General features: G+C 35.1%; 7 protein-coding genes and 1 long non-coding RNA gene across 15 annotated transcripts in view; 5 read left to right on the top strand and 3 right to left on the bottom strand.

Annotated features, from left to right (window-relative positions):
- Positions 1–2413: 2413 nt before the first annotated feature.
- Positions 2414–13258, bottom strand: LOC110777976 (uncharacterized). 4 transcript variants are annotated; one of them, XR_002530635.2, is made up of 4 exons: positions 12950–13258; positions 12106–12820; positions 5301–9533; positions 2414–2810 (listed from the first exon to the last, which is right to left on the bottom strand). It is a non-coding gene; the product is annotated as an uncharacterized lncRNA (long non-coding RNA). The 4 variants fall into 4 exon arrangements; XR_008926593.1 differs by having other exon boundaries at positions 5301–6016; positions 6145–9533; positions 12106–13257; XR_008926587.1 differs by having other exon boundaries at positions 5301–5399; positions 5878–9533; positions 12106–13256.
- A 3424-nt stretch (positions 13259–16682) lies between these two features.
- Positions 16683–19540, top strand: LOC110777975 (polyadenylate-binding protein-interacting protein 5). Of its 2 annotated transcripts, none has more exons than XM_056835309.1 (3): positions 16683–16905; positions 18383–18727; positions 18881–19540. In XM_056835309.1, the coding sequence occupies exons 2-3, from the start codon at positions 18395–18397 to the stop codon at positions 19025–19027; spliced, it is 480 nt and encodes a 159-aa protein (XP_056691287.1). In that variant the 5' UTR covers positions 16683–16905; positions 18383–18394; the 3' UTR covers positions 19028–19540. The 2 variants fall into 2 exon arrangements, with proteins under 2 accessions (XP_056691287.1, XP_021838237.1); XM_021982545.2 differs by having other exon boundaries at positions 16691–16905; positions 18370–18727.
- A 7809-nt stretch (positions 19541–27349) lies between these two features.
- LOC110777977 (putative acyl-coenzyme A oxidase 3.2, peroxisomal) lies at positions 27350–39002 on the top strand. 4 transcript variants are annotated; one of them, XR_008926539.1, is made up of 6 exons: positions 27350–27605; positions 35121–35195; positions 35282–35412; positions 37363–37437; positions 37562–37663; positions 38180–39002. XR_008926539.1 is itself a non-coding variant. In XM_021982546.2 (5 exons), exons 1-5 carry the CDS (start codon positions 27537–27539, stop codon positions 38301–38303), a joined length of 459 nt encoding a protein of 152 aa, XP_021838238.2. In that variant the 5' UTR covers positions 27351–27536; the 3' UTR covers positions 38304–39002. The 4 variants fall into 4 exon arrangements, 3 of the variants coding, with proteins under 3 accessions (XP_021838238.2, XP_021838240.1, XP_021838239.2); XM_021982546.2 differs by lacking the exon at positions 37562–37663 and having other exon boundaries at positions 27351–27605; positions 37363–37422; XM_021982548.2 differs by lacking the exon at positions 37562–37663 and having other exon boundaries at positions 27353–27605.
- Positions 33888–34356, bottom strand: LOC130466347 (endoglucanase 16-like). Its single transcript, XM_056835307.1, has 2 exons — positions 34205–34356; positions 33888–34108 (listed from the first exon to the last, which is right to left on the bottom strand). Exons 1-2 carry the CDS (start codon positions 34352–34354, stop codon positions 33965–33967), a joined length of 294 nt encoding a protein of 97 aa, XP_056691285.1. The 5' UTR covers positions 34355–34356; the 3' UTR covers positions 33888–33964.
- A 6732-nt stretch (positions 39003–45734) lies between the features above and the next one.
- LOC110777978 (peptidyl-prolyl cis-trans isomerase FKBP65-like) lies at positions 45735–46352 on the top strand. Its single transcript, XM_056834255.1, has one exon. It carries the CDS (start codon positions 45735–45737, stop codon positions 46350–46352), a length of 618 nt encoding a protein of 205 aa, XP_056690233.1.
- Positions 46353–48967: 2615 nt separating this feature from the next.
- On the top strand, positions 48968–49839 carry LOC110777973 (glycine-rich protein 3 short isoform-like). The gene is made up of 2 exons (XM_021982541.2): positions 48968–49121; positions 49457–49839. The coding sequence occupies exons 1-2, from the start codon at positions 49007–49009 to the stop codon at positions 49654–49656; spliced, it is 315 nt and encodes a 104-aa protein (XP_021838233.1). The 5' UTR covers positions 48968–49006; the 3' UTR covers positions 49657–49839.
- A 473-nt stretch (positions 49840–50312) lies between these two features.
- LOC110777974 (RNA polymerase sigma factor sigA) lies at positions 50313–56517 on the bottom strand. The gene is made up of 10 exons (XM_021982542.2): positions 56357–56517; positions 54165–54898; positions 53585–53783; positions 53386–53478; positions 52913–53041; positions 52714–52767; positions 52531–52608; positions 52166–52228; positions 51472–51584; positions 50313–50747 (listed from the first exon to the last, which is right to left on the bottom strand). The coding sequence occupies exons 2-10, from the start codon at positions 54803–54805 to the stop codon at positions 50639–50641; spliced, it is 1479 nt and encodes a 492-aa protein (XP_021838234.2). The 5' UTR covers positions 54806–54898; positions 56357–56517; the 3' UTR covers positions 50313–50638.
- An 8200-nt stretch (positions 56518–64717) lies between these two features.
- The window catches only part of LOC130465481 (uncharacterized), a 14062-nt gene continuing 7531 nt past the window's right edge, over positions 64718–71248 (top strand). The window contains exons 1-2 of the mRNA XM_056834254.1: positions 64718–65021; positions 65404–66113. Of these exons, the coding sequence (XP_056690232.1) occupies positions 64718–65021; positions 65404–66113 (1014 nt within the window). The remainder of the gene's footprint in view (positions 65022–65403; positions 66114–71248) is intronic.

Raw genomic sequence — 71248 nt, 5'->3', positions numbered from 1 at the left:
CTGGGTTAATGGTTGTTTCCGCATGATTTATGTAATATCATATGTATCATAACCTAACACTGACGTGGCACGCGTTCCTCGGAGGTATCAAGTATGACCTGGCACGAACTTCTGGCAACCTGCAAAACAAGAATATTCCCGTAGGAATATTCCCTCCGATGCTTAAGTAAGTATAAGCTAGAGAGATAAGTAATTTTTAGAGAGAAGGCAGAGCAAAGATAGTTTTAGGTTGGTGGGAATGAATTGATTGCCCTTTTACCTAGGGATCTGCACTATTTATAGTGCTAGGGTTTCTCGGGAACTGGTCCTGCATGATTGAGTGTTTATGCAAGATCGGGACACGTGTCCTGCTAAGGTTTTGGAGGCTTGGTTAAGACCAATGTGGACCTCTTAATCGCTTGGGACTGGGCCCTGTGAAGTTGAGAAAGGCCCGCAGGCAAGCTTTTGGGCCTTTTTTCTGGGCTTTGATAGTACAGTCATGTGGCATTGTTTTAGGCCACAACAACTATAATTAAAAAAAGGTTTGCGCTCTTCTACAAATCAATGCAAGAATTTGAAAAAAAATATGTCTCGCTTTGTTGTTTTTAAAGCATTTTTAGGTTTATTTTTATTTAAATTTGAAAATGTTTGTTGTTTTGGAGATATTAGGGTTTCTGTTTTGTCGAAATATCGTTTTTAACTTCGCGAGTTTAATAAGTGACTTCGCAACTTTAAATAATAACTACATGAGTTTCAAAGTGCATGACAGTTGTGGGGTTAATTTGCTATAGTTAAAAGTTAAAAGGCTGATTTGCACATAACACTTAAGTTATTGGGTTGATTTGCCACATTCGTCGATTTATAATAATTCTACGTGATTTAAATAATTATTATATGGATATTGATGATTACTATAACATTTGGTTATTGTTATAATACTTTATTGACTATATTGGTGATGGGATTTACATTCAATAAATTAACAAATAAGCGGAATAATCCCGAATCCATGACTCAGGTAAAAAATATATTTTAAGCAATAAATATTTTTGTAGCGTATACCCCCGGATTAGTCTACGAACACGAACAAGAACTCCAAACGTCCACCGACATGTGCAGATCCGCCTTGAGTATTAGATCTCTAGTCAAGGGTTTAGGCTTTTGGGATGAACACACTATGGAGCCACAAAGAGAGAATTGGGAATCTCAAGGTGTGCTAGGGTTTAGTGTATGGCTTAGGTTAGAATTTAGAAAACATTAGGTTTAATTAATAAACCTAGGCAAGTGTGCAAGCCAACCGACCAAAGGCATTGGCCGGCCAGCCTGCACGACCAGCCCAGCAGGCGCGCGCACAGGCGTTGGACCGTGGGTCGTGTTGTGCTACTGCGATGTTGTTGCTGCCTCACTGCTTAGCCCATGCGCGCACACATTCACACTTCCCTTGGCCTGTGTTATGTTGCAGCGCTGCTGCCCTTGCGGTTTGTCTCGCGCCCATGGCCTTGAGTGCTACGCGCACTCGGTTGGTGGGCTTCCCATCGTATGCGTTTGATGGCCTTTCGGACAATTCTTATCGTATAGTACGATACGATCCAACGTCGTACGATACGATTATTCGTTTCGCCTACCTTACGAATATACGCAATACGATATACAATTCTGATCCAACGTCTTATCGTATATTTATGTTTTCCGAATTAATTTCCCGAAAAGCCATTAAATGAATTTTCGATTCATTTAATCCGAAGATCTGTTTTATGTCATTGGTGTGACATTGTAGATTCAGTCAAGAGTAAGCTATGAGCCTCATAAGGATTAGATTCACTGATCGGAAGTATTGCTCCAGCTAGCTGTTCCGATCACTTGATCTTACTGAATTATTTATTGGTAATTAATCTGAACCTTTGTATTAGACTAATTCACCTTGGGTGAAGGACACATTTCCTTCAATTGGACTCTAAATTTCACGATTATTGAATCATATTTTCTTGAGATTTATAATGACATTGTAATTCAAATTGCAACTACTGATTCTTAAGGTTAATATTTTAATTAATGACTATATATGAGTTGTACAATAACTTTATGATGTAGAGAAGGACTATATGATTTATAATGTATCTATGTAATTTGATGTTGAATATTACTATAACATATGGTTATTCGTATAATAATTTAGAGTATTTGACTAAAATTTCATTATTAGTGAATCATGTTCTACTAATCTTGTAACAGGCCGCCCTTAACGAGCTTCTTCCTAAACACACTTAGTCTTAATTTAAACAAACTCAGCAAAATTACAACTAAAAACCTTGCGAAACAAACTTTAACTCTTCAAACCACTTCAAGGATTAATCACAGGTTTAGCCTATCTCAAAGACACTAATTAAAACTCTTAAACTTAATTAATTATTAAAAAAACAAAATTCGGCAGCACTTCCCCTAAATATGGACAACCTAAAACATTGCTTAGGATATTACGTCATAACCTTTTTCACCTCCTTCAATTACATCATTCCAACATATAACATATTCCAAAACATTACCAAGGCGTCACTGCAACAACCCACACTTAATAAGCTACTTCTCAGCACACTTAACTTTAAACCAAAGAAACTTAACTTAGCTACGACTCCAATACAGATATGTAATCCATAAATTACAAACCAAAAGCTTTAAGAAGAAATTATACAGCGCATTAACAAACTCTAGGAACTAAATTACATTTGGCGAATCCATACTCCAACCTTGGACACATAAGGCCATCGGAGAACTCTACGAACCTTGAACCTGAACTGAGACCTAACTCTTGCTACCTGGAAAACACTTTAATTCTGCCCCCACCAAGACAGGTTCAAAGAACAAAATCAGCGGAAATCTGAGTACACACATCCAACCTAAAATGCATTTGATAGGTGGCTCAAAATAGTTTTAGCTTTTATGTTTTATTTTGATATGTAACTTAGTCACTCAAAACACCTGAAAACTTTACTTGAAGAAGATTTATAATTCCTTTGAAATCAATTTCCCGAAATCCGTATGATTCAAACAATTGTTATTCTTTTAAAAGAAAACGCAATGCAACCATATCACCATAGAATAATCACTATTGTTTATGACTTTACTTAGTATGCCACATGACTCCCAATTAACAATCACCTCAATAATTTAGATAGCAGCTTATTACCCATCTGGTTACTATCATACTCTGACTCCTTTCCAATCATAACTCTAACATTCATTTTTTCATAATATACATATTTATTCATAGCTCAATACGAAACTCACTTCCACAAAGTTATCACGTCGTATTACTTTGCTACATAACAAACTCACAAACACCATTCCAACTCACAATGCATGTTCGATATAATTTCATAATTCTCTTCATAAAGCTCTCATAACAATTCAAATGCAGATATAGACATTCGTAAGAAATTTATAACTCGTTGCGAAAACTTACAACTCAAACTCAGCATAATAGCTTACACAGTCATAACATATTAGCTTACTGTTGGGGAAAGTGAACACGAATAGAGAGGGGTTATTCAACCAACTGTCTCTATTTGGTGGGGGTCGTCACCCTCCTGATAAGCATCCGCTTGCAAGACTTAACTAGGACATGTCCCTAACTACGGGTCAAGCCCGCTTACCACGAGTAATACTCGCTTCCAAATATGGGTCAAGCCCATTTACCACGAGTCTATTGATATAGAACTCGCTTCCAAATATGGGCCAAGCCCATTTACCACGAGTCTACTAATGTAGCACTCGCTTCCAATGTTTTTCATCACCGATGCATGTGAGCACTACGCCACACATACTCGGCTACTTTCCCCTACTTAAGCATTTTATTACCAATTTAACTTAGTTCGTTCTCAAAATATGCATTCCCTCACTCATGTATTAGCTTCATTCTCGTCATATCTCAAACTCCATTTATTTCTCAGAATAAATCCTCAACCCAATTAAATATCAATCTCAAGACTTGCTGACACTTTCTCTTATACTTAATCAAACTGTAACGATATGATTAAAAACTGGACACTATTCTCAACTATTCCCTTTTAATTTAGAATCATTCTTTACCCTTAGTTATACTTCTTAGACCGTTGATTAATAATCGACTGCCAGTGAGTGACACTCATTTAAGATCCCAAGGTTATGATTAGGGTATACTTTCCTCGAATCCGTATTCATTATTCAATAGCTTAGTGTGCCTGAAATGCATTTTGTAAACATTTACATAAAACATAATTACTCAAGCATAATCTTTATTATTCGTTGAAATGTCCTCTCGATAGATTTCAAAGTATTAGGTTATAAAAATATAAAGACTTGATTATTTATTTTAAAGTATATTTTTATTCTCATAATAAACTCTTTTTAAAAAAAAAAAACTTGTTAATGATTTCTTTATTTGCAAACTGTCATTTAAAGAAACAAAATAAAACTGAAAATATCTTTCGTTATAACCTTTCCAACTTTTAACTTCATTCAACACTTTAATGTTGTTCAAAGCTAGTTTAAGTTCCATAGTTCATGGTTTTAGGAAAAACATGTGACTTTTAGGAAATCCTAAAATAAATATGGCTTGTTAGGAAAGATTATAAAACCTTGAAACAACTCATTCAAGAATCATTAGAAACTCCGCTTTTGTTATACTTAAAATAGATTAAAGATTCTCATTTACCACATTAAAAGAATTTTTTTATTATTAACACTTGATTAAGATAACAAGCGTCCTTTAAGAAAACTAAAAACAAGTATGACCCGGTTGAAAGAAAACATAAACCTTTTTTGAAACAAGAATTTAGAATTAAAATAGGTGACTTTGGTTCCACTAAATCTTACTTTAGGATCTCTAATATAGTTTAACACTAAGACCTAAACTCCTTAGAAACTCATGTAGGACTACTTCCATTATGCAAGGGCTTTTACCTGATCATTAACGTATTCACTTATGATTAACTCTTAATTAACACTCCTTTAACCTTTTGACTCTTTCACACATCTCACGACTTCCAAGTTCGACCTCAAGATACTCAATGAACTGAATTTCTCAAGCCGCTCAATGCCTCAGCTCAAACCATCCTCACTTGGGTTCTCATTGACACAAACATTCGTTTTAAAAGAATCATGGTTCTTAAAAGCATTAACAATCTAATTTATTTTGCAAAGTACAAATCAATTGTAAATACAATTCAGTTTTGCAAAATAACATTCAATTCGCAAAACAACATTCAATATATACATATATATATACATAATACTTAAACACAAGATATGCTTTCAAACGTTGAAGATGGTTGGACGATGTGTACCTTCAATAACCATTCATAAATCCCAAAGCTACATATTCGATCATCATCGTTCGCTTAACTTCATGACTCAAATCTTCTTAAACCATTCTCCATCAATCCCTCGACAAAAAAAAAAGACTTAAATTAATAAACTACCCACTCTATTATAACTAGGACTTAATGAATTCTCTTTGAAATCTCAATTGATTTTCGAAAAACCTAACTTGAACTACATAGCACGTATTTTATTTTAAGAAAAACCATATTGGATTCGATAATCATAGTTTGTGATTGAAAACATAAAATTCAACAATTAAATTTATATGCTTAATGAATATTAATTGATTAAATTATCAAATTGAAAATCTTAATTTCATAGCTATTCAAAAACTTTTTCGAAACAAACTAATACTTTCAAATTCCCTGTTTACAAAATTTGAGATTACTTCTTGATGGTTAGGATTACTTCCTACTTTATTAACTAATAACACACCAAAGCAAAATTTAATTCAACCACTACTTCAATTGAATCGGTAAACTAGAATTGAATAAATTTGCTAAATGAAAAGAAATTCGGGAGGATAGTTTGAGATCATACCCTTAAGGAAAATAGAGATCAGATATAGGAAAATCAAATCAATAATCAACAACGAAAACAACAATAGCAGCAACAGCAACTCGAACAACAGCAGCGGCAACGACAACAGTAGCAGCAGCGGTAGCTGCTCCGGCAGCCCCTGACTCCGACGGAGAAGGTGGTGCACCGGACAAGAGGAGAGAGAAAATTGAAGAAGAAAGTTAGGGTTTCTTCAATTTGAGGGTTTTTAATTAAATACAATTGACAAAAGAGTTCAAGTAAATTTACCAATTGAGAAGAGAACCAAGATGAGGGTGGTTTTGCAGCCACCACCGGCGGCAGCGGCACCTAGCTTGGACGAGAGAAGGGAGGAGATGAGAGGGATGCGGAGCAAGGACAGACCGACAACGACACTAGCAACACACACCAACCACCGCGCCGGCGGAGGAGAAGAGAGTACGGCGTCGGTGGTGCGGTGGAGCAGAGAGCAAAGGAGGAGGAGAGAGACTGACCGTGAGGAGAGAGAAGGGGAAATGAAGGAGATTGGGTTGGGTTTTTGGTTTCTTTTAGTAAATGAAATAATAGGCTTCTAGTTAAGCTTAGATTTCTCTAGAAAGTCTTGCCACTTAAGCTATAGAGTAAATGGAAATTTGACAAAAGTAACACGATTTGGTTATCTATTTTAATCAACAAAAATCAGATTTGTAAATTCCAAAATAAAATATTAAACACTAAATTAAGGACTTGTAAATTTTTTGTTTAGGGAATATATCAAAGGCAAATAAATTAACTAAATAAATAAAAGTAAAATAATACATTGTTTGTGACTGATCTGATTTAAAATTAAAATCCTAATTCCAAGATAAATTATTGAGTTTAGATAAATTAATTTAAAATTTAACAAAAATCTAAACTCTTTAAACAAAGAAACTTCTAGACATTTATCTCAAGGTAAAACTCTAGAATCAATTCGAAGACTAATAAATAAGAATTCAATTTCATTCACCAACTTAATAACGATCTTAATCTCAAATTAGGTTTAAGAAAAATTCTAATAACACGTTTAAGACGATAATCACTTTTAAAATCATACTAAGAGCTGCTTAAAATCAGGGCTATTACACTATACCACCCTTAAAATAAGTTTCGTCCTCGAAACAAATTGGACAATATAAAACTTTAAATAATGTGAAGAGTTATATCCTTCTGAAACTACTTTTGTAAATCATGATATAGTAGTAAATAAAATATCAATCTCTAATGAGAAATGTTTGAAAATCGAATAAACTAGAATTGAAAATTATTGAGACAATTCCAAGAGGACTGAACAATTTCGGTTAGACATAGAGGAAAAGTTCTGGATTAGTCTTGCATAAAAACTTGATTAAGAGCAAGTGAAGGGCATAAGTTTACTCTTGGGAGTACTACTCAAAGGGATTGAGGTTAAGAATGGATAGAAGATTTCATCGAAATCAAATAAGGGAAGATATTCTCACACCTTCATGTCAGAATTTGTCAAGGAACAAAATCATTGGCACTTGGAACAAATTGAATGGAAAGAAATTACTAAAGGAAATAATGCTATGATGCCAAATCTTATGAGCCATGTATGGATACTAAGGGTTTAAATGTGGAAGAATCTCAACTACTAGGAGTGCTTGGATAGAAGTGGAATCATATTTGAAGAAGTTCAATCAACAATTTGCAAACAAAAATTCGAAAAATGTTTGGTTAAAACGTTTAAAATATGCTTTATAATACATTTTTGTTTATTAAAGTTTAAAATAGAAACATTGTTTTAAAGGTAAATAAATGATAATACAAAGCCTATAACATACTTACACATAAAGAATGGATACCACAAACAATTTATACTATTTCCCAATACTCATCTTTATATCTCCAACACTTTAATTCCCTATCTCGACCTATCTGGACTCGAATTTATTTCTTTTCAATAATCCTAATAACAACAAATAAAACAAGTAAAAAATCACAAAACTCTAATTCTCGGCTCATAATTCCAACACACTACTAATCTCTAGATCACATTAAAATTCTAATTCTAATTCTAATCCTTAATTGTTTCTATCATATATCCAAATTTATCAGCAAATATTTCCACAAATATACTTAATTTTTCAAGTTCAAACGCTTCTTTATTTCTAATATCCAAGCTTTACCCAAACCATAAAATTTAAATCATTCGAACCTAACTAAACCAAAATTCCAATGCTTTTACATCTCAATCTTCTAAAATTGAACATTTAACTTCTATCTAACAAATAGAATTTAAAATTCTAGACACATACTTTCAACTCAACTCTGAGCCTCTAGACCAAACTTCTCAAATATCAACTTAATCACCAACATTTGAATCCACAATATTCCACAATCCATACCATAGCAAATTCATCCTATATACTCATAATCACTTTAATCCTAGAAATTTATTCATATCTCCATAACATGATACGAATTCTTATATCCAACCTGTCTTTCCAACTCATATTCTCGACACTAACCTTTAAATAACCTCATATATCCAGATCAATTCGCAATACTTCGATGCCTCATGTCTATGATCTCTACTATACAATAGGCTCAATTAATTTCTTATCTTAAACTTCTAACTTTAGCTATTAAACAAAAAAAAATGGATAACTTAATATTCTTAAAACATTCACATCTCTAAATTTACATTTCCCAGCTCACTGAACTTATCAATTGCCAACTTAAATGTTCAAGTTCCAACCCACAATCTTCCAAAATATCAAAAATTACATCACAATAATTTGATCTTATATATTCTCGGATAATTTCTATAGCCACTTTGGCTAGTACGTATCTCTATAACCAAATTGTCGAAATCAATTGTTTCACTACCAAACCATTCCAAATCAATTAATTCTCGATTCCTCAATTGCAAACTCAAGACTATAAGCTTATCCTCCTAAAAACAATTTCCAAAATTATTTCCACTATTTCCTGATCCAACAAGCCTGTTCCCAACTCATACGCCGTGATATGAAGATCACAACCAAACCCAAAAACTTTGGCTCTAATACCACCTGTAACAGGCCGCCCTTAACGAGCTGCTTCCTAAACATACTTAGTCTTAATTTAAACAAACTCAACAAAATTACAACTAAAAACCCTGCGAAACAAACTTTAACTCTTCAAACCACTTCAAGGATTAATCACGGGTTTAGCCTATCTCAAAAACACTAATTAAAACTCTTAAACTTAATTAATTATTAAAAAAAAAAATCGGTAGCACTTCCCCTAAATATGGACAACCTAAAACATTGCTTAGGATATTACGTCATAACCTTTTTCACCTGCTTCAATTACACCATTCCAACATATAACATATTCCAAAACATTACCAAGGCGTCACTGCAACAACCCACACTTAATAAGCTACTTCTCAGCACACTTAACTTTAAACCAAAGAAACTTAACTTAGATACGACTCCAATACAGATATGTAATCCATAAATTATAAATCAAAAGATTTAAGAAGAAATTATACAGCGCATTAACAAACTCTAGGAACTAAATTACATTTGGCGAATCCATACTCCAACCTTGGACACATAAGGCCATCGGAGAACTCTACGAACCTTGAACCTGAACTGAGACCTAACTTTTGCTACCTGCAAAACACTTTAACTCTGCCCCCACCAGGACAGGTTCAAAGAACAAAATCAGCGGAAATCTGAGTACACACATCCAACCTAAAATGCATTTGATAGGTGGCTCAAAATAGTTTTAGCTTTTATGTTTTATTTTGAAATGTAACTTAGTCACTCAAAACACCTGAAAACTTTACTTGAAGAAGATTTATAATTCCTTTGAAATCAATTTCGTGAAATCCGTATGATTCAAACAATTGTTATTCTTTTAAAAGAAAACGCAATGCAACCATATCACCATAGAATAATCACTATTGTTTACGAATTTACTTAGTATGCCACATGACTCCCAATTAACAATCACCTCAATAATTTAGCTAGCAGCTTATTACCCATCTAGTTACTATCATACTCTGACTCCTTTCCAATCATAACTCTAACAGTCATTTTTTCATAATATACATATTTATTCATAGCTCAATACGAAATTCACTTCCACAAAGTTATCACGTCGTATTACTTTGCTACATAACAAACTCACAAACACCATTCCAACTCACAATGCATGTTCTATATAATTTCATAATTCTCTTCATAAAGCTCTCATAACAATTCAAATGCAGATATAGACATTCGTAAGAAATTTATAACTCGTTGCGAAAACATACAACTCAAACTCAGTATAATAGCTTACACAGTCACAACATATTAGCTTACTGTTGGGGAAAGTGAACACGAATAGAGAGGGTTTATTCAACCAACTGTCTCTATTTGGTGGGGGTCGTCACCCTCCTGATAAGCATACGCTTGCAAGACTTAACTAGGACATGTCCCTAACTACGGGTCAAGCCCGCTTACCACGAGTAATACTCGCTTCCAAATATGGGTCAAGCCCATTTACCACGAGTCTATTGATATAGCACTCGCTTACAAATATGGGTCAAGCCCATTTACCACGAGTCTACTAATGTAGCACTTGCTTCCAATGTTTTTCATCACCGATGCATGTGAGCACTACGCCACACATACTCGGCTAATTTCCCCTACTTAGGCATTTTATTACCAATTTAACTTAGTTCGTTCTCAAAATATGCATTCCCTCACTCATGTATTAGCTTCATTCTCATCATATCTCAAACTCCATTTATTTCTCAGAATAAATCCTCAACCCAATTAAATATCAATCTCAAGACTTGCTGACACTTTCTCTTATACTTAAACAAACTGTAACGATATGATTAAAAACTGGACACTATTCTCAACTATTCCCTTTTAACTTAGAATCATTCTTTACCCTTAGTTATACTTCTTAGACCATTGATTAATAATAGACTGCCAGTGAGTGACACTCATTTAATATCCTAAGGTTATGATTAGGGTATACTTTCCTCGAATCCGTATTCATTATTCAATAGCTTAGTGTGCCTGAAATGCATTTCGTAAACATTTACATAAAACATAATCACTCAAACATAATCTTTATTATTTGTTGAAATGTCCTCTCGATAGATTTCAAACTATTAGGTTATAAAAATATAAAGACTTGATTATTTATTTTAAAGTATATTTTTATTCTCATAATAAACTCTTTTTTAAAAAAAACTTGTTAATGATTTCTTTATTTGCAAACTGTCATTTAAAGAAACAAAATAAAACTAAAAATATCTTTCGTTATAACCTTTCCAACTTTTAACTTCATTCAACACTTTAATATTGTTCAAAGCTAGTTTAAGTTCCATAGTTCATGGTTTTAGGAAAAACATGTGACTTTTAGGAAATCCTAAAATAAATATGACTTTTAGGAAATCCTAAAATAAATAAAACCTTGAAACATCTCATTTAAGAATCATTAGAAACTCCGCTTTTGTTATACTTAAAATAGATTAAAGATTCTCATTTACCACATTAAAAGAATTCTTTTATTATTAACACTTGATTAAGATAACAAGCGTCCTTTAAGAAAACTAAAAACAAGTATGACCCGGTTGAAAGAAAACATAAACCTTTTTTGAAACAAGAATTTAGAATTAAAATAGGTGTCTTTGGTTCCACTAAATCTTACTTTAGGATCTCTAATATAGTTTAACACTAAGACCTAAACTCCTTAGAAACTCATGTAGGACTATTTCCATTATGCAAGGGCTTTTACCTGATCATTAACGTATTCACTTATGATTAACTCTTAATTAACACTCCTTTAACCTTTTGACTCTTTCACACATCTCACGACTTCCAAGTTCGACCTCAAGATACTCAATGAACTGAATTTCTCAAGCCGCTCAATGCCTCAACTCAAACCATCCCTCACTTGGGTTCTCATTGACACAAACATTCGTTTTAAAAGAATCATGGTTCTTAAAAGCATTAACAACCTAATTTATTTTGCAAAGTACAAATCAATTGTAAATACAATTCAGTTTTGCAAAATAACTGAATGCAGAGTGGAGATGAGGAAACTAGACCGGGGGTGTGCGCGATGAATAATCGCTTTTCTCTTTTTTTTTTTGACTAACATTCAATTCGCAAAACAACATTCAATTATACATATATATACATAATACTTAAACACAAGATATGCTTCAAACGTTGAAGATGGTTGGACGATGTGTACCTTCAATAACCATTCATAAATCCCAAAGCTACATATTCGATCATCATCGTTCGCTTAACTTCATGACTCAAATCTTCTTAAACCATCCTCAATCAATCCCTCGACAAAAAAAAGACTTAAATTAATAAACTACCCACTCTATTATAACTAGGACTTAATGAATTCTCTTTGAAATCTCAATTGATTTTCGAAAAACCTAACTTAGAACTACATAGCACGTATTTTATTTTAAGAAAAACCATATTGGATTCGCTAATCATAGTTTGTGATTGAAAACATAAAATTCAACAATTAAATTTATATGCTTAATGAATATTAATTGATTAAATTATCAAATTGAAAATCTTAATTTCATAGCTATTCAAAATCTTTTTCGAAACAAACTAATACTTTCAAATTCCTTGTTTACAAAATTTGAGATTACTTCTTGATGGTTAGGATTACTTCCTACTTTATTAACTAATAACACACCAAAGCACAATTTAATTCAACCACTACTTCAATTGAATCGGTAAACTAGAATTGAATAAATTGGCTAAATGAAAAGAAATTCGGGAGGATAGTTTGAGATCATACCCTTAAGGAAAATAGAGATCAGATATAGGGAAATCAAATCAATAATCAACAACGAAAACAACAATAGCAGCAGCAGCAACTCGAACAACAGCAGCGGCAACGACAACAGTAGCAGCAGCAGTAGCTGCTCCAGCAGCCCCTGACTCCGACGGAGAAGGTGGTGCACCGGACAAGAGGAGAGAGAAAATTGAAGAAGAAAGTTAGGGTTTCTTCAATTTGGGGGGTTTTTAATTAAATACAATTGACAAAAGAGTTCAAGTAAATTTACCAATTGAGAAGAGAACCAAGATGAGGGTGGTTTTGCAGCCACCACCGGAGACGGCGGCACCCAGCTTGGACCAGAGAAGGGAGGAGATGAGAGGGATGCGGAGCAAGGACAGACCGACAACGACACTAGGAACACTCCAACCACCGCGCCGGCGAAGGAGAAGAGAGTACGACGTAGGTGGTGCGGTGGAGCAGAGAGCAAAGGAGGGGGAGAGAGACTGACCATGGGGAGAGAGAAGGGGAAATGAAGGAGATTGGGTTGGGTGTTTGGTTTCTTTTAGTAAATGAAATAATAGGCTTCTAGTTAAGCTTAGATTTCTCTAGAAAGTCTTGCCACTTAAGCTATAGAGTAAATGGAAATTTGACAAAAGTAACACAATTTGGTTATCTATTTTAATCAACAAAAATCAGATTTGTAAATTCCAAAATAAAATATTAAACACTAAATTAAGGACTTGTAAATTTTTTGTTTAGGGAATATATCCAAGGCAAATAAATTAACTAAATAAATAAAAATAAAATAATACATTGTTTGTGACTGATCTGATTTAAAATTAAAATCCTAATTCCATGATAAATTATTGAGTTTAGATAAATTAATTTAAAATTTAACAAAAATCTAAACTCTTTAAACAAAGAAACTTCTAGACATTTATCTCAAGGTAAAACTCTAGAATCAATTCGAAGACTAGCTTAAATATAATATTATAATAATAAATAAGAATTCAATTTCATTCACCAACTTAATAACGATCTTAATCTCAAATTAGGTTTTTTGAAAAATTCTAATAACACGTTTAAGACGATAATCACTTTTAAAATCATACTAAGAGCTGCTTAAAATCAGGGCTATTACAAATCTTTATAATGACTATATAATTTAAATAGTAACAATACGATTTATAAGGTTGCTACTTCATATATTATAATACGGAGTAGTATAAGTAACTTCTTTTTTTTTTTTATGAAAATATTTGATATTAATTACCACATGAGCTTTTACGGTAACTACAATACATAAATTATAACTATTTTATTGGTATAGTGAATATACGATTCAATGAGTATATAATTCAAATATTGATTACATGATTTAAGCAGGGATTAATTGAAATTGACAGTGACTATAATTAAAATCGTGGGTACATGAGTTGTAAAATGACGCACTATATAATTTACATAGTAATTATATGATTTGTGTAGTTACTATTTCATTACAATAGTTTTTTTGTCTAATTTGAAATTTTTATAATGTTTAATGATTATATAAAATTTTCAGTAACTATATGAGATAATGACTACTCCGTATATAATTTATTAATTTTTTATCTATTTATATTAGTGACTATATAGTTTACACATAGAATATATAAACGTTAAACAATGACTATATTACTTATGTGATCACTATATGAAATATTTTTATTAGAATTATTGAGGATAAATTAATTAGTTTTTCGTTTATGTCAATTTTATTATTTTTAGCAGTAATTATATGTTCCACACATCTACTATATGATTTTAATAGGGATTATATCATCATTCAAGAAATGCTTATATGATTTTTAGGTTGACTATATAATTTTAACAGTTACTATTTTATCGTTATAGTTGTTATACGGTAAATATAAATATAGGGGGTACTAAACGCAACCTGATTTTACTTGATACAATCCCTTTACTTTCATTTCTTTATTCTAAAAAAATTCTAACCCTCACTTTTATTATTTTCTATCAACCTTTTTTTGATATTATTTTGGTTCTAATAAATTTGATTTTTTTTAGTGTCATGTAAATCTAATCAAATTAGAATACATGCATATTTCGATTGCAATGTTTTGACTGGGAAGACCTTGGAATTAAGGGTTTTTTTTTTTTTTTGAGTTTCTTCATGCAATTTGTATGAAATAAATGCTTCAATTCTATTTTGTACAAATGGAACAGAATATAATTAACTATTTTGTACATATTGAACAAAATATAATTAACCACTTTTGTAAAGATTGAACATAATATAACTAAGTATTTCGTACAGATTGAACTATAATGTAGTCATGTAGTCATGAGTATTTCGTAATATTTTCCTCATTTATATAAGTTAAATTCAAAAAGTATTGTTGTAGTTGTATTTGATATAGTTTCTTACGTTGATGAATATAATATTTAGCTACCTAAGTTGATGAACGATTCAATATCTTCTATGAATGTATTAGCATTCTGACTCAAGTGTCAACATATAATAGTGTGTGTATTAGAATTAGAAAACTAGAAAAATAAAAATTATTTTATAAACACAATTTTTGTTAAAACCTCGGGTTGTGTCATACGTTGTTTAAGAAGACAATTTTGGCATCCATTTGCTGTATTTCATAATCGTAATATGCAACTATTTCTAAAATAATTCGAACTAACGTCAACATTGCAATTGGTGAAAAGTATTCATCATAATCTACATTGTGGACTTGCCTGTATCATTTTGCAACCAGTCTAGCTTTAAAAACTTATGGTTTTCCAAATTTGTCCCTTTTCAACTTGAAGACTCATTTGCTTCCTATGGCTTGGTAGTCATCTGACAAATCGACCAAATCTCATACTTGGTTTTCAGACATGGAGTATTTTTCATATTTCATGGCTTCTAGCCATAGCTTATTTGTAAGTTGCAGGCTCATCGCTATTTAGCAATAGAATTTCATGGTTTTCAGTCATCAAAATACCGTAGTATCGATCTGGCTGAACCCTATACCTTTGCGATTTACGCGGGGTAACAACACTAGCTGGTTTTTGAACCCTTCTAAAGTTCTTTTAGTGTCATTTGATATAATTTTTGACAGAATATTAAGAGTATTTATGTTACAATATAAAAGAAATATTTCAAACGTAAAGATTAAAAAGAGACAACTAAAACAGAATACATAAAGAATAAAAATACGTAAAGAATAAAAAGGGACAGAGGAGGGAGTAACATTTATTTAAATGTTTTTATTTTTATTTTTGATGTAAATTTTCTAATTCAAAGTCAAGACAATGTATTTCCACTTTAACCACTTTATATGAAAATAAAAAATAGGTAAATTCTATTATAGATATGATGAAGTTACAAATTTATACTGTAACTCAAATGAACTAAACATGAAATACGACTTTCAGCTTGATTAGTCAATTACACATGTATTAGTCTAACTACATTATTACCAAGCATTCAAGGTAATAAAACAACTCTATTGTTTTCGATCAATGGTATCTTGTCAATTGTGTCATTGTGTGTTTTGCAATAGATCTTGCATGAGAATATGAGGTTAGTGACAAATCACGAACATAACTAATCCCATTACCAAAAATTTCCATAAAAATCTGCTTATAGTACGTTAAATTTCATCATTTTAATAAAATATTAGAAAAAAAATTACTTAATTTTTTTCCTAAAGTACCTTTAAAAAGTTTCCTAATATATAGCAAAAATATCGCAATTTTTACTCCCACCACGTAACATCTTAACATTCAAATTCTATAACGAGATAACGTAAAAGCATTCAAATTCTATAACGAGATAACGTAAAAGCGAGAAACCACCTCACACAAGTTTTTGCACTTTTATTTTATTACTCCCACCACGTAACATCAAAACCTACAAATCCTATTACCAGATAGCATAAAAGCGAAACACCTCACACGAGTTTTACTAAAATGGATTGATGGTAAATAAAAATGCAGGAGTGGTGGTGGTGGTGAAAATGCAGTAAGCAAACGGTTACTATTTTTCACCCCTCCATTATTCGCACAATCTTACCCCACGCCCTCCCCCCTATATAATTGCGGAGTACGAGGACCGGAGAAAGCTACCTTCTTCATCGTTTTCTCTCTCCTGTAGACCTTCGTACCTTTTCGTCTTCGATCATCATCAATTCATCATTGTTTCTCGATTTCTAGGATTCTTTTCTACGATCGTTTATTCAATTTGTAAGTACTCTTTTCATTTTTGGATCATCTTTTTGTTTGTGTTCTTTATTTTCTTTAAATTTTCTCTGTCTTCATTATGGATTGACGTTGAAGAGCACCGAGAATTTATCATTTTTGGTGTGATGATGTTTAGTTTTACAATTTTTGCTTGTTTTATTTATCGAAATATCATGACTTTGATTAGTATATTAATGTTTTTGTTGTTTGATCAATGTTTCTGCTTTTCGTCGCTATTGACTGTCGGTAAATGGTTCTATATCGTTCGTTTGATGATTTTATAATTGCTTTGTCGATTTTTACTCGAAATGAGCTTTTGTGACGGTTTCTTGGATTATTTTCGCTTTCAATTGGAAGTTGTTGCCTTTTTTTTTTGGGGGGATGAGAAACAGATTGATTTTTAGGAAATGTAAAGCTAGGTTAGCTTGGTGTGCTAAGCCACCTAATTATGTCCTACTTTATAGCTGCAATGGCTCCTTCAATTGGTTTTTAAAACATTTTGATACTTGTTTATGTTACTCCCTCTTTTTTTTTAAATGCTTTGAACCGCCATTGCCAATGCATAATTTGACCATTAAATATCTCTAATTTTCTATTTGCAAAATTATAAAAATTTCATATTATGAAAATAAGTATTGTCACTAATCCAATATTTTACCTAATAACATTTGATTTCTATATATTGGTAAAATATTGAAGTCAAACTTAGTATATGAAGATTGCTAAAGTCAAAATGATGAATTTGAAAATAAACCGGAGAGAGTGCTTCATATGTGCTTAAACCGAACAAAGCCTTGTTAATTTGTTTTTGCATTCACAGGAATGGTGTCATTGCAAATAGGTTATTCGTATCCGTGCACCATAATATGCTTGTTGGTTCATTACGGTGCTCGACAGTGCTCGTTTTTAAGTTTACTGTTCTTTCTACTCTAGCGGAGTATGGAGTATAAACACAAGTCAAAGCAGCTACTTTACTGTTTCAAATATTTAAGAATTCTGTGAAATTAAGCTAAAAATTGCATTAACATTGTGGCATTTAGTACTACATTGGTAATATAAATTGAACTTTGATCGACCATTGATATTATAAAGCGATATTTCATTTTGCTTTGATATTGTAGAATAACTTATCTGTTTTGGATCAAAAGATTTTGGGTTAGATGACTTTTGTACGTCTTTGGCTGTTTATTGGATTTATCTTGTCCTTTAGTCGCCTACTCATTCCCCTATTGTTGAGCGGGGGAAACAGTTTTTGAAAGTTAAAACAATACATTTCATTTCTGCGGAGATTTGAAGTTTGAACTATGTTTTTTAGTTGTAAGCCATTAGTTTCACAAATCAATCTTTCTTAGTGACATGTAGGGAATTATTTATTGATGATAGTGAACAGAGTTGACTCATTGCCGGGCATTTGGTGTATCCATGTATGTTTCCTTGGTTGATGTATTTGTTTTGCTTTAACTGCAGTGTTTTTTACCAGCGGCTCGCCAAAATGAAATCAAGCACATCGACCCTGAATCCACATGCTGCTTCATACGTACCAGTCTCAAAGAGAGAAGTAAAGGACCATAAAGGGTCTAAGACCCTTCCTGTGAAAGCTGCTGTTTTAGTTAATGATCTCCCTGCTAAGGATGACTACAAGCTTAAGATATCGTTTGAAAAGTTTCAGGAAACAGACAGTAAATTCATTGATGAAGAGTCTGAAATGGACCTAGCTTATCTCCAGATGATGTTTCCTGGTGTTTCTGATCAGTCTGTTGCCGATGTCTATAATGTCAATAGCGGCGACTTGGATGCTGCAGTTGACATGCTGACCCACTTGGAGGTAATTATCTTGCTTGAATATTTACAGGTCTCGGTTAATTATTTGACAAAAGTTGGAATCCTGTTGTATTCTGTAATATGCTATATGTAACAGATTAATCCAAGCTTTTGTAGGGTTATTGATAAACGTTTTCATTGCTTTATCTATATGCAGTCTGTTGAGAATGTTCAGGATGGTTTCAATATTGAACAGTTCGAGGAGCCTGTTTCTTCGAGTGAGTGCTCATTGGCGAAGGCCGTAAATGTGGCAGGTGAATCTAGCAGCTCTGCACGTCCATCTGATTTAGCTGTTGCTACCTGATCTATCTCCATGGAAATCAAATGTCAACAGCTCAACTTAGTTTTACATTGATTTATGTGAATACAAGAGTGGTTAAATAACTGGAGCCCCTTATGCTTTTAGTTGTATAGTTATTTTTGCTACTTACTTCAAACAAGAACATCTTTGTTCTTTAGGAGAGTCATTACTCGTTGGATTTATTGGTCAATTGGCTGTTTGTCTGAAACAAATTCAGCAAACTCTTGAAATTAGGTTAATTTCCACTTGCCTTGGTACGTTGATGATCTTTGTCAATGGTGTGGGCTTAGGTTCCACAGTAGTTGTCAGAGATTGCAACTGATCAAGTGTTTGGAATTTAGGATGTCTGTGATGCTCATATCGAGTAACATGATGTATGTAGCAAGTTTTTATTGGTCTGGTAATTTGGAAAATCTGTGGAAATCGATTTTGTAAGCAGAGTGGTATGATGTTTGCTTCACTCGTGTTACTGGTTTGCAATTATTCAGTCAACTTGGCTCTTGGTCATCTTTGTAATTTGGTTATATGCCAAGTCAATTTGGGGTTTGTTCTCTGCATTTCTTGAATTAATAGTGGAAGAACTTTGTTTTTCCAAGATCACAATATGACTTCTTTTGATAAATGAAAGATTTGAGTTGATATCGGATAACATAAACAATCTTTTCAATCTAGTATTGCAATGTGATTTGATTGAAAACTAGTTGTTTACTCGGACGATAGGTGCCCTATGTCATTGTCTCATTACAGGTAACTAGTGCGTTTTACAATTGTGTTCATGTAAATTTAATATTCGAATACCATTTATTCAACACCTGTCTAAAAGTGACCTGCTTCGAGGCGGAAAAAAAAGTAAAGTCTTGCCTTTTTACAAGTTTAGGGTAACAAAATTGTTGGTGAAAAAGTTAAAGGTGTTGAATAGAGGTTACGAATAATTGAATACAAAGAGCTTTTTAATTGAAATTTAACCAAGATGAGCCAATTAATATCGTTATTTTAAAAAATGAAAATGAAATAATTTACACTTTGAAAATGTGACAAGTGGCATAAAATTTTGTGTGTGTTCAAATATTAGTATAGATATGAGTCATATGACAATTTTGAGATGAATTATTGAAATATTAAAATTTTAGATAAGTTAGAGATTATAGTTTATCCATTGTTTAGATTTATTTTAGTATTTGTTTTATAGTTTTGAAATGCAATATATTAAAGGCTGGATTGAAATAATGAACATAAAATTATATAGCTGGATAATAGTTCTTTCACATATATACTAATATTTTAAAATACAAAAATTTGCTATCATGATGCCACGTATCCCTCTCCTCTTGCATAATATTTATTTTTTCTTTAAACCATCTTACCATTTCTCCCTCTTTATAAATTCATTTTTATTAAATAATGGTGTATTAAATCACATTCTTATTTTTAGTAGCTCATATTCCAACTCCAATTGAATAATTTGTATAAAGTATTTAACTCCAAACCCATCATCTACCGTTATTTCAATATTTTTATTTCTTATTCTTTCTCTCTTTTTACCTGTGCAGATAAATTTGAACCAATTTTTTTTTAATTAAGAGTGAACTCCTGCATTGCACGAGTTAAAACTAGTTATTAGTGAAAGAGCAAGGGAAAATGTGACAAATGGAGGCGTGGCATGTCTTATTTTGGAGATTATAATATTATAGATTTCTCTCTCTATATTTTCTCCGGGGTGAAATGCAATATTCTTGTATCATGTTTATGTTATGAAGATTTTTTCTAAGAGTTAGACCATGTATTTTTGAGTTGAATAATTGAACTAAACTAAGAATACATAACAATGACAGTCTCTTTGACACGCGAAAGTACTCGTTCTTCATGTTGACCCTATGAGAGTGGCTACAACATATATGTGTTGAGGCTCATTTCTTTTACCTTTGTTTCTCGGTTGACCGATAAGAGCCTACGTAGGAAATTGAAAACACAACTCTAGATTCTTTGAACCACATTGTGAGAGAATTTTTTGTGCTAGTGCGCAATATCCCTTGATTAGCAAGTAAATCGTCTCGTGTTCATGTATGAATGGGATAGGAGACTTTCATTGCAATAATTATCCTAGGAGGAATCCCTCTTCCCTATGTGTAGATTACATCGTTGTTACACTATGTTAGGGAACTAAGTTAACTTGAAAATGTGAGGAAAAATAAAACTATGGAAATCTGTAGAAAATTAAATCTGAAGAAATGTGTGGAAATCTCTAAATTTTTATTTGTTTGGTTAATTAGGAAAATTTGCCAATTACTACCTAGGTATTTTGTAAGTATGTGAAAATTTGTTGTCAATTACTACCTAGATGTCAATTAATCCTCTTGTACACCAATTAATCCTCTTGTATCATTACTCCCTCCGTATCTATAACCCTTATAAAAGCAACAACTTGAAGTTTGGAACAGTAACTTTACATGAACTACCTATTTTACCCCTACTTGTTCCACGTTGCTCCTTTCAATTCTCTGCCACCTCTTACCGAGTAAATAGGTCTGGAGGTCCCTAAACTTTGTCAAAAGGAGCAGTTAGGTCCCTCAAGTCTCAAAAGGAGAATTTAGGTCCCTCAAAATGGATGGAAAACGCTGCTTTTTGTTTTCCGTCACTAACGGCCGTTAAAATTCAATTAAATTAAAAGGAAACTAAATAAAAGGCACTAAACGACAAAAAAACAGTTACATTTACCATTTACCAATAATTAAATAAAGGGAAATTCATTTCAGTTAGCTTTTTACAAAAATATAGCCGTTGTGGCTCTAAAAAAACAGAGTATTTAACATTCCATGGCCAACAAAACAACAATAAAACACTTTAAAAAAAAAACTTTCTTCTCCATCTTCTGCTCTGTGTTTTTTCTCTGTTGCTCCACCATAGCTGACTCTTCTCAACAAAAAGGTATTTTTCTGCCATTTTTTTTAAAATCTTAAGTTAGCTTATTTTAACAATAATTAAACATATTTAGGAAATAATTATTAAAACGTAATTTATTTGCAGAATGATGAACAGGGCTATCTCTTTGTTCAACAATGGTGATAATGAACACCCTAAGAGGTGCTACTGTGGATTCACAGTATCCATTCAAAAGGCATGGACAAAAGAAAATCCTGGAAGGAGGTTCATTGTTTGTCCAGATTATGATGTTGAAACAAACAGAAGGGGTTGCATCTTTTTTAGATGGATTGATGAACAAGAACCAACAACTTGGCAAATAATTGTCATACTAGGGTTAATGCAAGATAAACAAAGTCTTGCTGCTGAAGTTGATAGTTTTAGGACAAAACCTAGTGAAGCTAACAATTATGCAAGGAAGAGGGAGGCAGACTATGTGATGAGCAAGATGAGAAGACCTATTAGTGTGAAATGTGAAGTGTGGGTTGTAATCCTAGTGGTTCTGTTTTTTTTATCTGGTTTGTTTTAAGTTAAGTGGGTTAAGTGGGTAGGTAAATGTAATGATCTGCACTAATGAAATGTAATGAAGACTTTAAATTCAATAAAATCTAACCTCATGGTCATTTTTCTAATCTTCTAGCCATTGCAAGATCCTGCAATGCTTGGCTTGATATTGTGTGTCCTTGACTTGGTTGAGTCTGTGACAATGGAAAGTCATGTGCAGGGAAGGAGTAGATGGTTTTCTCACCCCCATGATCAGAATAGAAAGCTGCAGGAGGTCTTTGCCTCTGTGGTGTGGGGAAATGTTGTGATATAGGCTGCATTAATTAAAACAAATTAGGAACAAGTTGGCTTCAGTACAGTAAAGTAACATGTAAGAAAGAATTTGAGTCTATTGAATGACTTACAGTAGCTATTCTTTGATACCCATTTGGGTAGGTATAAATACCCACACCCCTATTGTGCATTGGTATAGCTGAACTGGTTCTTGGGTGTTGTTGCTGTGGTGTGGTCTGCTCTGCAATAGCATGATTGTTGCTGTGTTGTTGTTGCTTAGGGGCATTCTTGCAACCTTTTGTTGTGGCCTATCACACCACATAAGCTGTATTTCATAGAACAACCTGTTCTCTTCAGCTTACCAGATGCAGTTACCTCTCCAACACCATATCTCCTCTTTGTTTTAGGTCTTTCATTGACCTTTTTCACCTTTGGAGCCACAACAATGTTATCAGAAGTAGGCCACTCTTGAGGACCATTTAAAGGCTCTAACAAAAATTCATATGCCTTCATGTAGGTCTGTTTGCAGAAATATGCATTGACATATTGTTCTGGGTGGTCTACTTTATTCCATATAGCAACAATTGCATGTTTGCATGGAATCCCACTCACCTGCCATGCATTGCAACTGCAAGTATGTTGGTTCAGATCCACCACATACTTAACGTGTGTTGCACCTTCTCTTACTCCATAGCAAAACCCACCATCCCAGTATGCATTCCAACCCCTAGCCCAAATTTTGTGTTTCTTTAACTGAATTTGGATCCTAGGACACAACATTATCTCCTTTTTCCCAATGAAATCTCTTTTCTTATGCAGTCTTTCCATCAAACCCTCTCTGATATCTTCCAACATGGTAATAATAGGCTTGTGCCTTGCACTCAAGATGTATGCATTAAACACCTCACTCATGTTGTTGTCTACACTGTCACAACAAGATAATGGAGTGTAGAATGCCCTACACCATTTCTTGTAGTTCCTTTTCAGTAGGTCTTCAGCAGCTTCATGTGAAATACCCCTCATTACTTCAATGTTTTCATTGAAGTGATTTACTGTGTTGCTTTTTGCAATAGTCCAGAATTGTTTTCTGTACTCTAAACCACCTCCAAACACTCCCCTAAAGTTACAGTACACACCCTACTTTCAGCTTGTGGAAACACATTTGACACAGCAGCAAGTAAACCCTTTTGTTGGTCAGACATGAATGTGTACCCTGCTCCTTCACTAGTGCCTAAATCAGTAGCTAGAAGTTCTAGAAACCAACTCCATGTGTCAGTGCTCTCAACCTCACAGACAGCCCAAGCCAAAGGGAACATTTTATTTTTTTATATCCCTCCCTACTGCTACTAACAATTGACCCCCAAATGGTCCCTTTAAGAAACATCCATCAAGTGATATGAAAGGTCTTCATCCTGCCAAGAACCCTTTCCTAAGTGCCTCAAAACACAAATACAGTATGTCAAACACATTTGCATCCAACTTCAACTTCACTGTGTTCCCTGGATTGCTTCTTAGTATCTCAGCTGCATACCTTGGGAGTAATGCATACTGCTCTTTGTATTCACCAACAATGAGTGCTTGACCCCTTCTCCTAGCCCTGGCAGCCTTGTCTTTGCTCACCCTTATACCATTTTCTAACCAAATGGTTTCCTGAATATCTTGCACTCTCATGTAAGGGTTAACCTTAAACAGATTCTGGTAGTGTTCTGCAATCCAATGTGAAGTCATCTTCTTAATGATAGGTGTCCTACCACAAGTTTGCTCACTGACAAATGTTTTCACTGTAAATGACCTTCTTCCTCTCTCCCATGAAGCCCAAATTCTCCATTTACAACCTTTATCTTTGTGCTCACACTCTGCACAAACCCTAGTGGAATCATTTTTAGAAAATGGAATGTTTCTTCCTTTATCAATTGAATAATCTATGATTGCTTTCCTAAATGTCTTTGGATTCTCAAACTGTTGCCCAACATAGAAAGTGGCTTCCCTCTCTTCAGTTTCAGTGTTGTTTTGCTTCTGTTTCCCTCTCCCCCTCTTATGGTGTTGTGGTGCAACTAAGTAACCAACATCATCCTCATCTTCTGACTCACTAGGGCTGTCTAAGTCACTGTATCCATCAAAGTCATCCCCCAAATTCAGACCACCTTCTACTTTACTTTCTGCTAGTTTTTTCAGCATTACTAACTCCTCAAAATAAGCCTTTTCCCTTCTCATATCATCAGATATCTTAGACCTAGCAGTGGCTAACTCATCATCATCCTCATCTGTACCCTCTGAATCATAATCAATTTCAGGTTGGGGCACATCTTGAGGTTGATTTTGAGGTTCAGGTTGAGGTTCAGTTTGTTTGGGTGGGAGTACTGTAAAAGGTGGTTCCACATAATCAGAATTTAAGTCAACCACATCAGTATTCAACAACTCAAGGAAGCTACCTCTCCCTCCTCCCCCTCCTCCACTCCTGTTTAGGTTAAAGTTGTAGGTGGGTTTGATTTTATGTTCAATGTATATATGAATGCTTTTGTATTCAAAGAGTAAAGCTAAGAATGAGTCACAAGTACTACTATCAAAACCTAAAAATCTAACCCCATTCTTGAATTCTTTCCTAGGGTCCCAGAAATGTACTTTCTCTATATCATTATAACCTAAACTATCCACTAATTCCTTAACATATTTGCCATCTGCATTCTCATGGATGTAATCAAAGACATCCACCCTCCCCCCACTATAAACCATATCACCTTGCACAACCCATTCACCACCATGATGCACATATATGCAAGGGTTCAAAGTCAAATCATCAACATCTGATCAAAGTTAAAACAATATCAAATAAAAAAAAAAACTTTAAGAAATCAAACCAAACCAAATCTTGAATAACAACACAAGAGATAACAAAAGGTTAAAGTTGCATTCATTCATTCATCCATTCATCATGATCATTTCAGTTGCATTTACAAAAGGGTAGGCTTCAACCCTTACATTTCAAACCTCAATCCACTATTGAGGGAGAAGCCTACGGTTAGATATAAACTACTGTCATAGCAGTGACAAATACCAAAAACCAACATTTGTCACATTCACAAAAACATAATTGCAATGACAGTAGTAATGTAATTGTCCTTGAAAATTAAAAATAAAAAAAGCTATAAACAAGCTGGATCATCATAAGCTTGACAAAAGAGGGGCCACCACCAGCGCCACCACCACCCACCCCTGCATGGCCTCCACCACCAGCTACTCCTCCTCCTTGAAAAGGAGGGGGAAGCCGTCAAAGTAGACGGTCATGTCCTTGTCCATCCAGGCGTGGAAGTCACGGCCATCATTGTCAATGATGTCCATGATCACCCACTCCCGCAGCCACGCGCGGTAGCATCCTTGAGGGTAGTGGTATGGGAGGCGGTACCGCAACTTGGCCCACCTACGCCACTGCTTGCATACCATCTGCACAGCAGCCTGCCCCTCCCAGTCCAGCTTGGTGAAGATCTGGGTGATGAGGATGTCTTGATGATGACAAAGGGGGTGTGCCTCCCTTAAAGCAAGGTCTCCTAAAGTCAAAGTAACGGCCAAAGTCAATAAAACAGTAAGTAAACCCTAATTATTATACGGAATCTAGATTAAAATACTTCCAAATTAAACAATAGTTTAAATAAACACCATTTTCAAGAACATGCAAGCATCCATTCGAATTAATCAAACTCTGTTTTTTGTTTAAGTGAATCAAAAACAGTAAGTGAAACCCTAATTACTACAAAATCTAGTTTAAATTAATTCCAAATTAGGCAACAATTGTATAATTTAACATATTAAACACCATTTTCAAGAACATGCAAGCATCAATTCGAATTAAATATTGGAAAGTAAAAACGGACGAAACCCTAATTTCAACTTCAATTGATAAATTATGCGAAATCAGCCCACGATTGTTTAAATTAACATATAAAACACCACAATCAAGATAATACATGCACCAATTTTGGGAAAAAGTTACTTAACAAAAAAGCCCTAATTTATCATGGCTCAACTGCAAACATTTATTGAAAAAACCGACAAATTCTTGTTCTCGTGGGGGTGCGAACTTCCCACTTATCAGCAGTCCTCTTGTTGGATACGCAAGAACCCATTTTTGCAGAAAACTCAGAGAAATAACTTCAAATTCTCTTAAGTGTTTGAGTAAATGGGAAAAAGACAACTGAGAGTGAAAATGGGAGGGGGGACCATATAAATAGGAAGTGAAAAGGGGGGAAATAGGGTTGGGAACAGTAAAAAAAATACCGCCAAAACATTATTAGGAAGGAACCAGAAAAAACGAGGGAAGTTGGAAGGTTTCCACGTGTACACATTGAAAAAGTAAGTTGAAAAGGCTAAGTAATTGGAAAAGACTTATTTTCATCAAAATCATCTGTTTTCAATCATTAATCTACGTGTATATTAATTCTCCTTTTATTTTAATAATTTTTTATATTATTATATTCATTTTAACGGCCGTTACGTTAGTGACGGAAAACAAAAAACAGCGTTTTCCATCCATTTTGAGGGACCTAAATGCTCCTTTTGAAACTTGAGGGACCTAACTGCTCCTTTTGGCAAAGTTTAGGGACCTTCAGTACAGTTTACTCACCTCTTACCTTTGCCAGCTGCTTTCGATTATCCTCTCACTCAGTAATGACGCCCAACCTCCTCTCCCTCAGTAATGGCGCCCAACCTTCTTTGCCATATGTGATCTTCTCCTCTCCCTCAGTAATTGCACCCAGAAAAACTCACCAGCCAAGCCGTCTCAACCTCAACCACCGTCTCCGTCACCTCCTTGCCGACGTTGATGCGCGTTCCTTCTCCTTCTGTAGACCGAATAATGGTGGCCGACAGGGTAGGACAGCGAAGAGTAGAGGTTTGTTGTTCTCTCTTCTCTTGATTTTCCGTGCTCATTTTATCTTGCGAAATATTACTAATTGAAATTGATTTATGTTGCTGAAATTGGTAGAGTTTTTTTTTTATTTTAATTTTGATTTAGGATTTTGATTTAGGTTTTTTATTTTAGGTTTTTGATTTAGGATTTTGATTTAGGTTTTTTATTTTAGGATTTTGATTTAGGTTCTTTATTTTGATTTTGATTTAGGATTTTGATGTATGTTGCTGAAATTGGTAGAGTTTCGGTAGGTCTTGGGTGGTCGGATGAGGTGTCGCAAGGAAGGGCGGCGAGTTTTTCAATGAATTACTAATTTGTCCTTTCAATGTTCTTAATTATCAAATTATAATGCATAAGTATGAACTTCTTGTTGTAATACATATTGGAAGAGACTTTCAATGAATTTTAGGTCTAATCATTACCACTTGATGAGTAAAAATTAAATAGAATTACACTTATTTCATTAGTATTGTCGAAAAATCTGATGAATTTAGTCCAATTAAAATCATTTATAGGGTAAATACATTTAAGTTGAAATAAACTGAAATTCCTATTGAGAGAAACAAAGAGGGGAAGGAAGAATTTATGTCATGATTGACAAACAGGGAGGAAGACAGAAATAAAGAGTGGGGAAGAGAAAAAAGAATTACAAAGTAATTTCCCAATTTCTGGCTTTTTATAGGATCTTACGTAAAGTTCTCTTGGTTACAACGTGGGTGAATAATTTCTTATTGTAAGTTTAATTACTTCTTTATATATATATATATATATATATATATATATATATATATATATATACTAGGTGTTGTACATGCCATTAAGTTTCTTCTTAACCATGTAAGTTCTGCAGTCTGCACAGGTCACATTGAGTTCTTAAGCTAGATGCTAATAGATCAGTAGATATACTTCGTATATTAATGCAGAGTGAAATGTGAGATAGGTATTGAGAATATCATGCTATTTATAGTAAATTCTACACCTAGGATAGTCACATGCATATGTTTTCTGGTTTGTTCTTTTACTCTTCCTAGGTAGTCTGTTTTGTAGTGATCCTAGGTGGATCTTGCCAGCTTTGTTTTGGCCTCTTGTACACATGTAATTTAGGGTTGTGCATAGACCTTTGTATATAAGGTGAAGGCAGGCCTTTTGTGCCGTTTGAGACCTCACAAAACACAGAATACAAAACACAAAAACACCAGAATTTCTGGTGAAGAAACCACTGCATTTTAGCAGCAAAACTCTTTGAATCTTTCTACATGGTATCAGAGCAGGTTTAAACGTTCTTAAATCTTAAAGATTTTGAGAGTTTGCTGTTCTGAAATAACAAACCAGCAAGAAAAATCAAAGCTTTCGAAACAGAAACAAAAATGGGTGAAACAAATTCCTCCTCAACAAACAACCTGAATCCCTACAAAGATCCTCTCTTTATTGCAGTAAATGAGAGTGCTGCAACACCACTTGGAAGTATCTTGTTTGATGGAAAGAATTTCCTGAATTGGAGCAGAAGCATCAGGATTGCTCTTGGTGCCAAGAACAAACTGGGATTCTTAGAAGGGAAGCATCCTAAACCTTCTGAAGGTCCTGATGAAATCCAGAAATGGACTAGATGTGATTATATGGTGAGGTCATGGTTGTTGGCCACCATGAAGCCTGAAGTTGCAAGCAGCCTTGTGACTATGCAATCAACTAAGAGGTTGTGGGAAGAAATTATTGAAAGGCATGGGCAAACAAGTGCTCCTCTTCTCTTTCAACTGAAAAAAGACATGTGGGAACTGCAGCAAGGGTATCTCAGTGTAAGTGAATACTACTGCAAATTGAAGGATTTTTGGGATCAAATCTCAGAAATTGAAGACATACCAGAGTGTTCTTGTGGAGCTCTGGCAAAATGCAGCTGCAGCATTGTCAAAAAAATGATTGAGAGGGAATCATCCACCAAGCTCATGAAGTTTCTCATGGGTCTGAACTCTGATTATGAGCAGATGAAGACAAATTTCCTTGGGATGGATCCACTGATGCCTGTGAACAAGGTGTACAATCTAGTCATGCAGGTTGAGAAACAAAAGCAGATCACAGGAGAAATCAGTATTGGGAGTCAAACAAGTGCTCTAGCAGCAAACAGGCAAGGAGAGAGTCTTGGTCCTCTGATGAACTTTAATAAGAGAGAATACAAAAAAATGAGACTTGAGAAGATTGAAAGAGATGCAAAGAAATGTCAGCATTGTGGAATGAAGGGACATTTAAGGGAAGAGTGTTTTAAGCTAGTTGGATATCCTGACTGGTTTAAGAACAATCCAAAGGGAAAAGGAAACACAAGACAAGCTGCAAATGCAACTAGGAGTGAAGAAGAATATTCTGGAGACAATCCCCTGGAGTTTGGAAATGCAGGAGGTAATGCAATGAAACATGATGACAAGTTCATTTCTTCTGTTGTACAGGAAGTGATGAAAGCAATTGGTGAGAAGCAGAATGCAACAGCTAGCAGTCACAGCAACTTTGCAGGTAAAGAAATTCTTTCTAATGCAATGAATCATTATGATGACTCTTACTGTAATACATGGCTCATAGATTCAGGAGCTAGTGATCACATGACAGGAAACAAAAGTGTTCTTACTAACATGAGAACATTAGACAAGCAGATAAGGGTAGGATTACCTGATGGAAATGTCAAAACAGTTAAAGAAATAGGAGATGTGAAATTGAATGATAATGTGACTCTTTTTGATGTGTTATATGTAAGTGATTTCAAACACAACTTGCTGTCAGTGAGCAAATTGGTTCACAAAGATGACCTGAAGCTTTTATTTGATAAACATGGGTGTTCTCTTCAGGGCCTTTCCACTGAAGATAATGTAGTGTTTGGAGAAAATGAAAGTGATCTGTACAAGCTGATCAACTTTGAAAGTAAGCTGACAAGAAGGAGAAAAGGAAGGGAGGAGGTTTGCTTGGTGAAGGAAGAAGGAAAAGAATCAAAGAGCTGTAATAAAGTAGAGAAACTAGATTTAATTCATGCTAGACTAGGGCATGTTTCTATTTCTAAGATGGAACATTTGGATTTTTGCAAATGTAAAGACTTAAAGAGCTACTTCTGTGACACTTGTTCTGTTGCTAAACATCACAAGTTACCTTTCTCTCCAAGTAAATCTATTGCTGGAAATGTTTTTGAATTGATTCATGTTGATTTATGGGGTCCTTACAGGACTAAGAGTATTACAGGTGCAAGTTATTTCCTAACTATAGTTGATGACTATAGTAGAGTGACTTGGACACATTTGTTGTCAAACAAGGAAGAGGTTAAGGGAATCCTGGTTGGTTTCCTTGCTCATATAGAAAATCATTTTAACACCACTGTTAAAACCCTGAGAAGTGACAATGGAACAGAAATTTTTCAGAATGAATGTGCACAAATCTTTGCTCAAAAGGGCATTACACACCAAAGAAGTGTGCCAGGTGTACCTCAACAGAATGCAAGAGTTGAGAGGAAGCACAGGTTCCTGCTTGAGACAGCAAGAGCCCTGAAGATCCATGCAGGACTGCCTGCATATTTATGGGGTGAGTGTATTCTGGCTGCAACTCACTTAATCAATTTATTGCCTAGTGCAGTGATTGGTTGGGAAACTCCATATAAGAGAATGATGAAGAAAGAACCTGACTATGACCATTTGAGGGTCATAGGAAGCCTGTGCTATGCAAGTCCCCACAAGAAGCCTACTGATAAATTTGCAGCAAGAGGAATAAGGTGTATCATGATTGGATACCCTTATTGTCAGAAAGGGTATAAGCTTATGGATCTGGAAACTAGAAAAATTTTTGTGAGCAGAGATGTGGTGTTCAAAGAAAGGATATTTCCTTTTCTTCTTAAACAAGGAAACAATGATTTTGCAACTTGTTTGAGGAACAATTTGTCAAGTACAGAAACTGAAAATGATATTGATTTCTCTAATATCTTCACTGAAGAGTTTGAGCAGGATATTGATCAAATAGAACCAGAATTGGAGGAGATGCAAGAAGAAATGATTCAAGAAGACACTATGGTGGTAGAACAAGGTCAGACTGACCTTGATGTCACCAATGTGGAAACAAACACTCAAGAAACTGTGAGAAGATCAGAGAGGGACAGAACAATACCAGCTAAGTTCAAAGATTTTGTCTTTGATATCCCAGGAAAAAGAGCTGCAACACATACAGCTAACTTGATCATAGCAAGGCTCATGGATTCAGAATACTATTCAGAGGAATACTTAGCATCTCTGAATAATGTTCTGAGAGAAAGAGAGCCAATTCACTATGGAGAAGCATCTGAAGATCAAGGGTGGATGGAAGCAATGAAGGAAGAGCTGAATGCTCTTGATAAGAATGAAACATGGGAAATGACAGATTTACCAGAAGGAAAGAAGGCAATAGATTCTAAATGGGTATATAGAATCAAGTTTGACAGAGATGGGAACATAGAGAAACTCAAAGCTAGATTAGTGGCAAGAGGTGATAAACAGATCAAAGGCAAAGATTACAAACATACTTTCTCACCAGTAGCTAAGTTTACTACTGTGAGAACTCTGATAGCCTTGGCAACAGCCATGAATTGGAAGTTGGAACAACTTGATATCAACAATGCCTTCTTGCATGGGTTCCTGGATGAAGAAGTGTACATGAAACCACCAAAAGGTTACACTGGAGGAAAGGAGGGGCAAGTATGTAGGCTGAAAAGAAGCTTATATGGTCTGAAGCAAGCTTCTAGGCAATGGAATCTAGAACTGACCAAGTTCTTCATTGAGCATGGCTATACACAATCCAAAAGAGATTATTCAATGTTCTCTAAAATTGAAAATGGAAAGCAGACAATTGTGCTAGTTTATGTTGATGATCTTCTTGTCACTGGAGATGACACAAATGAGATGAAAAAGCTCAAAACAGACCTTGACAATGCCTTCACTGTGAAGGATCTTGGAGAGATGAGATATTTTCTTGGGATAAAAGTTTCAAGAAGTCCAAAAGGAACCATGTTAAATCAAAGAAAGTTCATTCTTGACATACTGAAATCAACAGGGACTGAGGACTGTAAACCTGCAAAGTTCCCCTTTCCCAAAGGGATCAAATTATCAGTTGATCAAGGTGAACTACTAGAAGATCCTGAAATATATAGAAGAATCATTGGAAGGTTGTTGTACTTGAATCTGACAAGACCTGATATTTCCTATAGTGTGCAGCAGTTGAGTCAGTTTATGTGTGAGCCAAGAAAACCACACTTGCAGGCTGCTATCCATGTGGTAAAGTACTTGGCTGGTACAATTGATTGGGGTTTATACTACCCTGCTGATTCTGAAGTAAAGCTAAGCTCATTCTGTGATTCAGATTGGGGAAAGTGTGCCTTTAGTTCAAGATCTCTCACTGGATACTGTGTTTTCTTAGGAAAATCACTGGTATCTTGGAAAACAAAGAAGCAAAAGACTGTGTCAAAGTCATCAACAGAAGCAGAATATAGATGTATGTCACAAACAACAAGTGAGATTGTTTGGTTGAATGGGGTACTAGAAGACCTGGGGTTCACTGTACCTAAGCCTATTGATTTATTCTGTGACAACAAGTCAGCAATTCATCTTGCATATAACCCTGTTTTCCATGAAAGAACAAAACACTTGAATGTGGATTGTCATTATGTGAGAGATCACATCCTGGATGGGCTGCTAAACGTTCTTCATGTTCGATCCTTTCTCCAGTTAGCTGACTTAATGACTAAGTCTCTCAGTGAGCAACAGCATAATCATCTCTCTTTCAAGTTGGGCATCACTCCCTCAGCTCCAACTTGAGGGGGTGTATTGAGAATATCATGGTATTTATAGTAAATTCTACACCTAGGATAGTCACATGCATATGTTTTCTGGTTTGTTCTTTTACTCTTCCTAGGTAGTCTGTTTTGTAGTGATCCTAGGTGGATCTTGCCAGCTTTGTTTTGGCCTCTTGTACACATGTAATTTAGGGTTGTGCATAGACCTTTGTATATAAGGTGAAGGCAGGCCTTTTGTGCCGTTTGAGACCTCACAAAACACAGAATACAAAACACAAAAACACCAGAATTTCTGGTGAAGAAACCACTGCATTTTAGCAGCAAAACTCTTTGAATCTTTCTACAATAGGTAATGTACTTATTATTTAGGATGAGGACGTCAATCTAGCCAAGGCACCAATAGCGCAAGAGTTAATATAGGTACATGGTTCTTCATAGTTCCCAAGGTTACGCCGGTCTTGAAAATTATCACCCTTGTCAGGAGTCAGGACCACCAACGATGGCACCAGTGAGCTCGTTTGGGTTTGGAGAATTTTTAACGAAGTAGTCAAGAAAAGTGTTAGCACAAGTCACTACTTGAGAGTTGAGACTTTGGCATGACAGGATTTGATGCTCCTCTATGATGTGGCTGTTGTGGGAAATTCTTTCCAAATCCTAGCATGTATGACCTCTGCTGTGGATTCGCTCCCAATATATAATCCATCTGTCCCACCCATCACTTGATATATTAGTATGACAGAAAGTGTTGGGCTTATAATGAAGCTGATCATTTTAGATGCAAGATTATCTATGTGAGTACCTGTTTCTTAGTAAAACCGAGGAGGTCAGCCGTCAGCAGATCCAAATTGCTTGCTGCGACAAAAGACCTGCTGTTTGTATCTTGCAAGCAAATCACCGTAGACGTTGAATGCCAAAGCTGCAGCTGTAGCATACTGCAAATTGGCTCCATCTCTCATGACTCATGTAAAGCAGTCCTCCTGATGAAAATCAACACCACTAATTGTAAAAACAGCAGCAACTACTAAATATGGATGCTAATACATGTTGGGTACATAATCATGATAAATATGGTGTTATGCAAGAATTGACAGGAAATATGGGTTATGTTTTAGTGGTCAGGTGTAATAGTAATTATGGGTACCAGGCGTGAAGGGAGCTTGGGCATAAGGACTGCTGGGTAGTATTGCACATTTGTAACTCATACTGTTGTTTTCTCACAACTCCATATAAATGGGAAAGAAGAAGGGGTCCATGCATTTATAGTGCAGATCAGGGATGAGGAAGGCAATGTTAGTCCAAATATATGTATTGCTGATTGTGGTCATAAGATCGGGCTGAATGGTGTTGAAAATGGTCGTATCTGGTAATTGGTGATGATATTTCCCCCTAAAATGCCAGTCATTGCTTTAGCTATCGTAGTATAAGATTCAGTGTTTCTTTTCTTTTCTAGGTTTGACAATGTTCGCATCCCGAGGGAGAATCTATTGAATTCAGTTGCTGATGTTTCTCCTGATGGCCAGTATCTTAGTGCTATAAAAGACCTTGTTTAGGTTTTTATTCTACTTACTTAAACTCTTAAATACTTAAAATAAGCTATTTTTTCCCCTTGTATTGTTTTTTTGTCAGTTCCATTTTATATTATGTACAATAATGAACATTTAATGTAACTGCAGTCCTGAACTAATTTGTAATTCAATGTGCTTGGATTTGTTCAGAGATTTGCAGCATTTCTTGCTCCATTGACGTCTGGTCGTGTCAATATTGCAGTCAGTTCCATTTACATATCAAAGGTGACTGATGCCAGATTTTATGGAATAAATTTGTTAACTTCTATTCTTCTATGATTTTGTTGAGTTACGTTGGCGTTTTTCTTTAGGTTGGTTTAGCTACCGCTTTAAGGTATTCTTTGTCAAGGCGAGCCTTTTCTCTAGCAGCAAATGAACCTGAAGTGTTATTGCTCGACTATCCAAGCCACCAGCGCCGACTCTTGCCTCTTCTTGCAAAGACGTAAGTCATGCATTTAGTGGCTTTTGCAATAGAAAATCATGATGCATTTGGTTTCCACCTCTTGGCAATAGAAAATCATGAATATTTACTTTAGTTTTTGATGGCTTTTGGCTATTGAATTATTTATCTGGAGATTGGTTAGTATGTTTCCCAGTTCTTTTAGCGTTTTGCTGTTTGACTTTGGATGTGGGTGTTATGATAATGCTTGTGAGCAATATCTTGTTTTTATGTGGTAAATCTGTATTCAGCTGGTAATTAGAGGCCAATTTCCTTCTGCTATGTATTTCCATGAGCATATTTCAGAACCTGAAGCCAAAGTTTCTATAATTGTATGGCTAAACAAGGGACTTCCCAATTGTCACAATCTGTATATACCTAGAAATGCCCCTGTATTATTTCACAATGCCCTCATAATACCTCCTATGCGTTCCTGTGACACCAAAATTACCCCCATGATGAACAGAAGGCACTCCCAACTCCCAACTGGGAACAGCTCATGATTAGACTCTATGTTACATTTTACGGACTTGAAAACTCCAACATAATATTCCATTTCAGTTTTTTGTATGTTGTCAGGCCCTAGAATGGCAGTAGTGAACGAGCGATTTCCTTCAATATTGTTTAAAAAACGTCAAATTCCCAAAATGCGCCACTTTTTAACTTAATTCCCACCATACCGTCCACGTCAGCATTAAAACCGGTCTTTTTTTTTTTTAACGAAGCGACACTAAACCGCTATCTCAGGTAGCGGTTGACTTAAGTAAACCGCTATCTGAGATAGCGGTTTATAATGCATCAGCTAGGGGTCGAACCCACGACCTTTTGGTTAGGAAATAAACACTCTATCCGCTGAGCTACAGACACTAATGTTGATAAGTTAAATTTAGAAATGTTTATAATTAATATTAATAAATGGTTAAAAAGAAATAAACACATCAGGTAGGATTCGAACCCACGACCTCCTGCGTAGAAACAACACACTCTATCCACTGAGCTACAGACACAATTGATGTCATAAGAGGTTACTTCTAAATTATATTTCTATTTAAACTGTAATTCATGTTAAAAATAATTTACAATTAAGTAAACCGCCATCTGAGATAGCGGTTTTGTTTTAATACAAACCGCTATCTGAGATAGCGGTTTATAACATTGAACCGCCATCTGAGATGGCGGTTTGCTTTAAAACGAAACCGCTATCTCATATAGCGGTTCAATGCTGAACCGGAAAAAAAAATTTACTTCTCTTTCTCCCTTGCTTACGTGGACGGTATGGTGGGAAATAACTTAAAAAGTAACGTATTTAGGGATTGTTGGATCTTTATGCAATATTGAAGGAAATCGCTCGTAGTGAACCGGTGAAAGTTGTGGGAAGTTTTTAGCAAGATCAATATGGATTTAGCCTTTTCCGGGGGTTTCATTAGTATAAATTGCCTCTAAGCATAAATTTTGTTGACTTTATGGATATGTGGTTCATTGTAGTAATTGTATGGTTTTGTTACAGACCTGTCTGGGAAGCGAGTGTGGAGTGGAGCTTAATAAGTTTGATTTTATTTAGTGCTTATAATTCATTGTAAAAGCTTTTCCAATTTGTTTCTTAACATCTGACATTGATTTTGATTATATTAAATATGGACTAAGAGATTTTAGTTATACTGATTTTAATATAATAAAATGGTTAATTAAGTTTTTTCCATAGTAACCATTTTACGTGTTTTGGGGGGTCTCATTAATTGTGGCTTGATTTGGTCATTTTCATGGAATCCTATATTAGGTGTAAAGAATATTACAGATATACAATACTGTAAAGAAAATCAAATTCATTGTAAAGAATAGAATACTTAGCATCATGTGAGAAAATGTATGAGCATAAGATAGATAGTGGCTATGCGCTTTATAATTTTCTGTTTTGTGAGTAGTTCATGTTGCTTTTGGCCTATGCCGCCTCAGGATATCAGAATGTTCTTCAAGAGAACCGCAAAATGTACAACATAATGCAAGACCTGAAGGGTAAGGTGGACAAGGGTAAGGTGGACATGGGAAGAACTCTACCTTGAATCTTCTTCCTACTAATTATTTATGATTAAGAACTTGTTATTTTCTGCTCTCTGGGTTGTGGTAGAACAATGATGATTGTCCTTTTATGCAGGACATCTTCTTATGAAGACACCTCTTTTATAGGTCTATTTTTTCTGACCCTGTGATCTGTGTCCTAGCGTTGGATCTGGTTCAAGGTCCTCTTCTTAAAGGTGTATGTTTTCAGACCTAGGCCTTACCCAGATCTGACCCACATACATTATATTTTTCATTTTTATATTACAAGATGAAAATCTGAAACACCTAACAAGTTAACTGGTTTTCCCTAATCTGACTCTGAATTGTGATGGAACTCGGGTGATTTGTGTGACCGCTTGAATTTTTATTTGTTTGCCTTGATAATGTTGGTGAAGGTTTCACCTTTTGTTTTCTTACATTAGCTTAACCAACTTTAAGTTTAAACTATCATATATGCTTGTTCCTCCGCTTTGTTATTATTGCTAGGTTTGTTATTCGTCATACAGGCAGGATATTAAGCTATGAATATGAAAAGTAGCAAGTTCAACACCCATTTTGGACATTAGACCCAATAGACTCTATGAATCTTTCAGAGTAGGATATTGGTTTAATGCTGATTTTTTTGCACCGAAATATAGCTTGTTTATGCTGTTTTTTTTAAAATATATAAAAAAAGGACTCCTGTTAGGTATTAAAAAAAGGCTCTCTCCAGGTTGCGTGCACCAAGTTCCACTCGAATACGAGTCTCCATCAACTTTACCGAATGGCTCTGTGTATTGTGGTATATTGTACTTGAAGATTTCAACAGAAACAACAGAGTAGCAGCTCCCTATTAAAAGAAATGCAGGTTATGATGTGCCTTTGATGTCTGCAGTTCAAGAATCTGCAAGGTTATATGCCTTAGTTTTTTGATCCGGCTTGTGTCTTGGTTTCGTCTATTGGCTCCTTTGCACTTCTGTTCTGCTACCTTTTGTTCTGGTACAGTTCAACGTGTTGGTACAATGTTGTGGTTGTACCTGCTGCTGCTGATCTTATGGGCAGACTTCAGAAGCTGCTGACTGCAGTTCAGTTTCCTGGCTCGTTATTTTCTTTGTGTGGTCCAGTGGCTGCTGTGCAGGCTGGTCCTTTTTCCTGCTGTTGTTTTTGTGCTTCCTCCTGCTGGTGCAATATGATCTTGCTGTTGGTGCTTGTCTTCACGAGTGCAGGTTCTGTTGCTGTTTGGGCTGCATCAGTTCTTTCCTATGCATTTGTGTTGGCTTGCTGGTTGGGTTGTTGCTGTCCTGCTATTGCTGCTGGTCTTTGCTGGTGCTCGACTGTTGTTAGGCTTTTGCTTTTTTGTTTGTACGGGTTGCGGGTGTGCAACCTATTCTTTTTTTTCGTTTGTATTTGTTTAGGACTTTGATTTTTCTACCTGTTGGTCCTAAAATATGTTATTTACAAAATAAAATAAATAACCCTCTCAGATATCATAGTGAAAAAAAAAATAAAAAAAATTAGATATCACGGATTTTATTAAATTGTTAACTTAAATAAAACTCTTATATCAACGGCTATATTTTATATATTTGATTGGTTTAGTTTTTGATTTTGGATTGAATTTTTTTAATTATTAAAGTTTTTGATTTTTTGGTTGGAGTTGTATATATTAATAATTAATTAATAAAAAACAATCTACCGTGACACCTAATTATTTATATACGTGGCATCCAACTTTTTTAATTCAAAAAATAATTTAGTAATCTTATTTTTCATTGGCCGAAATAATTATATTTCCTACATGGAGCTTTAATATTGGATTCAATTTTATTTTAGATTAGTATTTAATTTTGGATTGAACTTTAGTTTGGATTTATTTTTAATTTTTACAGTATTTGATTTTTTTTACGGATTACATTGTTTGATTTTTAGATTAGTGTTTGATTTTAGATTCAAAGAGATCCCATATCTTATATATGAGGTCTCAATTATTTAATAAACATCTCTAATAATGGATCACTTCTTCTTCTAAACTATTTTTTGTAGGATTTACATAATAGACCCCCTTCTTACCTAAAGGATCTCTTATTTTTGACAAACAGACCCCTCTAGATGAGGAGGTTTCTTTATCAAAGAGACCTCTGCGATAGAGACCCCCTTAAAGAAGGTCTCTTAGGCCAGTTTGGACAGGTCTCTTTGCCAATTTTTATAATAGTGCATGTTTGAATGTTCTATTATTATTGATTTTTAGTCATATCCTGTGTTTCTTGTTTAGGAGTTTTGCTGCTGTTGGTGTGGATCCTACTGTTATAGGGATTGGCCCAACTTTTCCCATTCCTGTTGCTGTGAAATCTGGCTGAAAGTAGACGATATTGATCTGTTTGAAATCAATGAAGTTACTCCCCTAAACATGCTGATTTTACTAGCCAACCTCATGTAAATGAACAGAATCACCCAACATACCAGATTAAGAGATTTTTGAAGAATAATTGGCAAAGAGTCTGACAACTTTTCAGTTATGTGTTTTTGTTATTAGATTAGCAAGTAGGAAAATTAATTCACACTTCCAGTAGTATGAGAGAGATTGATAGTTGAGGATATTGAGTATTTTTATGTTCATGTGTTCTGAACTACTCACGAGATGTTTATCTCAAATCTAAGGCATGGTTACTTTGGTATAAATCGACTGGAAATAAAAAAAATTCATCGTTTTTTTCGGTAGGCATTCGCGCGCGATAGTGCGCTGTCTGATCCTAGTTTATTTAAGAGATACACTTGGTCAGGCACAGGTATTAAGAAAAAGAATTGAATGAAATAAAGTAATAAAACAAGTGGGGTTGAATAGATATTTTAATAGAAAAACAAGTGGGGACCATGTCATTTTAGGAAGTGAGGGGTAGGGGTGGGGTGTAGATATGTTATTTAATTAGATGATGGGGTTGATAAGTTACTAAAAATGACAAGTGTACCTCTTAAATAAATACGGTCGGAAAAGACAAATGTATCCCTTAAATCAATGTAGAGGGAGTATCACCCTAATTATATTTTAATTAACGAAAAAAATAAAATAACCCAAAACTAAATAAAATAACCCAGAATTTACCCCAACCCCCCCCCCCCCCCCCTAATAAAAAAACGATTATCTTTAGTTCATCATCTTCCTCATTGTGATGTTCTCCTAACTTCATCAATTCACGTAGTTCCAGACTTCGTATTAAACCACAACCAAATATTATAGAAAGAACTAATTAATAAAACTAAGAACATCAATATAGCATAGTTTATTCAGTAAAAGAACAGAAATCGAGTTAAAATCGAGAAATAATATTATTTTTCCAACTTATTATGAACAATTCAAACAAGTTACAATCGGATAAAAGAAAAAAGAGAGAAAAAAAATTAATAACATAAACTTGCAATTCAGGTCGAAATTCATAGATTCAGACAATTAATCATCTAATTTGGAGAAATCTGACAAATAAATAACCCCAAAATCAACAAATCACCATTGTATCGGATTCAATCCTTTCACTTTTCATCTTCTTATAAAGGAGCATGGTGAATTGGATGGATTACTCACTTCAGTAGCTGGAAATAGATCGAAGAATTTTGAAGAGAATAAACTGCCAATTGTTATAAAGGGGTAAAGACGAAGATGAGAGATTAATGAGAGGTAAGGTTGCTGGATCAGAAGAAGGAGCTAAGCAAGGAGAACATCCGTAGGAAGATGATGAAATAAAAATAATCTTGGTTTTTTTTTTTTGGGTTGGTTTTTCCAACGCTCAGATTGTGCAGGGGTGTGCATGGTGCTCTTGGTGCATCTGTCCCAAAATGCACATAAATAACAATAATACGCAACAAAAATAAAAACCGCAAAAAAAAAAGAACATTAACAAAAGAACATTAACAAAAAGAACATTAACAAAAAGAACACTAATATTGACAAATCAGATAAAAAGTACAAATATAAAAAGCAGTTATATTTTTTCTTGTTCTTTTAAGTTTTGGAAATGTTCTTTTCCAACCAATTTACAGTATGTTCTAATTAAAAAATAAAACGACGAACCTTTGATGAACTTTAAAACCAGATTTATAATTTTTCTTGTTCTTTTAAGTTCTGGAAATGTTCTTTTCCAACCAATTTATGTTCTAATTAAAAAATAAAACGACGAACCTTTGATGAACTTTAAAACCAGATCTATATTTTTTCTTGTTCTTTTAAGTTCTGGAAATGTTCTTTTTCAACCAATTTATGTTCTAATTCCGTTATTTTATTTATCAAAAGATATCTGAAAACAACACTATAAATATGTAAAAAGAACAATTGCTGATTCTAAAAAAGAACACACTGTTTTGATGCCACAGAAATAGAAAGTTATAAGAAAAGAACATTAAAATTTAAAAAGAACATAGAATTAAAAACGAGAAAATTTACCTTAATCACCCGATGCACCTTCATCAACAGCATAAACCTCTTTGAATGAATAAAAAAATTCAAAAAATAGCGAAATTGAAATAGTTTTTCTCTTAATAAACTAGTTTTTTGTAAACGTAATTCAATTAAAATCACATTTCAGAGAAAGAAGGAGGAGAAAATTTGTTTTGAACTTTCTCTCTCATAAAATCTCTCTTTTGTTGGGAGAAACTAAAAGCTCTCCTCTTTCTCTCTCAAGAATGTGTTTCTAAAATGAGAAGTTATGAATCCAATAGGAGAAATATTATATATATAGAAAATGAAAAATAAAAAAAATAAAACAAAAGAGGGGGAAGGAGAAGAAATACAAGCCATGTTCATGATAAGAACGGTGCACTTGTTTGTTTTTTTTTTTTTTGGGGTTTTGTTGTTCTGTTCTTTTATGTTTATTAGATATAAATCTTAATGTTCTTTTATTTTTGTTCTTTTTTCAAAAAGTACAGTATTGAAGAGCAAAGGAAGCTTTTACTTGACCAGCAACAAATGATGTTAAATCTTCAAAAACAGCTGAAAGAACAAGAAGAGAGGCTGAATAAACAGAGCAATTCCTCAAAAGAACAAAAAGAGGATGAACCTAAAAGAACATTATAAATAAAGAAAAAGAACATTATAAATACAGAAAAGAACATATCATGTAGAACACTTATTTTAACCATGTAAAACAACATTACCAATAAAAAAACGAACAACAATAGAGCATAAAAGAACATAATAAAGTAAAGAAAAAGAACATTAAAAATAGCAGAAAAGAACATATCATGTAGAACACTTATTTTAACCATGTGAAAAAAGAACAACAAAAAAGATAAAAGAACAACAAAAATGGTAAAAGAACAATTTGATCTGAAGTGTGTAATATCAAAAGAACAACAAGCTAAAGCAAAAAAGAACAAAGAACAACAAGCTAAAGCAAAAAAGAACAAAGAACAACAAGCTAAAGCAAAAAAGAACAACATGTTCAATAATTATTTTCTGTATTATTACAATCTCTTAATACATATATGAGAACCAATATATAAAAGAACAAAAGATAAAACTAAAAGAACATATAAAATCGAAAAAAGAACAGAAATCAAAATCATCAGAAATATATAATCAAGATACATTAATCATCAAAATTATCAAAATATAGAATCAAAATACATTAATCAAGGTTATTGAGAAATGCAGAAATCGAAATGATCCAAAAAATCAAAATAAATTGAAATGATGAAAATAATGAACATGGAAATCAAAATCATCATAAATAAGTAATTCGTTTTAAAAAATTGAAAAATTAAAGAATCAATAGAATTTGATATTGAAGTAGAAAAATCAACCAAAATCTGAGAATTTTCTATTACTTTCTCTCTTCTCTTCACAGTTTCTCTCTCCTTTCCATAGTTTTTCTCTCTCCTCTTCACAAATTCTGATTCGAAAATTATAAAAAAGAAGGTATATATACCAGAAAAATGGAGTGAAAAACAAAAGAACGAAAAAAAAGGGACAGAGCAGTCATTGTTCTTTTTTTTAACAAAAGAACAACGTTTGTTCTTTTTCTTATCAAAAAAACAACGTTTGTTCTTTTCTTCTCCGGATTCAACAAGATATCCGCGTTTTATATTTATTGCATGTCGTTTGGACACCAGTGCACCAAGAGCACTGTGCACACCCCTGCACCATCATATTTGCGCGAGGGATAACTTTTGGGTTATTTTATCTAGTTTTAGGTTATTTTATTTTTTATTCGTTAATGATGTAATTAGTAGTCTAATTAGTGTGAAGGTGGATTAATTGACATCTAGGTAGTAATTAACAACAAATGTTAGAAACCTAGGTAGTAATTTACAACTTTTAAAGAGCTAAATAGTAATTCACAAACTCACAAACTACATAGGTAGTAATTGACAAATTTTTCGGCTAATTATTACGGAAACCTGAGGAATTGGAATATTACATTTTTTCACTTTCTAAATTTTGTTTTCCACAAATTTCCACAGTTTTTCAATCACTTTTGAGGGGAAAATGTAGAAAAATAAAACAGACAAAATAAAACTAGTTGATTTCCACAGATTTCCACACATTCCATTTTCCCCACTTTTCCATTTAAATTATCAAACAAGGTAAAAGTAAGGAATTCTCCTATTTCTACAAATTTACACACTTTTTCTCATTAAATTAGAGTTTCCGACACACATTGTTATTGACAAGTGTGGAAACAATCACAATCCAACGATTGTTTATTACAGTAAAGTGTGTTAGTGATTGCGTGCTTGTAGTTAGTATAGAATACGCTTGATCCCCGAGAATCCAAACTCTTACTTACCCGTCGCCTACTACATTTATTGTAGTGTCATAGGATTAAGTAAAGTGGAAATCATTACATTATCACTTGCGTGAGCCCTATATAATCCAACATACTCGAGGCATCAGGGGGCTCAAATAGGGGTTCAAAAGGAGAAAAAATGTTGATATAGAAGAGGTCTCAACTGGACGAGCTATCAAAAATGACAACATTGAAAGATATCCATATCGAACATTCTGTATACCCTCTTTTATATCGTTGTTATTTACAACCTTATTCGACGAGGGGTCTATAGATGTGTTGTAGTAGTGATAAACATGATTTCCATCTGATCATCTGATTGTAGTCGAAAGATTAACCTCCATTTCGATACCTCGCAAATCTTTACCAAAGAAATAACCTGAACTAAATTAAATACACAAAACTTAACTAGAATCAAACCCACCATAGGGGTACTTACTACACTGAAAATATGTAATTTTATTGAGATCAAACGCAAATGAATTTTTTTTTTAAAAAAAATATTTGAAAGAAAAATGGTCGAAAATAACCAAATGTTCGAAGAAATTTGGCTATTTCGGGCCTAAAAAAACCCTAATTTTTTTAAAGCCTCGACAAAGAAAGGAGAAGAGGGGAGAGAGGAAATCACTATTATCCTTTTTCAATATATAACACCCTTAGCCTACTTAATTACTTTAAAAGATGACTACAACAGTAAAAAAAATAAATCATGTGTTATTATACGTCCATAGTCGTTTATTTTATTACGATTTATGTAAAATAAGTGTTAAAAACTGGGTTCAAAAAAGAATTACCCAAGAACTCAAAACCCGATCCAATCTAAAAAATATATACTCTAAACGATATGGTTATTGAATCAGGTACTAAATCCTAAAATTTGAATAGCGATTACGAATACAATTATGAATATCATTCAATTATACTTCCTCCGTTCCGCAAAGGATGCATCATTTCTATTTGCACGTATGCCAATACGCTTCTTTTAACATCAATATCTTTAAATGCGTATAAGTAAAAATTATAAAAAGTTGATATTTGGAATCCTTGCATTAATACGAATTTAACAAGATCTCACCTGACTATGTTTTTTCTTACACAACAGTGAAAAAATGATTGAATTGTCAAAGTTGATTGATGAAAGTGCGCAAATGAGAAACGATGCATCTATTGTGGAACGGAGGAAGTAGAAGTAAAAAGTATCTGATAACGACCAGTTAATAATAATTTTGTATGGATCTAGTAAGATTACATGCTATCACAGTTCTATTCAAAATTTACAAATAAAATTTATATCTCGCTTCAAAAATTGTATTGGGAGGTGTAATTTATTTTGCTTTGACTCGCCGAAGATGATGAAGGGCTAGTTTCCTTTCGAATATCCGACGAGGGGTAAATTTAGCCTGTAGTCTAAGTTTCTTCTTCTTTTTGTTTCTTCTTCTTTTGGTAGCAATTTCATTTTGTTGTTTCGATCACCTTTTCTTCTCTAATTCTGTTGTTCTTCTTCAATTAAAGATGCTTTTTTTGGGAGGTTATGAAAAGTTTAGGGGTGAGGTAAACAAACTTCTTATAGAAGGAGATAATCTAAAGGAAGAGGATGAAATTTTGATTTCCTTAATTTTAGAGTCAGAAATCCCAAGAGAAGTATTGGATCTTGCCAAAGGACCGAAGGAGGAAGGGAATTTGTTGTTCAAGAGTGGGAGCATAAAGGATGCTTTGGAGAAATATGGTTATGCAGGTTTGATATTGGCCCGATATATTTTTTATTTGGAAGAGGATAGGATTAAGTTCTTTGAATTGGCTAATTGTATTTTGTTGAATTTGGCTGCTTGTTTTAATAAGAGAAAGGAGTTTGAACTGGTTGGTTATATTTTCTCTATCATATTGGAATATAATCCAAATAATGTCAAGGCCTTATTCAGGCGAGCCTCGGCTTCAATTGAATTGGGTAGATGTGATTTTGCATACTGGGACTTATCAACAACTAAAGAAATTGATCCTACAAACGGTGAAATATCTAAAAAACTTGGGCAAGTTCAACCTTTTGTCATTAAAAAGGTGCAAAAATCTCGTTCCCCAGGTGGTATTCCAGTTGGACTAGGAATTGATTTGTCCTCCCCAAAGAAAAAATAGGGTGTTAAAGAGCCAGGATCTTCTAGTGAAATCCAACATGACAAGCATATGTTTTTGAGTATGGATGAGAAGAGTAGTGAACAAGGCAATATAACAGTGAATGATGAGTTTTTGAATGATTGTTATGATGATAAGATATCTTCAAGCATGGTGGGAAATGTGGTTAGGGATGATGACATGGAGTATAGGGAGTCTGATTCCAAAAGTGATAGCTCTACAATTACAAACACCGATATGGGCTCAGAGGATAATTCAGGCATAGGGGATGATAGTAATGTGAGTTAAAATGTTAGTTGGTGGAGATACGGAGGATGATGCAAGTTCCTCCACTTTGAAGAATTTTAATCTCGCGGAGTCCAAATATTGGTTTGTTAAACGAAAAAAGGCTAACTCCTTTGTTTGTATTTCAAAGAAGGATTATAAAAAATTAGTTGTAGGAAAATCTGTCCAATATGTTCATTCCAGATTGGGTTCCCCCATAGTTATCCAGTTAGCGTCTAAGTCAAGGCATTTGCCACCTAAGGAGAGGGAAGTCCATAGAAGAGTCCATGGAAGAGGACGTTGCTGATAGTGAAGCTTCGAGCAACCTACCTGATAATCATCTTAGTAGTGCTTTGCCGAGCAAGTCAGTTGGTGAAAATATCACTCCAGCTCCTACTTATCAACATGATCGAAAGCATGATCTATCATCTGTGGGAAAAGTGAAGGTCAGGATTCAACAGAAGATAGTCACCCCGAGAAGGCGAATGACTATAAGGAATCTGTCTCTGGAGATCATCCTCATGATGTTTCTGATTGCAGGTATCGAATGGGAAAGAAGAGGAAGTTTGTTACCCCTATGTTGGGAGTCTCTAATCGACCAAAGAAGAAGCATATGTCTATGTCTTTGCCTCTGTATAGTTGTACTACGTCTTGTTCTAGTATTGTCGAGTCTTGTGCTAGTGTAGAATCTTATTGTATGTCCACTAGTAAGGTCAAGGATTATGTTAAAGTTAGTTATATCTCCGATAAATCAGCTGTAGGCTATTTGGAATTACGGATGTTTTTTTCTTCTTTGTATCCAATGCCAAAAAAAAAAAAAACCAAATACAATTTATATGCAATCATACTTAGGGGTGAAAGTTCGGTTTTCGGTTTGGATTAAGGCCCAAACCGAATCCAAGCCGAAATAATTCGGTTTTCATTTTTTGAAACCGAATCCAAATCAAATAACCTTTTAATCCAAACCAAATCGGATTTTTATTTCCATAAAACCAAATTTTCATGGGCCTTTCATTCGAGCCCTTTTTTTGGGCCTATATTATACATGTTTTTAGCCAATTTTTGGGCCCTTATTATACTTTTTAGCCAAGTTCGATTTATTCGGTTTTAGTTCGGTTTATTCGGTTTCAGACTTTTCAGTACAATCAAAACCATAAAACCAATTTTTTTTAAAATCTCAGTCCAAACCGAACCGAATTTCTTATTCGATTTGGTTCGATTCGATTTTCGGTTTTTTGCTACTAAACTTTCACCCCTAATCATACTCCGTGCTTCGTTCTAAGCAAGCACAAGTACGGTACACTAACAATAAGAAAGGAGACTTATATTAGATGTTCAAGCTAATGATCGAAGATAGTACAAGCTAGATTTTTTTTTAGGTAAAGTACAAGCTAGATTTTAATATCTTTTGATTTGAATTATAAATTAAAATATAAAGTTGTTGCGGTGTTTAGATTGCTAAATACACGTTTTCTCGTGGACTATGGACAATTAATGATGCACATGAGTATGGTGCACGCAAATGACATTTGTACACACAGAAAAGAACATGCAATACAAATATATTATTTTACATTTTGTTAAAATATAAATAATAAATATATTTCGTTTTTGTAAAATAAGGTAATGTTTTTTTAGCTATGTATTTATGTTCTTAAGGTGTACCATACTCATTATACATCATGGTCCACTATCTAAATCGCAATCATATATTCACGTAACATAAAATTGCGGTAACAACGGGCTTAAATATATACTTGTGCAATGTATGCATATGTAGTACTACGTAGATATTTTACGTTATCCCATTTAGTTAAAATATTATTAAAGACAGCTAAATAATAGTGTTAAATATGATAACAATCAACTGTATAATTCAGACATCCCATTCCTTGGTCATATGGCTCCCGACTTCTTGTCTATCCCACGGCAACCCCATGCATCCTCCCCGCCCGGCCGCCCCCACCCAATGCCTAATCACAAATTCTTATTTACAAGGGTTGTACAATAAATATTGTACAACGAAGTAAAAGTTAACTCAAAATGCGTAAAATTTAAGCTTATATATGTAAAAGTTATCTATTTTATAGTGATAAATTTTTTCATTTTAATAAAACTTATTTTTTCAAAATCACTAATAATGTATAAAATTAATCATTGAATGTTTATCTATCAACTTTTTTTTACTAATATAAAAGTTAATCAAAACTAAGTTAAAGTTACAAAAAAATGGGTAAAAGTTATCTTGGTGTACAATAAATTTATTGTACACCTTGTGCGCGCAAGACCTTTTGATGCCTAATTCTCTATAAAAGGAAGCCAATGTAGCTGCATCTTAGCATCCACAACTATCTTCTATTTTTGTATGTTTTTGTAGAGCTAAAAGTTTAAATATGGCTCCCAAAACTTTACTTTTGCTAAGCATTCTGGCTGTTATTTTCATGATTGCTTACGCTGGCGAAGCAGCCCGAGATGTGACTATGCACTCCGGCGATGCTGAGAACGTTGGTAAGTTTTTTTTATACGCACTCTCTCCGTCCAGAATTAATAGTCACGTTGATAGTGAAATTTGAACTAGTAACATGACAATTAGTGATCCAAATTAATAGTGTGAAATCCGGATGAAGAGAGTATTTCTCAATTTATCTAGTACGTACTCTTAAATCAAGGTCGTTGTTAACTTGTTATACTCCTAACTATTTAGTACCAAGTATGTATGTTATGATGTTTGATCTAGGGTAAACATTGAGTTGTTACTAGATTATGTATGCATTTGATTTTTGCTCTAACTTTATGTTGGGTCCCCTACTAACTTTCTTTTTTTTGGTTCCGCCGTTAAATAGGTCATGTAGCTCACAACAAGGTGGACGGCATTGAAGATGCCAAATATGGAAATTACCCTGGCGGTGGTGGATACCCTGGCCGAGGTGGAGGATACCCCGGTGGTGGCGGTCCTGGTGGTCGCAACAGCTGCAGATTTGGTTGTTGTGGTCGTCGTGACTACAATGGTATCTGCCAAAGGTGTTGCCCCCATCCTGTCTAGGATGTTGATTCTCAAGTTAAAGACAAGCTACTGGATTAATGGATCTTATAACTGGGTTTTGGAGTGTTCGTTAAAATAAAAAGGATTGCTATATCATGTTATGTTAGTGGTTGTTTGGTTACATTATGCATTATCTATGCCAACCCAAAACTATATATTCTATAAAGATGTTGATTATGTTTTTGCTTCAAGTCCATGACTTGACTTGCTTTCACTTGGATACCCTGCAGCATGAACCTAAAATAATGATCTGGCCACCACCATAAACGAATAACCTACGAGCCACCACCATCGCCAAACGATCAATAGGCCACCGTCACTGTTAAGTGTTAACTCATATCCGTTCAAAACAAGCACTTTAAAGACTGGTTCATCAGTATGCAAAATATGACCAATGATCAACAAATCATTCAAATATTGACATTAATCTATCTTAAAATCTAAAACAACCTGCTTTATATGATACACGCGTGACTGCACAACATCTGCAACCTGCATTTCTTCATGAACCTTATTGTATGAACTGTGAAGGTGAAGGTCTTATACATATGAGTTATGATATACTACCTTAAAACCAAGATTATTTCAACAGACAAGCAGACCCATAAGCAAAAATCATTCAAGCATCCAACTTTATACCGGCCAGGACCAGAAAGTGGAAAAAAAAAGTACATAGACATCATATGCGCCCTTTTATTAGAAAAAGAAATGTCTGATCAAAATTCAAACTTGTATTAATACATAATGCGCAAGTAATTGTGTTGTGATCCTTACATAAAACTATACAACGATCTTCCTTAATCTCAGAAACAGTGGATATAATAATAAATAAAGTTTAAAGGTAGGCCGCCCCTGATAAAAACTTGTACTTACTGTAAGCAAGTGAATGTACTGTTCGTTTCTGTTCTGTTCTGTTCTGTTCTGTTATATATATATACACAGGTCGATAAGCTCTACAAAAGACTACGAACCGTATGTCATACTAGTGTTTCACCAGCAAGGCTTCCATCCTTCTCTTTCTCGCAGCATGTTTTAGTTTCTCTAACGCCACTAGCCCAACCTGCCGGACTCTTTCTCTTGACAAACCAATCCTGAACCCACAAATAATGTCATGTAAGTGAAATCAAGATATGCATGGAGTTCAGAAAACAGGACATCATTGAAAATGGGATTGGACTTGAAAGTTTTAGTCATACTCCCTCCGTCCTAGTTGAAACTTAACGTAAGAGAATTAAAGACGCAACAATTAAACAGAAAGAAAACATGGACAAAAGAAGTGAACACTTAGAGAAAAATTGGAAAAAAAACTTACTAAAAGTAGTTAACATATATCCATGACACAACAGGTGATATAGAGTATGAGTACGTTAACTTTTAACTGGGATGGGAGAGAGTATAAAATGTATAATACACACATGATCTAGTATATCAGTTAGACTTTAGAGGTGGTCGCCTGGTCGGTAATGTTGATTGACACAATCATATCAAAAATTCCTTGGTATCAGAAAAAAGAAAAAAAAAAAAAAAAAGACCAAACATCGTGTAAACAAATATATTTCCTCAGCTAAGTTAAGTAGTCAGCTTTCATTTTTCTCGGTGGACCAGAAAAAGAAAAAAAATCCACGGACACAGATTTAACAGGTGACTTAACAGAACCACCACTTCCTTCAAAAAGAAGTAGGAAATATTGGTTTTACTCTCATATTGCATTGAAATGCTATTCTTTCCCTTGTTTTATTCCTGACACCGACTCTAAGACTCCAAATCAGGGGGGAGGGGGCCATGCTAATGAGAACGATAATTATCCCGGCTCACCTTTTGCTAATTTCTTCCCAAGTCAGAGATTCATCATCCAGACCATAATAAAGGCGTATTATATCTTTCTCTCGTTCCCTGAGTGTGGTATCTATAAGATTGCTTACATCTTGCTGCAAAGAAGAGTGATGCTAATGTTAATGAATGTGAAAAAAATGAAAATTATACATCACATAAGTATATTTCAAAGACGTGCAAGTGTAGTATGCATTTCTCTTTAAACACATCATTTTCATACAGTCTGAAAACTTCAATCAAAACTTGCCATATAGAAATAGGTAATTTAATAAAATAAAATCGTACATAGTACATCATTCGTAATATTTATGTTCTTTCAATGAAAAAATAACTTAAATGATCTCAACTACAGAAATTTATACGTCTTTCAGAGTTCCTGTTTCAAAAACATATAGCTGGAAGAAGTTATGACTGATAGGAAAGTTATCAAGTTTCCAACATTTGCTCATAATTCTCAACTACAGTTAAACAACACACTCATTATCTGTTGTTTCTATATTTTCTCTTTAAAGTAGATAATGAATTTAGAATTAGGAACAGAAATTATGTGCATCCTGAAGTCTCGAATTGATCAATTAGAGCTGATTCCAATTAAGTCAAATGTCAAGATGAGACAAACAACTGAAACAAGTATTTCACAAACATGACAGACACTGTCTGATTTAATGTCAATTACCTTGAGTGCCCATTCATCTACACAATGCCACGGATTATTCTCAAGACGATTGTCCGCGATATACTGTCAGCCAAGTAAAAAGTGTGTTAAGAATGAGCTCAAATTAATCATGAAAGTCAAAACTAACTTCTCCAACTTGAAATTAGTATTTAGTAAAAAGCAGTCAATTTTCATAAGTTAACTAATAACTGCGTATCCTAGTGAATTAGTGACAATCAGTTTTAAGCAGTAAACATCAATTTATTCAGTAATTTAATCCCAGTTCAGTAAAATCAGGTGAATATAAATACTTCGTATATAATAGGGTGTAACCGAAGAACATGACCGTCTCGCTTATCTGAGTTCTCTTTCCTCAAAATACTTACACTATGATATGTCTCTCCTGGAAGACCATTCAAAGAGGGGAAGGGTTCCCTGTCAAATGATAAGACAGATCTGACAGCCTGCACCAATTATAAGTAACAGTAAGAAAAATTACAAAAGACAAACACAACTTAACACGCCTTCTAAAATTATTTACTACGGAGTGCTATCAATGTTTTACTAACCTCTGTTGCATTCTTAACTTTTTTATGAGACATGTTCAGAGATTCAGCTATTTTCTGCAAAAGGTTAAGAAAGTTACCAACTTACCACAATATGTTACAGAAAATTAAGGTTCAAAGAGTAACAACTAGTCCTCAGTATAGACATATGGTAATGAGTATGATGAATTGGTTGCTCGTTAAAGTTAGATATACAACTTACATCAACCGTAGGAGTTATCCCTTTCTCTTCAAGTTTAGTTTTCGCGCTGCGAATTAAACTTAATCTTTCATGAAGATGAGTAGGTAACCTCAAAGTTCTTGAATTTTCAACTAGTGCTCTAGAAACACCCTGCAGAAGAAGTCAAAGCTGAGATTGAAACCAAGAGAGAAAGCTAACATTGCCAGCAAATACTCGTAGAAATGAAAGATCGATATAGCTTCTTTGATTAGCTGTATCTCTCAATTGGAACTAAACAGGCATACAATCTACAATAGACCCATTATTAATTCCTATTACTTTCATAAATAATTTAAAAAAAAAAAATTGACCGTTTTCTATTCTCGAGATTAAACTAATGAATAACTACAAGTAGTCACCAGGACGAATAGGGAATTATCAAGATCCAACAGAAAAGCAGTATTTTAAGGGGATAAGTTCTATATAATAACAAGTAACACGAGCAATCCACTTACTTGACGTATCCACCAGTAAACATATGTTGAAATTTTGAACCCTTTGGAGGAATCAAACTTCTCAATTCCACGAAGTAGTCCAATCAGTCCGCCCTAGATTAAATATTTGATGAGTTTCACATGACAATGTTGATGATGTGCTATATGAAGCATTATTGGATAAGAAAAAGGCAGAATTAAGTTCATGAAAGAAATTCACCTGAACAAGGTCAGCCATGTCAGCACCCATGTTCTCATACCTTTGAGCAATTGACATGACCAAGCGTACATTGCTCATAGCCAACTTTTCTCTGGCCAGCGAACACTCAATTATTTTGGATCTTACTTCAGCGCGGTTCATCTTTAAGGAATTCGCAAGTTGCTCGTCAGAAGGTTCACACCCTAGTTTTTCTTTCAGTCTGAAGGCAACAACAACAACAACAAAGCCTTAGTCCCAAAATGATTTGGGGTCAGCTAACATGAATCGTCATAGGAGATCGTCATTGTCACCAATCAAACCAGAAAGGAGCAGGAAGTAAAAAGAAAAAAGCAAGAAAGAGAAGGTGGAATTTGATGACAATTAACAGTTGAACAAACTATAATAGCAACTTGCAATAACAATGCTACCTAACTTCTTTCTAAATATACCAAAAGAAATACAATATTTTATGGTTAAACTCATCGATATACTACGTATAAATTTATCCAACACTGAGACATGAAGATCATTCCGGTAATATTTCAATCAAAAACAGTCTCAAACTGGAAATCATAGAGCTAGTGAGAAGAATATTAGGTACCTTGATTTATGCTCCTCCAAGGATAGACCAGCTTCGATCTTTCGAGATAAATTGACAACTTGGGCATGAGTCAGCAATACATCACTTGTCATACCTCTGACATACCCTATCGAACGATTCTGAAGAAGCTCAGGACTTACAGTAACAACTGGAGGTATCTCTCGTTTGCTTTCAACCTGACTTCTCTTCTTAGCATTTATCCTTCGTACTCGAGCTGGAGTTCCTGACGATGTGACATGTGATTCCTTACAAGTGTTCTCCCTAAACATATCATTAATGCCAGGGCGTTCAAAGGATAACTCTAACTGATTTTCAAGCATCGACTTCTGAAGCAAAAGGAGAGCTTCCAATGGAGTTTCAGGATCCAAAGTTTCCTCTTCTAAAGGAGAAGATCTCGGAATCCATGGCTCAGCAATAGGAGGAATTGTAGTACCATCTATACACTCCCTAAGTGCCTTGATTGATGATCCTCTGTGATTAAAATTAGTTGTTTTTTTGGCGACAATTACGTTTTTAGTGGGAGCAATCTGATATTGTTCGCCGGAATAAGAGAGCTTTTCGGTGAAATCAGAATAATAGAAAGAGGAGCTCAAAAGCCTTTTGCCAGCATTAAGCCCAACGACAGCAGCTGTGGCCATCATAAGACTGAACCATGCAACACCATCAGAACATGGTACTCCACTACTCCAAAGCTCAAGCCAATCACTTTGTCCCAAGAAATTTTCTTCTACAATCTGCCCCAGGTATCTTTTGTTAGCCTTCTCATTATTATATATTTCATTTTTCCAATTTCTTTTGTCTAATGTCGGGAGGGGATGGAAACATTGGAGAGTGCACCACAAAAAAAAGTACAACACACAGCAACAACAGCAATCGACAACCACCACCAAAGTACATAAAAAGTCTCACGCACTAAGTCACTGCCAATTTAACGAAACGAGCTAGTTTGTATTCGTAGTCAAGCAAAACATTTGTTGGCTAAATTATGGACTAGCATTGAGAAATGCTCAACATTCAGGCTCCGCTTGGTAGGGTGTAAACGTTTTCAGTGCAAAATGATTTTCCATGGAAAACATATTCCAAGGAAAAACATGATTCACTAGTTTTTCTTTGCTTGGTTTCTTAAAGAAAATGGGAGAAAATGGTTAAGATTCAGGGGAATAAGGGAGAGGGAGGTAAGGAGGAAGGTGGAAAAGTGGTTTTCCTCTCTTTCAAATGGAAAAGGTTTTTCCACCTTTAAATGACTTATGGAAATTTATTTTCCATACCTTGGTCAAACCAAACAATGTAAAATTATTAAAAAGGGGAAAATCATTTTCTATGAAAACATACGCCCTATCAAACGGAGCTTCAAAGAATTTCGGATTTCTAGGAACCCCACGGTTACTTTTCTCTTTCTAAAACAACTTAGCAGTAAGATAATGATGCACATTCTTTTCCCCTCCATTCCTCCAGAGAAAACTACTTTATCCTCAATAATTATCGTAACAATTTATATCTAGATTACATAACAATATCTATCAACTAGGAAATGTACGTTATCCACAATATTTTCATAACAATTTCTACCGCTAAGATTACATAACAATATCTATCAACTAGGAAAACTATGTTATCCTCCAATAATTTTCATAACAATTTGTATCGGCTAAGATTACATAACAGTATGTCAGTATCTATCAACTAGGAAAACTACGCTATCCTCAATGAATTTTATGATAGATTTTTCCAATTGAACCATGTCCCTAATCTAGATTCCGGGTACTTCGAGGTTGGAATTTGTTTTTCTAGTTGAAAATTCTCTGCTTTCAGCTTTTCAAGTGGATTATGGTGTGAAATTTTGACATTGGCGGATTAAACAAAGAAGAAACAACTTCATTCGAATTTACCCAGATTCAAAGAACTACAATTAAAAACAGTACAAAAAAAACACTAAACAAATAGAAACAAAGATCACATTACAAAAAACAACCCATATTTTCTAACAAATAACCAGTATGAAATTAATGCTGCAGTTTTTTTTAATGGACGGATTACAATCGAACAATAAATCATAAAAACAGATTGCAATTGAACAAATAACAAATAATATAACAGAAACAACAAAACATTCACGCACAAGAATAACAAATTTAAAGGAGATGAGACAAATGATCATATAGTATACACTATATGATCATATAAACTTGTACCTGATAATTAATTAAGGGTGTGATGAATTCAGCTTAATAAAACTAGACTGAAAATTCGTTCAGAATTTAGAGAGATAAAGAGGGATAGATAGATAGAAAGAGAGTGAGTGAGTTTTGGTTGGTTAACGGTTTGTTGAGCAGAAGAAGATTTGAGATTTATTTATTTATGTGTGTTTTTCTTTATTTTATGTGGTTGAGGTTGTTCACGTTTCCTTTGAGTTTATTTTATGGGGGTGTCAAAGTTTTGTGGAAGGATAAAATGAGTTAATCAATGCTTTCTCACAAGGTATATTCTATGAACTTAGCCTCCCTATTAAAGGATAATAATGTATATGAGTAGTTTAATTGATTTAAAGGGTTGGGAGTTATACCATAATCTGGGATTGAATCTCGTTTATATTATTGTTCTTATGACTATCTCTACACTAAAAATAAATAACAATAACTTTTGTATAACACCGCGTGATAGAATCGTTAAGGAAAGAACACACGCATCATGCCGACGTCATATTTTTAATTTACTTTTTTCTCTAAAAAAGTTCAATTTTTTTTCTAAAATACTAACTAAACTAGTGTAGTACTCCCTCCATTCCTTTTTGTTCTTCCCATTTCCTTTTTTAGCATTTATTTTTGTTCTTCCCCTACTGAATCTTTACTATTTTTGGCCATAGTTTTTTTACCAATTTACCCTAAGATTCCCCACTATTTACCAAAAATACCCTAAGATTCTACCCTTTCCCACCCACTTTTACCCACCCACCTTATTTAATTATTTAACCTAACCCCACCCCCCCCCCCCCCCCTTTATAACCCGTCGCTATCTCACCTCTCATTATCTCACCTCTCATTCTGATTTCTCTCTCTCACCTCTTCGGATCTCTCTCTCTCTCTCTCTCTCTCTTATTTCACTCTCTCTCTCTTAAAATCCCTCCCCTGTTCTTGAGAAAACCCTAGGGTTTCCGCCTCTGTTCTGAGTTTTCCTCTCCAACTCTCTCAAATCTGAAACGTTTTCGCATAAATTCTTTCATAAAAATTATTCGGAATCATATTCCGAGCAGATCCCCTCTGTTTTTGTCCCCTTTTTGGTCCCTAATCGTCGCTGATTGTGTTGTTTATCTCGGTTTTTCTGGTACGCGATGGGTTCTTCTTTCTCTAGATCTCGAGGTGATTCTGGGGTGGGAACTTCCGGTCAAAGAATCCCCGATTCCAACTGTGATTGGGGATCCAAGTGCAACTGTCCCAATAACGAGCATTCCTACTCCGACGAATATAAAAACAATCTGTATTTGGCCCAAAAAGAAAATACGAGTACTCGAAACTATTTGAAAGAATGGTTTCGGAAGAGGGAAGTGGAGCCAGGAGAGGAGGTTGAGTCAAAATATGACGATCGAAAACCCACTCCCTCAGATCTGCATTTTTTCGGTGAAGGAGATTCCGATGAGGTATTAATTTTGATTTTTTGCGATTTATTTAGGGTTATTTATGTCGGTTTTATTAAAATGGTTTGATGATTGTTTGCATGTCTAAAAATGTGGGATTTGATAAATGTTGGATTTATTTGGAGTATTGTTCATTGAACTCGGATTATTTATTGGATAAGTTGCTCTGATTTCCCATTGCATGTGTTAAAAATGCAGATCTGATATTATTCGAATTTGTTGGGAATTTTTTGGAGATTTGTTGGATTCAATCGGGCTTTTTATGTTATTTTGTGCCCTGTTTTATCATTGCATGTTGTTAAAATTGAGTTCTGATTTTATTTTGTGCTCTGTTTTCTCATTGCATGTTGTTAAAATTGAGTTCTGATTTTATTTGGATATATTTGGAAAATATTTGAAGAAAATCGGAATATTCATGTGTTTTGTTGATCTGTTTTCCCATTGCATGTGGTTAAAAATGGGATCTGGATGTATTTGGGATTAATTTTTGAAATTTTTTGGGTAAAAATGGGATCTGGATGTATTCGGAAAAGTAGTTGGATTACAATGGAATTATTTTGTGGTTTGCTCTCATTTATCTCATTGCATGTGGTCAAAAATGGGATCTGGATGTATTTGGAAATTTATTTTGATTTTTACAATATTTGTTGGATTTTAATGGAATTATTGTGTGGTTTGCTCTCATTTATCTCCTTGCATGTGGTAACCATGGTGATCTGAAATTATTTGGAACTTTATTTTGAGTTGTTTGATTAAATCTGATTTTAATTCATGGTCCCCTGTTATTTTATGATGACACTAATCATGTTGTTGTCCCCTATTGATTGCAAGGAACCAAGTGGGTCTGATTCATTTGATCTGGTATATGTTGGAGAGTGTGAAAATGAGAATGGTGATGCTGTTGGGTCTCCAGGACAACTTTCATCTGGTTATCCCTCCTCAAAGAAAGTTGAAAAGGGAAAAAACTCGGCTTCAGCATCTGATGATGCTTAGATAAGTCTGTCTCCTTTCTCCCTTTTTTAATTTTATTGAATGCTGGCTAGCTGTGGAGTCATAAGGTGGATGCCAACAACTGTGATCTGTTGTTGGCCAGGGGTGTTGATGTTTGGATGATGATGTTGTGATTAGTTGTATGGATGTTGATGTTAGATAATGATGTTGGTATAATGATATTGATAATGATGATTGGATGATGGTGTTGCCATATGGTTATGAAATTTTGTGGAATGTTGTCTGTGTGATGAACATGATTTGATGGCTTAATGTCCCCTGTTTTATGGTATGTTTTGTGTATGATAAATATGATGCTTTGGTGAGTATGAGATTTGATCAGTATAACTATGTTTTGGATTAGTAAAGGCATGAAATGAATATAATTTCAGTCCTATCAGTGTGGCCTTGTGTTGAATGCTTAATGTCCAAGTATGTCCCTTTAGGATAAAGTAATGTCCCTTTATTTATTGTGATCGATGATGAGTCTTTTTAATGCTGAGGAACAAGTCTTACTAACCACAAATGCTCGTGCTGCCATTAGTATCAGTAATGATATTTCTCGGGCGCTAAGTGTTTGTGGTTTGGATTTGTTTTAATGATGCTTGGGGACATTCTGAGATCAATATTAGGAGGTTTGTGATGTTCAATGATGTGATTGTTGATATTCTGAGATCTTTGTTTTAATAATTGTCCTTTAACTTCTTTTGTCGATCCAACGGAGTGAATGTCATTTCACACAATCAAATGTGAATATCAATCATTCCATTGGGCAGAAGAACGTTAAAGATATGATAGTATTGAAACTACTTGATCAATGATGTGTGTCAATATGTCTGAGAAATGAAACCCTACATGTATTTATGATTGATTAATGCTTCATGTCCATGAATCAGTGGGAGGTCTGTGATGAGTCTTTCATTTGATGAGGTTCAAACCCTATGTTTTGATCAGTTCATGGTGATCTGATGCATTGTTGATTGTTATTGTTATGCTTGATCTGTGATGAGTCTTTCATTTGCTGAGACTCAAACCCAATGTTCCAATAACACTTGTGCACCATTAGCATCATTGATGCTCTTCCGGAGCTAAGTGTTAGGGGATAGGGTTTGTGTCAATGATGCTTGGGGACATTCTGAGATCTTATGTCATGTTATATATGTTGTGTAAATGATTTATTTTGGCTTTCCGGTCTTTTTCCAGTCTTAATGTGTTAGGATACAATGAAATTGAATCCTTCACATATAAACTGGCATTAGACGGGAGAGGCAATTCATGTCTTGCAAAACATGTATAATGTGTTTCTGATATTCAATGATGTTAGTGTTGATATTCTGTGATGTATGTGTTGATAACCTGAGATATTTGATTCTAAACATGTCCTTCATCACCAATTACAAAAGGGAATACAGATCATGTCACATCATTGATTGATCATGTATCCCCTTTGGTAAATTGGTGATGAGGTTGTAAATCATTTAGAAACAAATCTGTCAATGATGTAAAACAACTTAACTGAGATTCAATGATGTTGCCTTGTTCATTGCTTCCTTGTTTTTGCTGCTTTGTTCTTGTTTCCTTGTCCATTACATCTTTTGGCACATCGGCCTCCAATTGGGAAGAATTTCCATTCTTTCCATTTGGATGCCGATGTGTTTAGAGATGTGATGTGATAAAGTTTTGTACTTATGTCTTGTGATCTGTGATGAGTCTTCATTTTATGAGTGTCAAACCCTATGTTTTTCAATCAAACTCATGCACCATTAGCATCCATGGTGTTTTTCAGGAGCTAAGTTTAATTGGAAAGGGTTTGATTCAATGATTTTTGGGGACATTCTGAGATATTTATGATTCTTTGTTTATGTGAGGCATATTCCATGTGTTATCAATGATGAATTGATTGTTTTTGTCAAATTACATCTTTCGATGCATCGGTTTCAAAGTGGGAATAATTTCCATCCGAAAATGATGTGATATTATTATTTATTTCCATTTTGAAGCCGATGTGTTTAGAGTTGTGATTTTGTATGTCCTGAGTTTTATGTCTCAATGATCATTCATGTTGTAATTCACTACCTTGCCTATGTTGCCTTGTTCTTGCCTTGTCTTTCATTTGTTATCAATGATGAAATGGTTGTTTAAGTCAAATTTGTATGTGAATTTGTATGTCCTGAGTTTCTTAGGCCCTTAGTATCCTTTGCTTAATGGAGTCAGTTTCCTTAACCCTTTTAAATTGTGTTAGTAATTTGCTCCATTCGGCAAGAGGATATTAATGTCATAAGATTCAATGATGAAAAACCAACTTGTAACTGAGAATAACAATTAGATTGACTGGTCTTTGTGTTTGCAAGTCCCCTTGCCTCTGCTGCCTATTTGTTGCCTTGCCAATGTTGCTTATTTGTTGCCTTGCCAATGCTGCCTTGTTCATGGTTTGCCAATGCTGCCTTGTTCTTGTTTTGCCAATGCTGCCTTGTTCTTAATTACCCAATGCTGCCTTGTTTATAGTTTTGCCAATGCTGCCTTACCTCTTCTGCCTTGTTCTTTTTCTGCCAATGCTGCCTTACCTCTTCTGCCTTGTTCTTTTTCTGCCAATGCTGCCTTGTTCTTGTTATGTACTTCTTCCTTGTTTATTGCCTTCCTTGTTTATAGTTTTGCCAATGCTGCCTTACCTCTTCTGCCTTGTTCTTTTTCTGCCAATGCTGCCTTTTTCTGCCAATGCTGCCTTTTTCTGCCAATGCTGCCTTGTTTATAGATTAGTCTATATTGATGTGAATAAGAATGATGAAAAAAAACTTTACTAAACTTAAACATGAGATTCATTCATTGATGCTTCCAAAAGATATGCTTACAAAATGTTTTGCCTAATGTTATGCTTGCATTTAAGCTTACAAAAGTGACACATTGGTTTTACTTGTCAATTTAAAAACATGTCCCCAAAACACAAAAAGTTATCTAATTGTTTTTTCTTTGCTTCACTGGTTTGCTTTCCATTCATCATAGAGTTGCATGCATTCATTAACTGCCCATATAGGTGCCTTGACTTACTCTGGCAGTCTGCCTTCATCTTCTAGAATCTTCTTCTTGTTGTGTGGAAGTTGGTAATCATTGTTGCCCTTGTGTTTAAGAATCTCATTAGACACAAACTGTAATGTCATCCACACATTAGACAATGTCTTAGGATGCAACTCATTAAAAGAATCATACACTGCTCCACTTAAGTCCTCCACAGTTTTAGGCATTTTCTTGTGCATAAGTGATTGAATGGACCTGAAAAATCCCAAGTCCAATATGTTGCAATCTGGACTGTTTGTTGGCTGTTGAGTCAACACAAAAGTGAACCCATCTTGTTTGTAGTGTAGTTGCCATTCAGGACCATCTTGCAATATATGTGCCTTTGCATTATCTTGAATAATATAGATGACCTTTTCCCCTTCATGTGATGGCCACTTTGCCTTGATTGCTGGAATTAGCATGTTGATCATCATTGCCCTTGTTTCAATTTGATTCACAGACTTCACAGGCTTTGTTTCAATGGTCCCCTTTACTCTGTTTTTTGATGTCCTCTTGGCTGCAACTGCATTTGTGAATGGAAATATGCCTATTTTACCATCAAATTCACAATTCCCATTTTCACCCCACCTTGGTCTGGCTACTGCTGCCATGAACATGAATTTTGGTATCTTGGTTCTTGAACTTGCACTTCTATGTGGATAGGGTTCATTGTTTGCAAGATAAACTCTCTGGTTTTTTTGAGTCAAATAAAACCACTTCTCATCAATATGAATGAAGTCATACATGCTGTAATATGTTGGTTCTTGTGGTATAGTGTAATCCATTATTAGTCTGAGTACCCACCTCATCCTTGCCATTTTGCATGCATCTGAAATGCCTGGATGCAAGGGACTTGAGTGTGGCTTAATAATTTTCCTCTTGATGAGCCTCCATACTGTTGTTGGTCCCAAATTGAGCATTCTTTAATGCATGTTCTGTCCCCCATGGCTATTTGTGCAATAGAGTCATATGTGACTTGAACCTTTTTCCTGCCACACTTGTGATACTTACTTTCCACCACATATGAATTCATTGCTGCCTTCTGCTTCTTTGCTTTGTCCCATATTGACCCTATGGTTTTTCTGTTGTAATCAAATTCTATGGCTGCATCCCTTATTGTCCCAAACAAAAGAGTTTCTGAATCTGGAATTTTTCTATTCAGCAGGTACACCAAAATTTCAAGCCTCAATTCATTATTTATTCTAGGAGTCCTAGGCTTATGATGATCTGTTCTTTGTGTTGCTGTTTGATGATGAATTGGTGATGCATTTTCTGATGGTGGTGGAAAGTTCAAATCAAAAAGAAATGGTACCTCTTGAAAGTTGGTAGTTTGCTGCTGCCCTTCCCCTTCTACTTCTGGTACTTGCTGTACATATTCAGTGCTGTTTGGTACATCTTCATTAAACCCAATGTCCCCAAAATCAGCAGCAGTATTTTGAGAAGCTTGTACCAAGTCAGGAGCATCATCACCTACCTCCGAGTCAGAATCGGAGTTAATGCCATCGCCTTCATCATCAGAAAATCCGAGGAAATCGTCATCCTCTTGATCTGAAGCCATTAAGTCCCCTGTTTTTTTGCTATTTAATGCTGAATTGAGGAAGAAATTTTGGTGTTTTCCTTGTATTTATTGAACTTGGTAAAAGTCAGATTTTGGTCTTTTGTGGGGGGAAAGTGACCCTATTTATAAAGGGAATTCACTATGTCAACCCCTCAAAAATTTGGAGGGAAAATGAAAATCCCCTGTTTTTTTATTTGGGGGAAAATTTGGAGGGAAAACTGAAATCAATTGTTTGGGCTAAATTTCCAGCCAAAAAAAACGTGAGTCATTGTATGATTGTTTCTGATTGGTCCATGTAACAGCAGATGGGTCCCATACCCCATGTGACTGAATTTTTTTGCTGATTTCTTTCAATACTTTAATAAAATATCTACTTTTCTCCCTATTAATTAAATACTTTCTCTCTCTTTACTTTATTCAATTTCTTACACCCAATCATTATTCTTACACCCAATCATTACTCATATCCCAATACAAACCAAGATTCAGTTTTCTTAAACCACACCCAACATTCTTTAGGGGAAGAACAAAAGGGAATGGAGGGAGTACAAAACTAAAATTAATAAAATCTTAGGGTTCGTTCTTTATCGTTTTTGTTTTCTATAAAACTAAAAACCAAAATATGAAAGGAAAATTTGTTAAAAATAATCCCACCTTTGGCCGGTTTTCTTTAATTAATCCCACCTACAACATATTATTTATTAATCCCACCTTAAGTACCCATTGACTTTTATTGAACCAACTTGACTGGTGACCGGCTAATAAGTCAACGATATTACGTTGACAAAAAAAACTTGGTTTCCCCCCAAAAATCTTTGCCACGTCATACATTAATTAAAAATCTCCCAAAAAATTAAAAACCTAAACACTAAGTCAGCAATTGTACTTCATCTCCTCTCCAAAACCTCTGCTCGCAATTTCCTCTCTCTCTCTCTCCTCCATTACTAACCTCCAACTGCAATTGTACTTCCTCATGATATCATCAGCGACGTTTTTGGTGGAATTAGTCAACTTCATCAACGCGCATTGAATTTCTGCCCCACAAATCGTACAATTGAAGGTCAGACCTACAAACCCTAATTTTTTTGCTTACCATTTTTGGTTGTTTTTGTAATCTAGGCTTGATTTCTCGTGTTTTGCTCAAAACCCTAGCTTTTCTGCTAATTAGTTGGTAATGAAGTTGTTAATTTCTTTTAATTTTCGTAAATTTGAAAAAAAGTTGGGTAAAAATTCGTTCTTGAATTCAAATTTGAAGGATTGTTTATGTGTTAGAATTAGTTGAATTGTTGTTGATTTATCTATTTATGTTTGAAAATTGGTAGGATGGCTCCGGGTACTGTGAAATTTTGGCATAGTGGTGTGTTTAAAAAGGTTTCGAATGGTGAGACAGTTTACGAGGGAGGTCGAGGTAGAACCTTTAATGTTGATATTGATGAGTTGTGTTGGTGGGATTTAGAAGATTTAGCTAAGAAATGTGGACATGAGAGTATTGAAGGGCTTTATTACTTGATTCCTGGGCAAAGTTTAGCAAATGGATTAAGGAAGGTGTATAAAGATGAAGAGGTTTTGAAGTTGGCTGAATTGGTGTTGAAGTATAGGTGTGTTGAGCTATATGTGTTTCATGGTGGTGAGTTACCTAACTTAAAAGACACAAACACAACAGTTAAAAATGTTGTTTTTTCATCCCCCCAAAAATTCCTGCCTTGTCATCAGCAGCTAAGAAAGATGCTGCCACCTCATTAACAGGAAAAAAAGATGCTTCCACCTCACATTTAGCCAAAAATGATGTTGCCACCTCATCAACTACCATAAAAGATGATGCCACAGCCAAAAAGAAACTGTCCCCTACCCCTGGAAACCCCACAAAACAAACCAAAACAGATCTGCTACCCAAAAAAACCAAGTCCACCCCAAAAAAATCCAGAAAAAACATCAACTCCCCCTCTCAAAAATCTGAAAATCTCAACAGCAACCCCCCCCCCTTGAAACCAATGAAAATGAATTCCTAGAAAACTATGAATGGGAGGATCCCAGACCTGAAAGTCCATTGAAATACAGAGAATTGCTCTCTGACATAAGTGATGAAGATGATGTGGATTCCAACTTTGAGGTAGAAGAAGGTGAATCAGATGGTGAGCTGAGTGACTATGTTGATAATCTGGAGCTGGAGGTAGAGAATGAGGAGTTGTTAGCTGATGAGAAACAATCTGACTCGGATGAAAGCGATGAGGAGTATGTTGTAGCTAGGGAAAGGATAAAGAGCTGTAACAACAAGCTCTTTGAAGTAGCTCAACAACTTCAAAGGGAGGCAGCTGAGGGAAAGTTAGGTTATGTTCCGTCAAAGCCTACAACAGGGGAGGGTACTAGTGCTGATGGTGGTTATGTGAGTGAGTACGAGGATAGCGAGGATGATATACACACTCCCCCTGATAGTGGTGATGAGGATTTGACTGTTGGGAGGAGGAGAAGGCGAGCTGTCTTGGTTGGTGAACACACAGATTTTTCTGTGTTCCAGTGGAAAGTGGGGCAAAGGTTTCCCAACAGGGCTGCCTTCAATGATGCAGTGGCCAAGTATGCTGTTCTACAAGGGAGAAATTTGTTCATACAAGCTAGCAACATGCGTAGGCAACAAAGGTTAGGGGTGAAGTGTGTCACTGGTTGTCCGTTCTACGTATATGCTTCTTGGGATTCTAGGAGAGCAATACTGGTTGTGAAGAGGGTAGTGAAGGAAATAATGCCCTTGGTCCAAGTATGCATTCTATGTTAAGTCTAATAAATGCGGTTCAGTATTAATTAACAAGTTAATAATTCAGTGAGATCAAGTGAGCTGAATGCCTAGCTAGAGGCCGCTTCAGTTCAAGTGGAATTAATGATATTAATCCACAGCTTACTCTTGACTGAACCCGTAGGGTCACACAAATAGTACGTAAACGGATCAAGTATTTAATGGCATTAAATACTCCATCTATGAATATTCGGAACCGACGGATCTTGGTTTCAGTGGGAGCTAAGATCGTCACAGGCAAGAAATGAATACTCCGGAAGCGATGATATTGCCGGAAACGGAAATATGGATCGTGTCGGAAATATGAATATTATCCAAGTCGTAGATGTTGCCGGAAACGGAAACATGGTACGTATCGGAAAATATTATTGGAAATGGAAATATTACCAGAATCGGAAATATTGCCGGAAACGGAAATATTGTCAGAATCGGAAATATTACCGGAATCGAAAAATAATTCCGGAAACGGAAATATTAAATATTTGTTCGAAACGGAAATTAATTCCGGAATCGGAAATATTAAATATTGTTCGTATCGGAAATAGATTCCGGAAATGGAAATTTAATCGGAAGCGTATCGTACGAATTAGCATCGGACGAGGCTTGCCGGACGAAGGCCCAGCACGAAGCCGGGGCCATCGCCCAGCAAGCATGCGCGCCACAAGCCCAGCCAAGGCAGCGCCCAGGCCTACCGCAAGGCAGGCCCAGCGCGCGCCAAGAGGCCACGGCTGCGTGGGCCGTGCTGCGCGGGCTGCTGCTCGCACGCGCATGGGCAGCCCTTGTGGCTGCCGTGTGTGTGTGAGTTTGTGCTCATGCGTGATTCCTGAATCTACAAGAGTCAGTGTATGATTAAATTTCTATTCCTAATTGGATAAATTAATTAAATAGAATTCATGTAGGATTCTAATTCCAATTAATTCGCATCCTACTAGGATTACGATTCCTTTTCCATAACTCTATAAATAAAGGCCTAGGGGTCATAATTTATACACAAGTTTCAAAGTATTCAAAAGTGAGTTTTTTGAGAGAAAATCAAACACACATCTTGCTCAAAAGTGCCGAAATTTTCTAGTACCTTAAGGGCGATTCTAGTTGGTCAATCTTAAGGCGGATCCGGACGTGCTGTGGACTATCTACGGAGGGACGACACTTGGAGTCCTAAAAGACTTGTTCTTGTTCGGTTCGGGCGCAGCTAGGGAGGGCACGCAACAAAGAGTATGCATCTAAATTATGCTATATGATTATGTGTAAATAATATGTTGTCCTGGGTTAATGGTTGTTTCCGCATGATTTATGTAATGTCATATGTATCATAACCTAACAGTGGTATCACGAGCCCCTTATTATTTTCATAATCTAAATTGCATGAACATGGTTAAATATTACAAATTTGCAAGAATTAAAAGGGGTGATTAATTTTCGTAATTGTTAATTAATTGCAAATTGCGTTTATTTAATTATATGTACGCAGTTTTTCGGCAGTTTCTTCATTACTCATCCGAATTGAGTGATTTTTGTGTCAATTCCGCATGTAAAAGGCATTCTAAAATTTTGACAAAAATAGTGTTTTTCTGCCGAACCCAGAATTCTCAAATTCGAAGCCTAACTATGACTTTTCGAAGGTTTTAGTTTTTCGAATGCAAAATTTCGTAAATTTAAGATGTTAAATTAAATATTTGCGATTCCTGTTGATAAATCTTGAATTTTTGATTGACCTACTGCATATGTTTAACAAGTTTGAATGCCTAGTCTTGTTAATTATGCAATCTAATTTGTAATTATGATTAATTTGTTGAAAATTAGAATAATTTAGAATTAATTTGATTTTCATAATTAATTGTAATTTAATTAGAAACCTATGATTAAAAACCACCATAAAAATTGTAAATTTACGATAAATTTTAAATTTTTATGACCTAGACTTGAATCCATATCAATCGGAAATCAATTGGATAATAAATTTTCGATTTTTTCGCCCTAAAATTATGAAATTAATAAGATTTATTAATTTGTCATTAATTTTAAATATAAAATTTTAAAATTTTATGCGATTCGTTCAATTAACTTGCACGCACGAAGCAATGGACGCTTCGTGTTACCCTTAAGGGGTGTTGTATAATGCGGGCATGAGACGACGAGCAAGGGAGCTCGTCGCCCGTGCGGCACGAATGCAATGAGCAAGGGCGTAGTGCACGAGCACAAGGCAGAAGCCCTGCCTTGTGTCGTGTGCCACGAGCAATGAACGAATGGGCATGGGCGAAGGGCGAGCCAAGGCAGTCGCGTGTGGGCAGCAAGCGAGCTGCGCCACAACGCGCGCTGCCTCGCACAAGTGCGCGCAGCCTCGCGCGCAGCGAGCGCAAGCTCGCGTGCCACGAGCGCTGCGCCCAGCACTGCTCGCGCGCGCAGCGCGCGATGTCGCTCGCCCAGCGAGCGATGTCGCGCCCCAGCGAGCGATGGCTCGCGCGCGCAGCGCGCGATGTCGCTCGCCCAACGAGCGATGTCGCGCCCCAGCGAGCGATGGCTCGCGCGCACAGCGAGCGAGCCAGCGCGCCCAGCGAGCGATCTCGCGCGCGCACTGCGAGCGATAGCTCGCGTGCGATGGGGCGCTGTGCGGAGGCTTGCGATAGGACAGCAGCAGCTATGCGACGAGCGCATGGGCTGCGCGCACATGGCCAGCAATGGCTGTGTGCGTACGGCCCATGGGCGTGCAACGCGTAGGGTGTTTGCGTTACGATTAGATCGTTTTGAATGTTTAATTTGAAAATTTCAGTTCACGTAATTTTAATTAATTTTAAAATTAATAATTTGAATTAATTTCTTGGATTTTAATTTTGAATATTATAATTATAATAAATGGAATTTATTCTAATTATTTTACTAAAATTAAAATCATGAATTAATTTAAATACGACTGAAATTAAATTAAATTTTTTGGATTCAATTATAAATTTATATGAGCTTTAAATTTTAATTAAATTTGTATGTTTCCGGTTAGACTAGAAATACAATTTTATGTTTAAAATTAGTAAAGCATATGAATTTATTGGTTTGAATGGGAGCGCTTTTTAGTCATAAACTCTTGATTAGGTCTACAAATCCTTAAGGTTAAAACAACTCGATTAGAATTAATAAGGACTGAATAATTGGTAGATTATTGGTGCCCTTGATTAATTGCTGCAAATGTTTACGTGATGCATAATGTGTTTTAACTAACCAGCTATGTGGGCCATTCATGATAATGAATGGGTGAATGGTATATATTGTATATGTACTGTTTTGCAGGTTATGAAGTGACTAGTATGGCCCAAATAGGATAGAAAATATGGTCTGCGTACCATTAATTTGAATGTAATTGGTCTAAAGTACCAAAGTTAATTTTCAATTCAAATATGGTCTGCGAACCATCAAATAGTTGTAATTAGTTATAGCTTATCCTATTTGAAGAAAATGGTGCCTCCCACGGAGATTTTCAAGACGGACTTTGAAGTCAAAGCTTCAAGATGAAGTCGGGCCATACTAGATCACAAATATCTTATGCATGTTTTAAGTTATTTATTGCTTTAAATATGTCTTAAAATGCATGAGATCAAAAGCTTGATTATGTTGCATGATTAAGGATTTTAGTTCACTTAAAATCTAACCAACATAGTAAGAGCCTTAAGTTCCAAACTTAAAAATTGAGTTAAAAGGTGCCATGCCAAAATATACACTTGCTTGGATATCCTTTACATCAATCTAGTAATAGTTTTCGCTCAGCGAGGTGTTACTTATTGGTCCTAAAGGGGCAAGGTACACAAATAATTGTGAGTACATGTTAGTTTTGGTGAAACTCAACGATATAAGTAAGGAGTCCTTTTATGTCGTGGCAAATTCGATAGGTTTACCTAATAAGTTCTTAGACGTACCTATCAACCAAGAATAGTTTCTAGACTATTAGCAAAAGGCTTTTGCTTACCTAAGATGTTCTAGGATTAAGTCGACAAACTGTGCTTAGTTCTTCAATGATTTTAGGATCTTGGAATCATTTTATTCACACCTGCCGGAACACATAACTTGAATAAAATGCTTAATAAACATTGAATTATGCATGTATGCTAGAATTTAAGTTTATTAAGAGAAACTGTGAATGGTTATTTATTTGTTTATTCTTTTCAATTGTAGTTTTTAATATGGCAAACAACAATTCATTCAACATTCGATCAATTCTCGAAAAGGAGAAGTTGAACGGGAAAAACTTCCTTGACTGGCAAAGGAACTTGCAAATAGTTCTTATGCAGGAAGAAAAGGAGTATGTCCTGGATGAGGCGATGCCCGAAGCTCCTGGCGACGGGGTCACTCAGGCTGCCCTCAATCGTTGGATTGATGCCAACAAGGATGTGAAATGTCTAATGCTCGCCACCATGAGTGCGGATCTGCAGAAAACGTTCATCAACTCAGATGCTTTCACAATCATCAGTGAGTTGAAGAACATGTTCCAAGATCTGGCTCGAGTCGAAAGATTCGAGACTCATAGGCAAATTCTTGAGACCAAGCTTAAGAAAGGCGAGCCCGTAAGTCCACATGTTCTCAAAATGATTGGACTCATTGAGAATATGAGTCGGCTGGATCAGCAATTTTCTCAGGAAATGGCTATAGACACCATCCTCCATTCTCTTCATAGCGGGTATGATCAGTTCAAACTGAACTACAGTATGAATAGTCTGGACAAAACGCTCACTGAGCTTCACGGTATGCTGAAGACCGCTGAAAAGACGCTCAAAAGTAATAAGCAAGATGTGCTTATGGTGCGTGGGGGCAAGTTCAAGAAATCTGGAAAGAAGAGGAATGCTAAGAAAGGTGGCAACAAGGCCAGCCCAACTAAGCAAACTGGCGCCAAATCTGCAAAGAGGAAGGTCAGTCAACCCACTTCTGAATCCGAATGCTTCTACTGCAAGAAGAAGGGGCATTGGAAGAGAGATTGCTTGAAGCTAAAGGAAGATCAGAAGAACGGAACAGTCGTTCCATCTTCAGGTATTTTCGTTATAGACTGTATACTTGCTAATTCAACTTCTTGGGTATTAGATACTGGT

Source organism: Spinacia oleracea, chromosome 1 (genome assembly GCF_020520425.1).
Source record: "Spinacia oleracea cultivar Varoflay chromosome 1, BTI_SOV_V1, whole genome shotgun sequence".
Classification (NCBI taxonomy): Eukaryota; Viridiplantae; Streptophyta; class Magnoliopsida; order Caryophyllales; family Amaranthaceae; genus Spinacia; species Spinacia oleracea.
This window is presented reverse-complemented; position numbering and strand designations above follow the sequence as displayed.

Bases quoted from the DNA above. Each gene is read 5' to 3' on its own strand.
- LOC110777975 (XM_056835309.1), top strand. From the start codon at position 18,395: ATGAAATCAAGCACATCGACCCTGAATCCACATGCTGCTTCATACGTA. The intron at 18,728-18,880 runs GTAATTATCTTG...ATCTATATGCAG, and splicing joins ACATGCTGACCCACTTGGAG to TCTGTTGAGAATGTTCAGGA.
- LOC110777977 (XM_021982546.2), top strand. From the start codon at position 27,537: ATGCGCGTTCCTTCTCCTTCTGTAGACCGAATAATGGTGGCCGACAGG. The intron at 27,606-35,120 runs GTTTGTTGTTCT...GGATTTGTTCAG, and splicing joins TAGGACAGCGAAGAGTAGAG to AGATTTGCAGCATTTCTTGC. The intron at 35,413-37,362 runs GTAAGTCATGCA...ATGCCGCCTCAG, and splicing joins TTGCCTCTTCTTGCAAAGAC to GATATCAGAATGTTCTTCAA.
- LOC130466347 (XM_056835307.1), bottom strand. From the start codon at position 34,354: ATGGAGCCAATTTGCAGTATGCTACAGCTGCAGCTTTGGCATTCAACG. The intron at 34,109-34,204 runs GTACTCACATAG...TGGGTGGGACAG, and splicing joins TCGGTTTTACTAAGAAACAG to ATGGATTATATATTGGGAGC.
- LOC110777978 (XM_056834255.1), top strand. From the start codon at position 45,735: ATGCTTTTTTTGGGAGGTTATGAAAAGTTTAGGGGTGAGGTAAACAAA.
- LOC110777973 (XM_021982541.2), top strand. From the start codon at position 49,007: ATGGCTCCCAAAACTTTACTTTTGCTAAGCATTCTGGCTGTTATTTTC. The intron at 49,122-49,456 runs GTAAGTTTTTTT...GCCGTTAAATAG, and splicing joins CGGCGATGCTGAGAACGTTG to GTCATGTAGCTCACAACAAG.
- LOC110777974 (XM_021982542.2), bottom strand. From the start codon at position 54,805: ATGATGGCCACAGCTGCTGTCGTTGGGCTTAATGCTGGCAAAAGGCTT. The intron at 52,768-52,912 runs GTAAGTTGTATA...AACCTTTTGCAG, and splicing joins GGATAACTCCTACGGTTGAT to AAAATAGCTGAATCTCTGAA. The intron at 52,229-52,530 runs GTAAGTATTTTG...CTTGGCTGACAG, and splicing joins CAGGAGAGACATATCATAGT to TATATCGCGGACAATCGTCT.